Source organism: Rhinoderma darwinii, unplaced genomic scaffold (assembly GCF_050947455.1).
Source record: "Rhinoderma darwinii isolate aRhiDar2 unplaced genomic scaffold, aRhiDar2.hap1 Scaffold_4508, whole genome shotgun sequence".
Taxonomy (NCBI): Eukaryota; Metazoa; Chordata; class Amphibia; order Anura; family Rhinodermatidae; genus Rhinoderma; species Rhinoderma darwinii.
This window is the reverse complement of record NW_027463941.1, coordinates 13,483-85,571: the sequence shown is the minus strand read 5'-3', so window position 1 is coordinate 85,571 and position 72,089 is coordinate 13,483. Positions and strand designations below refer to the sequence as shown.

Sequence of the window (72,089 nt, the reverse complement as noted above, 5' to 3'; positions counted from 1 at the left end):
TGCCTCCATAGCTGCTACACAGTATAATGCCTCCATAGCTGTGACACAGTATAATGCCTCCATAGCTGCTACACAGTATAATGCCCCCATAGCTGCTACACAGTATAATGCCTCCATAGCTGCTACACAGTATAATGCCCCCATAGCTGTGACACAGTATAATGCCCCCATAGCTGTGACACAGTATAATGCCTCCATAGCTGCTACACAGTATAATGCCCCCATAGCTGCTACACAGTATAATGCCTCCATAGCTGCTACACAGTATAATGCCTCCATAGCTGTGACACAGTATAATGCCCCCATAGCTGTGACACAGTATAATGCCCCCATAGCTGCTACACAGTATAATGCCCCCATAGCTGTGACACAGTATAATGCCTCCATAGCTGCTACACAGTATAATGCCTCCATAGCTGCTACACAGTATAATGCCTCCATAGCTGCTACACAGTATAATGCCTCCATAGCTGCTACACAGTATAATACCCCATAGCTGCTACACAGTATAATGTCTCCATAGCTGCTACACAGTATAATGCCCCATAGCGGCTACACAGTATAATGCCTCCATAGCTGCTACACAGTATAATGCCCCATAGTTGCTACACAGTATAATGCCTCCATAGCTGCGACACAGTATAATGCCTCCATAGCTGTGACACAGTATAATGCCTCCATAGCTGTGACACAGTATAATGCCCCCATAGCGGCTACACAGTATAATGCCTCCATAGCTGCTACACAGTATAATGCCCCATAGTTGCTACACAGTATAATGCCTCCATAGCTGCTACACAGTATAATGCCTCCATAGCTGCTACACAGTATAATGCCCCATAGCTGTGACACAGTATAATGCCTCCATAGCTGCTACACAGTATAATGTCTCCATAGCTGCTACACAGTATAATGCCTCCATAGCTGTGACACAGTATAATGCCCCCATAGCTGCTACACAGTATAATGCCCCCATAGCTGCTACACAGTATAATGCCCCATAGCTGCTACACAGTATAATGCCTCCATAGCTGTGACACAGTATAATGCCTCCATAGCTGTGACACAGTATAATGCCTCCATAGCTGTGACACAGTATAATGCCCCCATAGCTGTGACACAGTATAATGCCCCCATAGCTGCTACACAGTATAATGCATCCATAGCGGTGACACAGTATAATGCCCCCATAGCTGCTACACAGTATAATGCCCCCATAGCTGCTACACAGTATATTGCCTCCATAGCTGCGACACAGTATAATGCCTTCATAGCTGCTACACAGTATAATGTCTCCATAGCTGTGACACAGTATAATGCCCCATAGCTGTGACACAGTATAATGCCCCCATAGTTGTGACACAGTATAATGCCTCCATAGCTGTGACACAGTATAATGCCTCCATAGCTGTGACACAGTATAATGCCCCCATAGCTGTGACACAGTATAATGCCCCCATAGCTGTGACACAGTATAATGCCCCCATAGCTGCTACACAGTATAATGCATCCATAGCTGTGACACAGTATAATGCCTCCATAGCTGCTACACAGTATAATGCCCCCATAGCTGCTACACAGTATAATGCCTCCATAGCTGCTACACAGTATAATGCCTCCATAGCTGCTACACAGTATAATGCCTCCATAGCTGTGACACAGTATAATGCCCCCATAGCTGCTACACAGTATAATGCCTCCATAGCTGCTACACAGTATAATGCACCCATAGCTGTGACACAGTATAATGCCTCCATAGCTGCTACACAGTATAATGCCCCATAGCTGCTACACAGTATAATGCACCCATAGCTGTGACACAGTATAATGCCTCCATAGCTGCTACACAGTATAATGCCCCCATAGCTGCTACACAGTATAATGCCTCCATAGCTGCTACACAGTATAATATCCCCATAGCTGCTACACAGTATAATACCCCCATAGCTGCTACACAGTATAATGCCCCCATAGCTGCTACACAGTATAATGCCCCCATAGCTGCTACACAGTATAATGCCTCCATAGCTGCTACACAGTATAATGCCTCCATAGCTGCTACACAGTATAATGTCTCCATAGCTGCTACACAGTATAATGCCCCCATAGCTGCTACACAGTATAATGCCTCCATAGCTGCTACACAGTATAATGCACCCATAGCTGCTACACAGTATAATGCCTCCATAGCTGTGACACAGTATAATGCCCCCATAGCTGTGACACAGTATAATGCCTCCATAGCTGCTACACAGTATAATGCCTCCATAGCTGCTACACAGTATAATGCCCCCATAGCTGCTACACAGTATAATGCCTCCATAGCTATGACACAGTATAATGCCCCATAGCTATGACACAGTATAATGCCCCCATAGCTATGACACAGTATAATGCCTCCATAGCTGTGACACAGTATAATGTCCCCATAGCTGCTACACAGTATAATGCCTCCATAGCTGCTACACAGTATAATGCCCCCATAGCTGCTACACAGTATAATGCCCCCATAGCTGCTACACAGTATAATGCCTCCATAGCTGTGACACAGTATAATGCCTCCATAGCTGTGACACAGTATAATGCCTCCATAGCTGCTACACAGTATAATGCCTCCATAGCTGTGACACAGTATAATGCCCCCATAGCTGTGACACAGTATAATGCCTCCATAGCTGCTACACAGTACAATGCCCCATAGCTGCTACACAGTATAATGCCTCCATAGCTGTGACACAGTATAATGCCTCCATAGCTGCTACACAGTATAATGCCTCCATAGCTGCTACACAGTATAATGCCCCCATAGCTGTGACACAGTATAATGCCCCCATAGCTGCTACACAGTATAATGCCCCATAGCTGCTACACAGTATAATGCCTCCATAGCTGCTACACAGTATAATGCCCCCATAGCTGTGACACAGTATAATGCCCCCATAGCTGCTACACAGTATAATGCCCCCATAGCTGCGACACAGTATAATGCCCCATAGCTGCTACACAGTATAATGCCTCCATAGCTGCTACACAGTATAATGCCCCCATAGCTATGACACAGTATAATGCCTCCATAGCTGTGACACAGTATAATGCCCCCATAGCTGCTACACAGTATAATGCCTCAATAGCTGTGACACAGTATAATGCCCCCATAGCTGTGACACAGTATAATGCCTCCATAGCTGCTACACAGTATAATGCCTCCATAGCTGCTACACAGTATAATGCCTCCATAGCTGTGACACAGTATAATGCCACATAGCTGCTACACAGTATAATGCCCCCATAGCTGTGACACAGTATATTGCCTCCATAGCTGCTACACAGTATAATGCCTCCATAGCTGTGACACAGTATAATGCCTCCATAGCTGCTACACAGTATAATGCCTCCATAGCTGCTACACAGTATAATGCCCCCATAGCTGCTACACAGTATAATGCCTCCATAGCTGCTACACAGTATAATGCCCCCATAGCTGTGACACAGTATAATGCCCCATAGCTGCTACACAGTATAATGCCTCCATAGCTGTGACACAGTATAATGCCCCCATAGCTGCTACACAGTATAATGCCTCCATAGCTGCTACACAGTATAATGCCCCCATAGCTGCTACACAGTATAATGCCTCCATAGCTGCTACACAGTATAATGCCTCCATAGCTGCTACACAGTATAATGCCTCCATAGCTGCTACACAGTATAATGCCCCCATAGCTGCTACACAGTATAATGCCTCCATAGCTGTGACACAGTATAATGCCTCCATAGCTGCTACACAGTATAATGCCCCCATAGCTGTGACACAGTATAATGCCTCCATAGCTGCTACACAGTATAATGTCTCCATAGCTGCTACACAGTATAATGTCTCCATAGCTGCTACACAGTATAATGCCTCCATAGCTGCTACACAGTATAATGCCTCCATAGCTGTGACACAGTATAATGCCTCCATAGCTGCTACACAGTATAATGCCCCCATAGCTATGACACAGTATAATGCCCCCATAGCTGCTACACAGTATAATGCCTCCATAGCTGTGACACAGTATAATGTCTCCATAGCTGCTACACAGTATAATGCCTCCATAGCTGCTACACAGTATAATGCCTCCATAGCTGTGACACAGTATAATGCCCCCATAGCTGCTACACAGTATAATGCCTCCATAGCTGCTACACAGTATAATGCCCCCATAGTTGTGACACAGTATAATGCCTCCATAGCTGCTACACAGTATAATGCCTCCATAGCTGCTACACAGTATAATGCCCCCATAGCTGCTACACAGTATAATGCCTCCATAGCTGCTACACAGTATAATGCCTCCATAGCTGCTACACAGTATAATGCCCCCATAGCTGCTACACAGTATAATGCCCCCATAGCTGCTACACAGTATAATGCCTCCATAGCTGCTACACAGTATAATGCCTCCATAGCTGCTACACAGTATAATGCCCCCATAGCTGTGACACAGTATAATGCCCCCATAGCTGCTACACAGTATAATGCCTCCATAGCTGTGACACAGTATAATGCCTCCATAGCTGCTACACAGTATAATGCCTCCATAGCTGCTACACAGTATAATGCCCCCATAGCTGCTACACAGTATAATGTCTCCATAGCTGTGACACAGTATAATGCCCCCATAGCTGCTACACAGTATAATGCCCCCATAGCTGCTACACAGTATAATGCCTCCATAGCTGCTACACAGTATAATGCCTCCATAGCTGCTACACAGTATAATGCCTCCATAGCTGTGACACAGTATAATGCCTCTATAGCTGCTACACAGTATAATGCCTCCATAGCTGCTACACAGTATAATGCCTCCATAGCTGCTACACAGTATAATGCTCCATAGCTGTGACACAGTATAATGCCTCCATAGCTGCTACACAGTATAATGCCTCCATAGCTGTGACACAGTATAATGCCTCCATAGCTGCTACACAGTATAATGCCTCCATAGCTGCTACACAGTATAATGTCTCCATAGCTGTGACACAGTATAATGCCTCCATAGCTGTGACACAGTATAATGCCTCCATAGCTGTGACACAGTATAATGCCTCCATAGCTGCTATACAGTATAATGCCCCATAGCTGTGACACAGTATAATGCCCCCATAGCTGTGACACAGTATAATGCCCCCATAGCTGTGACACAGTATAATGCCCCCATAGCTGCTACACAGTATAATGCCTCCATAGCTGTGACACAGTATAATGCCTCCATAACTGCTACACAGTATAATGCCTCCATAGCTGTGACACAGTATAATGCCCCCATAGCTGCTACACAGTAGAATGCCCCCATAGCTGCTACACAATATAATGCCTCCATAGCTGCTACACAGTATAATGTCTCCATAGCTGCTACACAGTATAATGCCCCCATAGCTGCTACACAGTATAATGTCCCCATAGCTGCTACACAGTATAATGCCCCCATAGCTGTGACACAGTATAATGCCCCATAGCTGTGACACAGTATAATTCCCCATAGCTGCTACACAGTATAATGCCTCCATAGCTGTGACACAGTATAATGCCCCCATAGCTGCTACACAGTATAATGCCTCCATAGCTGCTACACAGTATAATGCCTCCATAGCTGTGACACAGTATAATGTCTCCATAGCTGTGACACAGTATAATGCCTCCATAGCTGCTACACAGTATAATGCCTCCATAGCTGCTACACAGTATAATACCCCTATAGCTGCTACACAGTATAATGTCTCCATAGCTGCTACACAGTATAATGCCCCCATAGCTGTGACACAGTATAATGCCCCATAGCTGCTACACAGTATAATGTCTCCATAGCTGTGACACCGTATAATGCCTCCATAGCTGTGACACCGTATAATGCCTCCATAGCTGTGACACCGTATAATGTCTCCATAGCTGTGACACCGTATAATGCCTCCATAGCTGCTACACAGTATAATGCCCCCATAGCTGCTACACAGTATAATGCCCCCATAGCTGCTACACAGTATAATGCCCCATAGCTGTGACACAGTATAATGCCTCCATAGCTGCTACACAGTATAATGCCTCCATAGCTGTGACACAGTATAATGCCCCCATAGCTGCTACACAGTATAATGCCCCCATAGCTGCTACACAGTATAATGCCTCCATAGCTGTGACACAGTATAATGCCTCCATAGCTGTGACACAGTATAATGCCTCCATAGCTGCTACACAGTATAATGCCCCCATAGCTGCTACACAGTATAATGCCCCCATAGCTGCTACACAGTATAATGCCCCCATAGCTGTGACACAGTATAATGCCTCCATAGCTGCTACACAGTATAATGCCCCCATAGCTGTGACACAGTATAATGCCCCATAGCTGCTACACAGTATAATGCCTCCATAGCTGCTACACAGTATAATGCCCCCATAGCTGTGACACAGTATAATGCCCCATAGCTGCTACACAGTATAATGCCTCCATAGCTGCTACACAGTATAATGTCTCCATAGCTGTGACACAGTATAATGCCCCCATAGTTGTGACACAGTATAATGCCCCCATAGCTGTGACACAGTATAATGCCCCCATAGCTGCTACACAGTATGCCTCCATAGCTGTGACACAGTATAATGCCTCCATAGCTGTGACACAGTATAATGCCTCCATAGCTGCTACACAGCATAATGCCCCCATAGCTGCTACACAGTATAATGCCTCCATAGCTGCTACACAGTATAATGCCTCCATAGCTGCTACACAGTATAATGCCCCCATAGCTGCTACACAGTATAATGCCTCCATAGCTGCTACACAGTATAATGCCCCCATAGCTGCTACACAGTATAATGCCTCCATAGCTGCTACACAGTATAATGTCTCCATAGCTGCTACACAGTATAATGCCCCCATAGCTGCTACACAGTATAATGCCTCCATAGCTGCTACACAGTATAATGTCTCCATAGCTGCTACACAGTATAATGCCTCCATAGCTGTGACACAGTATAATGCCTCCATAGCTGCTACACAGTATAATGCCTCCATAGCTGCTACACAGTATAATGCCTCCATAGCTGTGACACAGTATAATGCCCCCATAGCTGCTACACAGTATAATGCCTCCATAGCTGCTACACAGTATAATGCCTCCATAGCTGCTACACAGTATAATGCCTCCATAGCTGCTACACAGTATAATGCCCCCATAGCTGTGACACAGTATAATGCCCCCATAGCTGCTACACAGTATAATGCCTCCATAGCTGTGACACAGTATAATGCCTCCATAGCTGCTACACAGTATAATGCCTCCATAGCTGTGACACAGTATAATGCCTCCATAGCTGTGACACAGTATAATGCCCCCATAGCTGCTACACAGTATAATGCCTCCATAGCTGTGACACAGTATAATGCCTCCATAGCTGTGACACAGTATAATGCCTCCATAGCTGCTACACAGTATAATGCCTCCATAGCTGCTACACAGTATAATGCCCCCATAGCTGCTACACAGTATAATGCCTCCATAGCTGTGACACAGTATAATGCCTCCATAGCTGCTACACAGTATAATGCCTCCATAGCTGCTACACAGTATAATGCCCCCATAGCTGCTACACAGTATAATGCCTCCATAGCTGTGACACAGTATAATGCCCCCATAGCTGTGACACAGTATAATGCCCCCATAGCTGTGACACAGTATAATGCCTCCATAGCTGTGACACAGTATAATGCCTCCATAGCTGCTATACAGTATAATGCCCCATAGCTGTGACACAGTATAATGCCTCCATAGCTGTGACACAGTATAATGCCTCCATAGCTGCTACACAGTATAATGCCTCCATAGCTGCTACACAGTATAATGCCTCCATAGCTGTGACACAGTATAATGCCTCCATAGCTGCTACACAGTATAATGCCTCCATAGCTGCTACACAGTATAATGCCTCCATAGCTGTGACACAGTATAATGCCTCCATAGCTGCTACACAGTATAATGTCTCCATAGCTGTGACACAGTATAATGCCCCCATAGCTGCTACACAGTATAATGCCCCCATAGCTGCTACACAGTATAATGCCTCCATAGCTGCTACACAGTATAATGCCTCCATAGCTGCTACACAGTATAATGCCTCCATAGCTGTGACACAGTATAATGCCTCTATAGCTGCTACACAGTATAATGTCTCCATAGCTGTGACACAGTATAATGCCCCCATAGCTGTGACACAGTATAATGCCTCCATAGCTGTGACACAGTATAATGCCTCCATAGCTGCTACACAGTATAATGCCCCCATAGCTGCTACACAGTATAATGCCTCCATAGCTGCTATACAGTATAATGCCCCATAGCTGTGACACAGTATAATGACTCCATAGCTGCTACACAGTATAATGCCTCCATAGCTGCTACACAGTATAATGCCTCCATAGCTGCTACACAGTATAATGCCTCCATAGCTGCTACACAGTATAATGCCTCCATAGCTGTGACACAGTATAATGCCCCCATAGCTGCTACACAATATAATGCCTCCATAGCTGCTACACAGTATAATGTCTCCATAGCTGCTACACAGTATAATGTCCCCATAGCTGCTACACAGTATAATGCCCCCATAGCTGTGACACAGTATAATGCCCCCATAGCTGCTACACAGTATAATGCCTCCATAGCTGCTACACAGTATAATGCCTCCATAGCTGCTACACAGTATAATGCCCCCATAGCTGTGACACAGTATAATGCCTCCATAGCTGCTACACAGTATAATGCCTCCATAGCTGTGACACAGTATAATGCCTCCATAGCTGCTACACAGTATAATGCCTCCATAGCTGCTACACAGTATAATGCCCCCATAGCTGCTACACAGTATAATGCCTCCATAGCTGCTACACAGTATAATGCCTCCATAGCTGCTACACAGTATAATGCCTCCATAGCTGCTACACAGTATAATGCCCCCATAGCTGCTACACAGTATAATGCCTCCATAGCTGCTACACAGTATAATGCCCCCATAGCTGTGACACAGTATAATGCCTCCATAGCTGCTACACAGTATAATGCCTCCATAGCTGCTACACAGTATAATGCCCCCATAGCTGCTACACAGTATAATGCCTCCATAGCTGCTACACAGTATAATGCCTCCATAGCTGCTACACAGTATAATGCCTCCATAGCTGCTACACAGTATAATGCCCCCATAGCTGCTACACAGTATAATGTCTCCATAGCTGTGACACAGTATAATGCCTCCATAGCTGCTACACAGTATAATGCCCCATAGCTGCTACACAGTATAATGCCCCCATAGCTGCTACACAGTATAATGCCTCCATAGCTGCTACACAGTATAATGCCTCCATAGCTGCTATACAGTTTAATGCCCCCATAGCTGTGACACAGTATAATGCCTCCATAGCTGCTACACAGTATAATGCCTCCATAGCTGTGACACAGTATAATGTCTCCATAGCTGCTACACAGTATAATGCCCCCATAGCTGCTACACAGTATAATGCCTCCATAGCTGTGACACAGTATAATGCCTCCATAGCTGCTACACAGTATAATGCCCCATAGCTGCGACACAGTATAATGCCCCCATAGTTGTGACACAGTAGAATGCCTCCATAGCTGCTACACAGTATAATGCCCCCATAGCTGTGACACAGTATAATGCATCCATAGCTGCTACACAGTATAATGCCCCCATAGCTGTGACACAGTATAATGACTCCATAGCTGCTACACAGTATAATGCCCCATAGCTGCTACACAGTATAATACCCCCATAGCTGCGACACAGTATAATGCCCCCATAGCTGTGACACAGTATAATGCCCCCATAGTTGTGACACAGTATAATGCCTCCATAGCTGCTACACAGTATAATGCCTCCATAGCTGTGACACAGTATAATGCCCCCATAGTTGTGACACAGTATAATGCCTCCATAGCTGCTACACAGTATAATACCCCCATAGCTGCTACACAGTATAATGCCTCCATAGCTGCTACACAGTAGAATACCCCCATAGCTGCTACACAGTATAATGCCCCCATAGCTGCTACACAGTATAATGTCCCCATAGCTGTGACACAGTATAATGTCTCCATAGCTGCTACACAGTATAATGCCTCCATAGCTGCTACACAGTATAATGCCTCCATAGCTGCGACACAGTATAATGCCTCCATAGCTGAAACACAGTATAATGCCTCCATAGCTGCTACACAGTATAATGCCCCCATAGCTGTGACACAGTATAATGTCTCCATAGCTGCTACACAGTATAATGCCCCCATAGCTGCTACACAGTATAATGCCTCCATAGCTGCTACACAGTATAATGCCTCCATAGCTGCGACACAGTATAATGCCTCCATAGCTGAAACACAGTATAATGCCTCCATAGCTGCTACACAGTATAATGTCTCCATAGCTGCTACACAGTATAATGTCTCCATAGCTGCTACACAGTATAATGCCTCCATAGCTGCTACACAGTATAATGTCTCCATAGCTGTGACACAGTATAATGCCCCCATAGCTGTGACACAGTATAATGCCTCCATAGCTGCTACACAGTATAATGCCCCCATAGCTGTGACACAGTATAATGCCTCCATAGCTGCTACACAGTATAATGTCTCCATAGCTGTGACACAGTATAATGACTCCATAGCTGCGACACAGTATAATGCCCCCATAGCTGCTACACAGTATAATGTCTCCATAGCTGTGACACAGTATAATGCCCCCATAGCTGCTACACAGTATAATGTCTCCATAGCTGCTACACAGTATAATGTATCCATAGCTGCTACACAGTATAATGCCTCCATAGCTGCTACACAGTATAATGCCTCCATAGCTGCTACACAGTATAATGCCCCCATAGCTGTGACACAGTATAATGCCCCCATAGCTGCTACACAGTATAATGCCCCCATAGCTGCTACACAGTATAATGCCCCCATAGCTGCTACACAGTATAATGCCCCCATAGCTGTGACACAGTATAATGCCCCCATAGCTGCTACACAGAATAATGCCCCCATAGCTGCTACACAGTATAATGCCCCCATAGCTGCTACACAGAATAATGCCCCCATAGGTGCTACACAGTATAATGCCCCCATAGCTGCTACACAGTATAATGCCCCCATAGCTGCTACACAGTATAATGCCCCCATAGCTGTGACACAGTATAATGCCTCCATAGCTGCTACACAGTATAATGCCTCCATAGCTGCTACACAGTATAATGTCTCCATAGCTGCTACACAGTATAATGCCTCCATAGCTGCGACACAGTATAATGTCTCCATAGCTGCTACACAGTATAATGCCTCCATAGCTGCTACACAGTATAATGTCTCCATAGCTGCTACACAGTATAATGCCTCCATAGCTGCGACACAGTATAATGCCTCCATAGCTGCTACACAGTATAATGCCTCCATAGCTGCTACACAGTATAATGTCTCCATAGCTGCTACACAGTATAATGCCTCCATAGCTGTGACACAGTATAATGCCCCCATAGCTGTGACACAGTATAATGCCTCCATAGCTGCTACACAGTATAATGCCCCCATAGCTGTGACACAGTATAATGCCTCCATAGCTGCTACACAGTATAATGTCTCCATAGCTGTGACACAGTATAATGACTCCATAGCTGCGACACAGTATAATGCCCCCATAGCTGCTACACAGTATAATGTCTCCATAGCTGTGACACAGTATAATGCCCCCATAGCTGCTACACAGTATAATGTCTCCATAGCTGCTACACAGTATAATGTATCCATAGCTGCTACACAGTATAATGCCTCCATAGCTGCTACACAGTATAATGCCTCCATAGCTGCTACACAGTATAATGCCCCCATAGCTGTGACACAGTATAATGCCCCCATAGGTGCTACACAGTATAATGCCTCCATAGCTGTGACACAGTATAATGCCTCCATAGCTGCTACACAGTATAATGCCTCCATAGCTGCTACACAGTATAATGCCCCCATAGCTGCTACACAGTATAATGCCCCCATAGCTGTGACACAGTATAATGCCCCCATAGGTGCTACACAGTATAATGCCTCCATAGCTGTGACACAGTATAATGCCTCCATAGCTGCTACACAGTATAATGCCCCCATAGCTGCTACACAGTATAATGCCCCCATAGCTGCTACACAGTATAATGCCTCCATAGCTGCTACACAGTATAATGCCCCCATAGCTGCTACACAGTATAATGCCCCCATAGCTGCTACACAGTATAATGCCTCCATAGCTGCTACACAGTATAATGCCTCCATAGCTGTGACACAGTATAATGCCTCCATAGCTGCGACACAGTATAATGCCTCCATAGATGTGACACAGTATAATGCCCCCATAGCTGCTACACAGTATAATGCCCCCATAGCTGCTACACAGTATAATGCCCCCATAGCTGTGACACAGTATAATGCCCCCATAGCTGTGACACAGTATAATGCCCCCATAGGTGCTACACAGTATAATGCCTCCATAGCTGTGACACAGTATAATGCCTCCATAGCTGCTACACAGTATAATGCCTCCATAGCTGTGACACAGTATAATGCCTCCATAGCTGCGACACAGTATAATGCCTCCATAGATGTGACACAGTATAATACCTCCATAGCTGCTACACAGTATAATGCCTCCATAGCTGCTACACAGTATAATTCCCCCATAGCTGCTACACAGTATAATGCCCCCATAGCTGCTACACAGTATAATGCCCCCATAGCTGCTACACAGTATAATGCCCCCATAGCTGTGACACAGTATAATGCCCCCATAGGTGCTACACAGTATAATGCCTCCATAGCTGTGACACAGTATAATGCCTCCATAGCTGCTACACAGTATAATGCCTCCATAGCTGTGACACAGTTTAATGCCTCCATAGCTGTGACACAGTATAATGCCTCCATAGCTGCTATACAGTATAATGTCTCCATAGCTGCTACACAGTATAATGCCCTCATAGCTGCGACACAGTATAATGCCTCCATAGCTGTGACACAGTATAATGCCTCCATAGCTGTGACACAGTATAATGCCTCCATAGCTGTGACACAGTATAATGCCTCCATAGCTGCTACACAGTATAATGCCTCCATAGCTGCTACACAGTATAATGCCTCCATAGCTGTGACACAGTATAATACCTCCATAGCTGCTACACAGTATAATGCCTCCATAGCTGCTACACAGTATAATGCCTCCATAGCTGCTATACAGTATAATGCCCCCATAGCTGTGACACAGTATAATGCCTCCATAGCTGCTACACAGTATAATGCCTCCATAGCTGCTACACAGTATAATGCCTCCATAGCTGCTACACAGTATAATGCCCCCATAGCTGCTACACAGTATAATGCCTCCATAGCTGCTACACAGTATAATGCCTCCATAGCTGCTACACAGTATAATGTCTCCATAGCTGTGACACAGTATAATGCCTCCATAGCTGCTACACAGTATAATGCCTCCATAGCTGCTACACAGTATAATGCCTCCATAGCTGTGACACAGTATAATGCCTCCATAGCTGCTACACAGTATAATGTCTCCATAGCTGCTACACAGTATAATGCCTCCATAGCTGCTACACAGTATAATGTCTCCATAGCTGTGACACAGTATAATGCCTCCATAGCTGCTACACAGTATAATGCCTCCATAGCTGCTACACAGTATAAAGCCTCCATAGCTGCTACACAGTATAATGCCTCCATAGCTGTGACACAGTATAATGCCCCCATAGCTGTGACACAGTATAATGCCTCCATAGCTGCTACACAGTATAATGCCTCCATAGCTGCTACACAGTATAATGCCTCCATAGCTGCTACACAGTATAAAGCCTCCATAGCTGCTACACAGTATAATGCCTCCATAGCTGTGACACAGTATAATGCCCCCATAGCTGTGACACAGTATAATGCCTCCATAGCTGCTACACAGTATAATGCCTCCATAGCTGCTACACAGTATAATGCCTCCATAGCTGCTACACAGTATAATGCCTCCATAGCTGCTACACAGTATAATGCCCCATAGCTGCTACACAGTATAATGCCTCCATAGCTGCTACACAGTATAATGCCTCCATAGCTGCTACACAGTATAATGCCCCCATAGCTGCTACACAGTATAATGCCTCCATAGCTGCTACACAGTATAATGCCTCCATAGCTGCTACACAGTATAATGTCTCCATAGCTGTGACACAGTATAATGCCTCCATAGCTGCTACACAGTATAATGCCTCCATAGCTGCTACACAGTATAATGCCTCCATAGCTGTGACACAGTATAATGCCTCCATAGCTGCTACACAGTATAATGTCTCCATAGCTGCTACACAGTATAATGCCTCCATAGCTGCTACACAGTATAATGTCTCCATAGCTGTGACACAGTATAATGCCTCCATAGCTGCTACACAGTATAATGCCTCCATAGCTGCTACACAGTATAAAGCCTCCATAGCTGCTACACAGTATAATGCCTCCATAGCTGTGACACAGTATAATGCCCCCATAGCTGTGACACAGTATAATGCCTCCATAGCTGCTACACAGTATAATGCCTCCATAGCTGCTACACAGTATAATGCCTCCATAGCTGCTACACAGTATAATGCCTCCATAGCTGCTACACAGTATAATGCCCCATAGCTGCTACACAGTATAATGCCCCCATAGCTGTGACACAGTATAATGCCTCCATAGCTGCTACACAGTATAATGCCCCCATAGCTGCTACACAGTATAATGCCCCATAGCTGCTACACAGTATAATGCCTCCATAGCTGCTATACAGTATAATGCCCCCATAGCTGCTACACAGTATAATGCCCCATAGCTGCTACACAGTATAATGCCCCCATAGCTGTGACACAGTATAATGCCTCCATAGCTGTGACACAGTATAATGCCTCCATAGCTGCTACACAGTATAATGCCCCCATAGCTGCTACACAGTATAATGCCCCCATAGCTGTGACACAGTATAATGTCTCCATAGCTGCTACACAGTATAATGCCTCCATAGCTGCTACACAGTATAATGCCCCCATAGCTGTGACACAGTATAATGCCTCCATAGCTGCTACACAGTATAATGCCTCCATAGCTGCTACACAGTATAATGCCTCCATAGCTGCTACACAGTATAATGTCTCCATAGCTGCTACACAGTATAATGTCCCCATAGCTGCTACACAGTATAATGCCTCCATAGCTGCTACACAGTATAATGCCTCCATAGCTGTGACACAGTATAATGCCCCCATAGCTGCTACACAGTATAATGCCCCCATAGCTGTGACACAGTATAATGCCCCATAGCTGTGACACAGTATAATGCCCCCATAGCTGTGACACAGTATAATGCCTCCATAGCTGTGACACAGTATAATGCCTCCATAGCTGTGACACAGTATAATGCCCCCATAGCTGTGACACAGTATAATGCCTCCATAGCTGTGACACAGTATAATGCCTCCATAGCTGCTACACAGTATAATGCCCCCATAGCTGCTACACAGTATAATGCCTCCATAGCTGCTATACAGTATAATGCCTCCATAGCTGCTACACAGTATAATGCCTCCATAGCTGCTATACAGTATAATGCCTCCATAGCTGTGACACAGTATAATGCCTCCATAGCTGCTACACAGTATAATGCCTCCATAGCTGCTATACAGTATAATGCCTCCATAGCTGCTACACAGTATAATGCCTCCATAGCTGCTATACAGTATAATGCCTCCATAGCTGCTACACAGTATAATGCCTCCATAGCTGCTACACAGTATAATGTCTCCATAGCTGTGACACAGTATAATGCCCCCATAGCTGCTACACAGTATAATGCCTCCATAGCTGCTACACAGTATAATGCCCCCATAGCTGCTACACAATATAATGCCTCCATAGCTGCTACACAGTATAATGCCTCCATAGCTGCTACACAGTATAATGCCCCCATAGCTGCTACACAGTATAATGCCTCCATAGCTGCTACACAGTATAATGCCCCCATAGCTGTGACACAGTATAATGTCTCCATAGCTGCTACACAGTATAATGCCCCCATAGCTGTGACACAGTATAATGTCTCCATAGCTGCTACACAGTATAATGTCCCCATAGCTGCTACACAGTATAATGCCCCCATAGCTGTGACACAGTATAATGCCCCATAGCTGTGACACAGTATAATGCCCCATAGCTGTGACACAGTATAAAGCCCCCATAGCTGCTACACAGTATAATGCCTCCATAGCTGCTACACAGTATAATGTCTCCATAGCTGTGACACAGTATAATGTCTCCATAGCTGTGACACAGTATAATGCCTCCATAGCTGCTACACAGTATAATGCCTCCATAGCTGTGACACAGTATAATGCCCCCATAGCTGTGACACAGTATAATGCCCCCATAGCTGTGACACAGTATAATGCCTCCATAGCTGCTACACAGTATAATGTCTCCATAGCTGCTACACAGTATAATGCCCCCATAGCTGTGACACAGTATAATGTCCCCATAGCTGCTACACAGTATAATGCCTCCATAGCTGCTACACAGTATAATGCCTCCATAGCTGCTACAAAGTATAATGTCTCCATAGCTGCTACACAGTATAATGTCCCCATAGCTGTGACACAGTATAATGCCTCCATAGCTGCTACACAGTATAATGCCTCCATAGCTGCTACACAGTATAATGCACCCATAGCTGTGACAAAGTATAATGCCCCCATAGCTGTGACACAGTATAATGCCCCCATAGCTGTGACACAGTATAATGCCCCCATAGCTGCTATACAGTATAATGCCCCCATAGCTGTGACACAGTATAATCCCTCCATAGCTGCTACACAGTATAATGCCTCCATAGCTGTGACACAGTATAATGCCTCCATAGCTGCTATACAGTATAATGCCTCCATAGCTGTGACACAGTATAATGCCTCCATAGCTGCTACACAGTATAATGCCCCCATAGCTGCTACACAGTATAATGTCTCCATAGCTGCTACACAGTATAATGCCCCCATAGCTGTGACACAGTATAATGCCTCCATAGCTGCTATACAGTATAATGCCCCCATAGTTGTGACACAGTATAATGCCCCCATAGCTGTGACAAAGTATAATGCCCCCATAGCTGTGACACAGTATAATGCCCCCATAGCTGTGACACAGTATAATGCCCCCATAGCTGCTATACAGTATAATGCCCCCATAGCTGTGACACAGTATAATCCCTCCATAGCTGCTACACAGTATAATGCCTCCATAGCTGTGACACAGTATAATGCCTCCATAGCTGCTATACAGTATAATGCCCCCATAGTTGTGACACAGTATAATGCCTCCATAGCTGCTACACAGTATAATGCCTCCATAGCTGTGACACAGTATAATGCCTCCATAGCTGCTACACAGTATAATGCCTCCATAGCTGTGACACAGTATAATGCCCCCATAGTTGTGACACAGTATAATGCCTCCATAGCTGCTACACAGTATAATGCCCCATAGCTGTGACACAGTATAATGCCTCCATAGCTGCTACACAGTATAATGCCTCCATAGCTGCTACACAGTATAATACCTCCATAGCTGCTATACAGTATAATGCCCCCATAGCTGCTACACAGTATAATGCCCCCATAGCTGTGACACAGTATAATGCCTCCATAGCTGCTACACAGTATAATGCCTCCATAGCTGCTACACAGTATAATGTCTCCATAGCTGTGACACAGTATAATGACTCCATAGCTGCGACACAGTATAATGCCCCCATAGCTGCTACACAGTATAATGCCTCCATAGCTGCTATACAGTATAATGCCCCCATAGCTGCTATACAGTATAATGCCCCCATAGCTGCTACACAGTATAATGCCTCCATAGCTGTGACACAGTATAATGCCTCCATAGCTGCTACACAGTATAATGTCTCCATAGCTGTGACACAGTATAATGCCCCCATAGCTGCTACACAGTATAATGCCTCCATGGCTGCTACACAGTATAATGCCCCCATAGCGGCTACACAGTATAATGCCTCCATAGCTGTGACACAGTATAATGCCTCCATAGCTGTGACACAGTATAATGCCCCCATAGCTGCTACACAGTATAATGCCTCCATAGCTGCTACACAGTATAATGCCCCATAGCTGTGACACAGTATAATGCCCCCATAGCTGCTACACAGTATAATGCCCCCATAGCTGCTACACAGTATAATGCCTCCATAGCTGCTACACAGTATAATGCCTCCATAGCTGTGACACAGTATAATGCCTCCATAGCTGCTACACAGTATAATGTCCCCATAGCTGTGACACAGTATAATGCCTCCATAGCTGCTACACAGTATAATGCCTCCATAGCTGCTACACAGTATAATGCCTCCATAGCTGCTACACAGTATAATGTCCCCATAGCTGCTACACAGTATAATGCCTCCATAGCTGCTACACAGTATAATGCCCCCATAGCTGCTACACAGTATAATGTCCCCATAGCTGTGACACAGTATAATGTCCCCATAGCTGCTACACAGTATAATGCCCCCATAGCTGCTACACAGTATAATGTCCCCATAGCTGCTACACAGTATAATGCCTCCATAGCTGCTACACAGTATAATGCCTCCATAGCTGTGACACAGTATAATGCCCCATAGCTGCTACACAGTATAATGCCTCCATAGCTGCTACACAGTATAATGCCTCCATAGCTGTGACACAGTATAATGCCTCCATAGCTGCTACACAGTATAATGCCTCCATAGCTGCTACACAGTATAATGCCTCCATAGCTGCTACACAGTATAATGCCTCCATAGCTGCTACACAGTATAATGCCCCCATAGCTGCTACACAGTATAATGCCTCCATAGCTGTGACACAGTATAATGCCTCCATAGCTGCTACACAGTATAATGCCTCCATAGCTGCTACACAGTATAATGCCTCCATAGCTGCTACACAGTATAATGCCTCCATAGCTGCTACACAGTATAATGCCTCCATAGCTGCTACACAGTATAATGCCTCCATAGCTGCTACACAGTATAATGCCCCATAGCTGTGACACAGTATAATGCCTCCATAGCTGCTACACAGTATAATGCCTCCATAGCTGCTACACAGTATAATGCCCCCATAGCTGTGACACAGTATAATGTCTCCATAGCTGCTACACAGTATAATGCCTCCATAGCTGTGACACATTATAATGCCTCCATAGCTGCTACACAGTATAATGCCTCCATAGCTGCTACACAGTATAATGCCCCCATAGCTGCTACACAGTATAATGCCTCCATAGCTGTGACACAGTATAATGTCTCCATAGCTGCTATACAGTATAATGCCTCCATAGCTGTGACACAGTATAATGCCTCCATAGCTGCTACACAGTATAATGCCTCCATAGCTGCTACACAGTATAATGCCTCCATAGCTGCTACACAGTATAATGCCCCATAGCTGCTACACAGTATAATGCCCCCATAGCTGTGACACAGTATAATGGCCCCATAGCTGCTACACAGTATAATGTCTCCATAGCTGTGACACAGTATAATGCCCCCATAGTTGTGACACAGTATAATGCCTCCATAGCTGCTACACTGTATAATGCCTCCATAGCTGCTACACAGTATAATGCCTCCATAGCTGCTACACAGTATAATACCCCCATAGCTGCTACACAGTATAATGCCTCCATAGATGCTACACCGTATAATGCCTCCATAGCTGCTACACAGTATAATGCCTCCATAGCTGCTACACAGTATAATGCCTCCATAGCTGCTACACAGTATAATGCCTCCATAGCTGCTACACAGTATAATGTCTCCATAGCTGCTACACAGTATAATGCCTCCATAGCTGTGACACATTATAATGCCTCCATAGCTGTGACACAGTATAATGCCTCCATAGCTGCTACACAGTATAATGCCCCCATAGCTGCTACACAGTATAATGCCCCCATAGCTGCTACACAGTATAATGCCTCCATAGCTGCTATACAGTATAATGCCTCCATAGCTGCTACACAGTATAATGCCTCCATAGCTGCTACACAGTATAATGCCTCCATAGCTGTGACACAGTATAATGTCCCCATAGCTGCTACACAGTATAATGCCCCCATAGCTGCTACACAGTATAATGCCTCCATAGCTGCTACACAGTATAATGCCCCCATAGCTGCTACACAGTATAATGCCTCCATAGCTGCTACACAGTATAATGCCCCCATAGCTGCTACACAGTATAATGTCCCCACCCCATAGCTGTGACACAGTATAATGTCCCCATAGCTGCTACACAGTATAATGCCCCCATAGCTGCTACACAGTATAATGTCCCCATAGCTGCTACACAGTATAATGCCTCCATAGCTGCTACACAGTATAATGCCCCCATAGCTGTGACACAGTATAATGCCTCCATAGCTGCTACACAGTATAATGCCTCCATAGCTGCTACACAGTATAATGCCTCCATAGCTGCTACACAGTATAATGCCCCCATAGCTGCTACACAGTATAATGTCTCCATAGCTGCTACACAGTATAATGCCTCCATAGCTGCTACACAGTATAATGCCTCCATAGCTGCTACACAGTATAATGCCCCATAGCTGCTACACAGTATAATGCCCCCATAGCTGTGACACAGTATAATGCCCCCATAGCTGCTACACAGTATAATGTCTCCATAGCTGTGACACAGTATAATGCCCCCATAGTTTTGACACTGTATAATGCCTCCATAGCTGCTACACAGTAGAATGCCTCCATAGATGCTACACAGTATAATGCCTCCATAGCTGCTACACAGTATAATGCCCCCATAGCTGCTACACAGTATAATGCCTTCATAGCTGCTACACAGTATAATGCCTCCATAGCTGTGACACAGTATAATGCCTCCATAGCTGTGACACAGTATAATGCCCCCATAGCTGCTACACAGTATAATGCCTCCATAGCTGTGACACAGTATAATGCCTCCATAGATGCTACACAGTATAATGCCTCCATAGCTGCTACACAGTATAATGCCCCCATAGCTGTGACACAGTATAATGTCTCCATAGCTGCTACACAGTATAATGCCTCCATAGCTGCTACACAGTATAATGTCTCCATAGCTGCTACACAGTATAATGCCCCCATAGCTGCTACACAGTATAACACCTCCATAGCTGCTACACAGTATAATGCCTCCATAGCTGTGACACAGTATAATGCCTCCATAGCTGCTACACAGTATAATACCCCTATAGCTGCTACACAGTATAATGCCCCCATAGCTGCTACACAGTATAATGCCTCCATAGCTGCTATACAGTATAATGCCTCCATAGCTGCTACACAGTATAATGCCTCCATAGCTGCTACACATTATAATGCCTCCATAGCTGCTACACAGTATAATGCCCCCATAGCTGCTACACAGTATAATGCCTCCATAGCTGCTACACAGTATAATGCCCCCATAGCTGTGACACAGTATAATGCCCCATAGCTGCTGCACAGTATAATGCCTCCATAGCTGCTACACAGTATAATGCCTCCATAGCTGTGACACAGTATAATACCCCCATAGCTGCTACACAGTATAATGCCTCCATAGCTGCTACACAGTATAATGCCTCCATAGCTGCTACACAGTATAATGCCTCCATAGCTGTGACACAGTATAATGCCTCCATAGCTGTGACACAGTATTATGTCTCCATAGCTGCTACACAGTATAATGCCTCCATAGCTGTGACACAGTATAATGCCCCCATAGCTGCTACACAGTATAATGCCTCCATAGCTGCTACACAGTATAATGCCTCCATAGCTGCTACACAGTATAATGCCCCCATAGCTGCTACACAGTATAATGCCTCCATAGCTGCTACACAGTATAATGCCACCATAGCTGTGACACAGTATAATGCCCCCATAGCTGCTACACAGTATAATGCCTCCATAGCTGTGACACAGTATAATGCCTCCATAGCTGTGACACAGTATAATGCCTCCATAGCTGCTACACAGTATAATGCCTCCATAGCTGTGACACAGTATAATGCCTCCATAGCTGCTACACAGTATAATGCACCCATAGCTGTGACACAGTATAATGCCCCCATAGCTGCTACACAGTATAATGCCTCCATAGCTGCTACACAGTATAATGCCTCCATAGCTGCTACACAGTATAATGTCTCCATAGCTGCTACACAGTATAATGCCTCCATAGCTGTGACACAGTATAATGCCTCCATAGCTGCTATACAGTATATTGCCTCCATAGCTGTGACACAGTATAATGCCCCCATAGCTGTGACACAGTATAATGCCTCCATAGCTGCTATACAGTATAATGCCCCATAGCTGTGACACAGTATAATGCCCCCATAGCTGCTACACAGTATAATGCCTCCATAGCTGCTACACAGTATAATGCCTCCATAGCTGCTACACAGTATAATGCCTCCATAGCTGCTACACAGTATAATGCCTCCATAGCTGCTACACAGTATAATGCCTCCATAGCTGTGACACAGTATAATGCCCCCATAGCTGCTACACAGTATAATGCCTCCATAGCTGCTATACAGTATAATGCCTCCATAGCTGTGACACCGTATAATGCCCCCATAGCTGCTACACAGTATAATGCCTCCATAGCTGCTACACAGTATAATGCCCCCATAGCTGCTACACAGTATAATGTCCCCATAGCTGTGACACAGTATAATGCCTCCATAGCTGTGACACATTATAATGCCTCCATAGCTGCTACACAGTATAATGCCTCCATAGCTGCTACACAGTATAATGCCCCCATAGCTGCTACACAGTATAATGCCTCCATAGCTGCTACACAGTATAATGCCCCCATAGCTGCTACACAGTATAATGCCTCCATAGCTGCTACACAGTATAATGCCCCCATAGCTGCTACACAGTATAATGCCCCCATAGCTGCGACACAGTATAATGCACCCATAGCTGCTATACAGTATAATGCCTCCATAGCTGTGACACAGTATAATGCCCCCATAGCTGTGACACAGTATAATGCCTCCATAGCTGCTACACAGTATAATGCCCCCATAGCTGCGACACAGTATAATGCCTCCATAGCTGCTACACAGTATAATGCCCCCATAGCTGCTACACAGTATAATGCCTCCATAGCTGCTATACAGTATAATGCCCCATAGCTGTGACACAGTATAATGCCCCCATAGCTGCTACACAGTATAATGCCCCATAGCTGTGACACATTATAATGCCTCCATTTGTACGTACCTAATAAATAAAAATAACATAATTACTTACCTATCCCGGTTCCCATGGCGGTGGGGGATGCTTCTCCTCCTCTGCACTGTCACGTGAGTGACACCGTGCAGACAGGCGCGATTATGTCACTACATCACGCCTGCCTGCACCGAGCCGCTCACGGCAGAGTGAATGCTGGAGCGACGCTCCAGCATTCAACCCAACTGAATCTGCGTCCTGCGGACACAGATTCAGTTGGAAGCGGGACAGCACGGAAGCTAGCAGCGCTGCATAGTTTTTTAAGATTGTGTGATGTTCGGGCGGCAATGGGCCCCCTGGGAGCCTCGGGTCCCGGGCGGCCGCCCGAACCGCCCATATTATAATCCGCCATTGAGCAGAACGTCTACAAGCATCTGCCCATTACGGCGTTCTGTTCCGACAGGGTGTTTTTTACATGGTTGTTTTCCAAAACCGGCACGTAAAAAGACGCCCGTCAAAATGAAGTGCACATAACTTCTTGGGACGTTTTTGGAGCCATTTTTCATTGACTTTATAGAAAAACAGCTCCAAAAACGGCCGTAAAAAACACGAGTTTGATTAAAAAATGGCTGAAAATCAGGATCTGGTTTCCCTTTGTTTAGTAAGCGTGTGAACATACCCTTAGCCTTTTGGTGTGTCCTATAGCTTCTGCCAGCTGCAGAATCACACCCAAAATGGCTGCCGGTCACTGCTTAGCAATTTGAAGACACCTTTTCCTGGCTTGTAGGATGAGATTCCCTCCCACATTTACAGCAGCTGTGAGTCAGGTTGCTTTGCCTTATTCACCTTGCTGTAATTCTGGGAAGTGCTCCCCCTGGTGGCCAACATAGGAAAACATGTCAAATTATTATTTAATTTGTAATACTTTCCACCATATGGAAGAGAAAAAAAGTAACGACACTTAAAAAAAAGCCGTATGGCAGTCGTGATGGGGTTATGGAGGCAGCCATTTTGTCTGAGCGGTTAACTGCATTAAGAGATATGGTTTACAGCAGCCACATGGGTCCTAGGAATCAATAGTCTGGAGCTGAGCCATTGACTTCTACGGGACAGTTTTCTAGGTGTGCTCTGTGACCTGTGCAGAGGTCATTGTGCAGGGAGGGGGAGGAGGGGAGCGGTGTCCATCACCTATTGTCAATGGTGTATCCTGTGTTATCTATATATAGGTGATACCAGTCAGTGTAAAGGCCCTTTTACATGGGCCAATTATCAGGCAAACAGTCATTCATAGAACGCTCGTTGCCGATAATTGCCCTGTGTAAACAGGGGAGCGATCAGCAGATGATCGTATCGTTTTTGAAAACCAAAATATTATCGTTGTCGGTAGCACATCTCCCTGAGCCGTGCTACCGACATGATATTAATGTATGGGGACGAGTGATCGGAGTAACGAGTTGTCGGTCCCATATATAGCTCCTTGTGACAGGAGCAAATGAGCGCCAATCAACAAGCTGTCTCATTGATCGGCAGTCGTCTACACGGTCCTTGTCAGGGCCGTGTAATAAGACCTTAATCCTGCCTGTGATGATAATGAGATGATTGGCTGTATGTTTCAGGGCAATGTCGTGCTGGAAGACCCAGCCACGAGTCATTTTTAATGTCCTGGTGGAGGGAAGGAGGTTGTCACTCAGGATTTGACGGTACATGGCTCCATCCATTCTCCCATTGATGTGGTGAAGTAGTCCTGTGCCCTTAGCAGAGAAACACCCCCAAAACATAATGTTTCCATCTTCATGCTTGACAGTGGGGACGGTGTACTTTGGGTCATAGGCAGCATTTCTCTTCCTCCAAACACGGCGAGTTGAGTTAATGCCAAAGAGCTAAATTTTAGTCTCATCTGACCACAGCACCTTCTCCCAATCACTCTCAGAATCATCCAGATGTTCATTTGCAAACTTCAGACGGGCCTGTACATGTGCCTTCTTGAGCAGGGGGACCTTGCGGGCACTGCAGGATTTTAATCCATTACGGGGTAATGTGTTACCAATGGTTTTCTTGGTGACTGTGGTCCCAGCTGCCTTGAGAACATTAACAAGTTCCCCCGTGTAGTTTTCGGCTGAGCTCTCACCTTCCTCAGGATCAAGGATACCCCACGAGGTGAGATTTTGCATGGAGCCCCAGATCGATGTCGATTGACAGTCATTTTGTATGTCTTCCATTTTCTTACTATTGCACCAACAGTTGTCTCCTTCTCACCCAGCGTCTTACTTATGGTTTTGTAGCCCATTCCAGCCTTGTGCAGGTCTATGATCTTGTCCCTGACATCCTTAGAAAGCTCTTTGGTCTTGCCCATATTGTAGAGGTTAGAGTCAGACTGATTCATTGAGTCTGTGGACAGGAGTCTTTTATACAGGTGACCATGTAAGAGCTGTCTATAATGCAGGCACCAAGTTGATTTGGAGCGTGTAACTTGTCTGGAGGAGGCTGAACTCTTAATGGTTGGTCGGGGATCAAATACTTATTTCTCTGTTTACAATGCAAATAAATATATATCATTTTGACAATGTGATTTTCAGTTTTTTTTATATAATCTATATCTCACTGGTAAAATTAACCTAGCCTAAAAATTCTAGACTGTTCATGACTTTGACAGTGGGCAAACTTACAAAATCAGCAAGGGATCAAATACATATTTCCTTCACTATATATATATATATATATATATATATATATATATATATATATATATATTACCTGTCAGTGTAATCCTACCTGTGATGATAATGAGATGTATGCTGAGAAGTGATCTCTACAGAACAGGAAGGGTCAGTCTATTATGGATGGTGGATCCTGTGTTATCTAAATATATATGTTACCTGTCAGTGTAATCTTGCCTGTGGTGATAATGAGATGTATGCTGAGTAGTGATCTCTACAGAACAGGGAGGATCAGTCTATTATGGATGGTGGATCCTGTGATATCTATATATAGATGTAACCTGTCAGTGTAAGGGTATGTTCACAAGATTAACAAAATAAGCCTGAAAATACGGAGCTGTTTATGAGAAAACAACTCCAAAAACGTCCCAAGAAGTGTCCTGTACTTCTTTTGACGAGCCGTCATTTTACGCGCCGTATTTTGACAGCGACGCGTAAAATGACAGCTCGTCTGCACAGAACATCGTAAGACCCATTGCAGGCAATGGGCAGATGTTTACCGAAGTATTGGAGCCGTCTTTTCAGGCGTAATTCGAGGCATAAAATGCCTCAATTACGTCTGAAAAGAGGTCATGTGCACATACCCTCATCCTGCCTGTGACGATAATGAGATGAGTGCTGAGAAATGTTCTCTACAGAACAGGGAGGATCAGTCTATTATGAATGGTGGATTCTGTATTAGCTATATATAGATGTTACCTGTCAGTGTAATCCTGCCTGTGATGATAATGAGATGAGTGCTGAGAAATGATCTCTACAGAACAGGAAGGGTCAGTCTATTATGAATGATGGATTCTTTGTTATCTACATATATAGATGTTACCTATCAGTGTAATCCTGCCTGTGATGATAATGAGATGAGTGCTGAGAAATGTTCTCTACAGAACAGGGAGGATCAGTCTATTATGAATGGTGGATTCTGTATTAGCTATATATAGATGTTACCTGTCAGTGTAATCCTGCCTGTGATGATAATGAGAGGTGTGATGAGAAGTGATCTATACAGAACAGGAAGGGTCAGTCCATTATGAATGGTGGATTCTGTATTATCTATATATAGATGTTACCTGTCAGTGTAATCCTGCCTGTGATGATAATGAGATGAGTGCTGAGAAATGATCTCTACAGAACAGGAAGGGTCAGTCTATTATGAATGGTGGATTCTTTGTTATCTACATATATAGATGTTACCTGTCAGTGTAATCCTGCCTGTGATGATAATGAGATGACTGCTGAGAAATGATCTCTACAGAACAGGAAGGGTCAGTCTATTATGAATGGTGGATTCTTTGTTATCTACATATATAGATGTTACCTGTTAGTGTAATCCTGCCTGTGATGATAATGAGATGAGTGCTGAGAACTGTAAGGAGCAGTCTACTATGAGACTCATTGGCCAGAGGGCAAACTGCAAGATTAGATAAAGACAAAAAAATAATATTAAAAAAACCCACCAAAAAATCATAAAAAATATGTTTAACAGAAACTTGATTTAAACAATAGATCATTTTCTGATGACACATTCTCTGTAAGTGGTTGAACTGAGCTTTCCTAGATCTCGGCCTAGAGTGCAGCTGTTAATCGCAGCCGCTGCCCCCCAAAATCTGATGCTAAACCTAGTGCATGACCGGATTCATAGAACACCTTGTAGAGAACTTCTATGTGCAGTCACAGCTCCCTCAGGTCCTGCACTATGTATAACACATTGTCTGACGTGTTACTGTAATGTAGAACTAAGGAGGAACCCCACCTTAAAGAGAACAGAAAGGAGAAGACCTTTTCTCTCCTCAGTAGATGTTGACTCGCTCATTGCTGTGACGCTATCTAATCATAGTGGACAGCCTCACAGCGATGCAAAGACCTGCAGGAAATTTCACAAAATCAGCAGGTTTTCTGCATCGCTGTGAAGCGGTCCGCTCTGATTGGACAGCGTCACAGAAAAAAGTGAGGCAACGCCTACTGAGGAGAGATGGTGTCTCCTCTTTGTACCGTTAATTACAACACGCATATGTTAGGTGCAAAACGGAGTAAGGGCTGTAGTGGAACAACATGGAGGGGGGCAAAAAAGAAAATGACAGCGTTGGAATCTGGAGGACGCCAAGTATAAGGGGAGGAATGTGGTTAAAAAAACAACAACAAAAAACACAGCATGTCCTGCTTAACCCCTTAATGACCGGGCCATTTTGCACGTTAATCACCAAGGATTATTTTTTGTTTTTTCACGGTCGCATTCCAAGAGTCGTAACTTTTTTTTTATTCCGTGGACATCGCCGTATAAGGGCTTGTTTTTTGCGGGACGAGTTGTATTTTGTAATTGTACCATTTTTAGATGCTTATAATATATTGATTAACTTTTATTAACTTTATTTTAGGAGAATATTGAAAATAAGCCGCTATTCCAGCATTAATTTTCACGTTATAAATTTACGCCGTTTACTATGCAGCGTAAATAACATGTTCACTTTATTCTATGGGTCGGCACGATTACGGGGATACCAAATATGTAAAGGTTTTATATGTTTTCCTACGTTTGCACAATAAAAACCCTTTTAGAAAAAAATTACTTGTTTTTGCATCGCCGCATTCCAAGAGCCGTAACGTTTTTATTTTTCCGTCGATGTGGCCGTATGTGGGCTTGATTTTTGCGGGCCAATGCGTAGTTTTCATTAGTACTATTTTGGGTACATAGGACTTATAGATTAATTTTATTTTTTATGGGGGGAATGGGAGAAAAGAGAGAATTTTGCCGTTGTTTTTTGCAGTTTTTTTGGACGCCGTTCATCCGGCGGTTTAATTAATGTGTTCATTTTATTGGTCAAGTTGTTACGATCGCGGGGATACCATATATGTGTATGTGTGATTTGTTTTGACACTTTTACTGAGTAAAACCACTTTTTGGGAAAAAAAGTAGTTTTATTTGATTTTGACTGTAATTATTTTTTTTTTTTTTAACAAACTTTATTTAACTGATTGACATATTTTTTTTAAGTCCCACCAGGGGACGTCACTATGCGATGTGCCGATCGCATATATAATGCTTTGGTATACTTAGTATACCGAAGCATTATTGCCTGTCAGTGTAAAACTGACAGGCAGCCTGTTAGGTCATGCCTCCGGCGTCTTTGTTAGACCCCCGGCTGTCATGGAAACCCGACGGCGACCCGCGATTTGTTTGCGGGGGCGCCGATCGGGTGACAGAGGGAGCTCCCTCCCTCTGTCAAACACATTAGATGCCGCTGTCACTATTGACAGCGGCATTTAATGGGTTAAACTGCCGGAATCGGAGCGCGCTTCGATTCCGGCAGTTGCAGCAGGAGCCAGGCTGTGTATAACAGCCGTGCTCCTGCCGCTGATCGCGTGGGTACACTGGCAGTACCCGCGCCATCACAGGACGGATATATCCGTCCTCCTGCGCGAACTAGCAGCTGCTGAGGACGGATATATCCGTCCTTCGGCGTTAAGGAGTTAATAAACCACGGAGTTCACTTTCTAAATTCATTATTACTGACCTCTGGTAACACCTCCTGGAATTTCCTCCTCCACTTCACTCTTACACGGTTGAGCGCCCCTCACCCGCTCTTCTTCTTCATCCTCCACTTTAATATCAGTCAGATCTTCCCTCTGATTTCACATATGTAACAATACAGCAGAGAGTGCGAAGAATCTAACAGATCAACATAAGAAACCACCAAACTCTATGACCCCATCTATGACCGGAGGACCAAAAAGCTCCGCACCCCCTATATAGATCTGGTATACGGCTCAGCTTCATCTACCTGATGATTCTCTGGGACATTGGGATTTTCCTCTGGACAGTCCTGGGAATACAGAGGACTGGGACATCTCTCTGGCGGATTTCTCCTACTGGATCCATCTGTAGGAAACACACAGTGACTGAATACATGACTACTGTATATCTGTCTATATATCACACACTTCTCTCTACACTTCTATGTTTACTGATCAGAGCCGGAATTACAATGTTGAGGTCCTCACTACCGGTGTCGAGGTCCCTGCACCTTGTAAGCCACAGGCCTAAAGGAGACTGTGCCCTACCAGAGCGAATGGCGGGGCGTAACTGGCTCCCTGCTCCGCCATAATATTTACCTGTATCTGCCCTCTGTGGACGCGGATACACATGAAAGTGGCGGGACACAGGACTCCTCTATTTAGTTACCTGCAACCAAAAATGGTCTGGGTGTCACTTGCTTATTAGCCTCTTAAAGGCTGTGTACACCTCTGTAGGCAATATTTTCTATACATATTAATTAACCCCTTCACGACATGGCTATATACTTTCCAACTCCTGATGCCCTGGGCAGGTGTCACATAAATAAATATTGGCAGAATGGAACAGGGTTGTACTTTTCTGTCCGCCGGCTCTCTCCACAAGTGCCGGCACATCTCCCCCTTAGTTTAATCAAACGTATGCCAAACCCCTGCAGATAGCACCTCATCCCCTGTAGATAGCGCCACTGAAGCTCCCTCTAGGAGTGGAATCATTTGCCAGAGCGTTGCCGTCAACTTGGCTGGAAATTGTGCTTCTAGAGGGAGCCCCTGACGTCTCTGTCCATATATGGACAGTGATGTCAGGGACTCCTCTGGGAGTGGAATCCATGGCCTATTTTTGACCTGTTTAAGAGAACCATTTCTCAAATCTGACGTGTTACTTTAAGGGTATGTGCACACGGGGCTGATAAGATGCAGATTTTCTGCAAAGTATTTAATTGCGAGGAAATCTGCAGCGTATTACAGTAGTAGCAATGAGGGTGAGATTTTAACAAATCTCATCTACACGTCGCGCCAAAAATGAGTTTTGGACGTTCCGCCGTGTTTACGCCATGTGGAGACGTATCATAAGTGGGAATAAGATTTTACTTATCCAAGACATTGTGAGATTGTTTTATCAGAACACGTTGTACTTTATATTAGAGGTAAATTTAGCTCCATACATTCTGTGTTACATAGTTACTAAGGATGAAAAAAGACACAAGTCCATCAAGACCAACCTATAATCCGACCGTGTTGATCCAGAGGAAGATAAAACCCCCATGAGATGGATGACAATTGTCTCATTAGGGGAAAACTCCTCCCCGACTCCAAATCTGGAAATCAGAATAAATCCCTGGATCACCGTCCCATCTCCAGAATCTAGTACCCATAACTTGTAATATTAAAGAGAACCTCCGATTATACTGACATTATATAGGAAACTATTATACTGCCGGAGTGTGCCGATAATCGTCTTTCTACATGACTTGTATTACCAGGTTTACTTCTGACTACAGCACGACTGCCCATAGTCCACCCTGCCGGCTGCCCATAACTCTGCATTAGGAGACAGCGCGTCCTGCTCGTCTTCATGGCTCCTGTATCCAGAACGGCCGCCAGCGCTGTACAATGTAATGTGACCTCTAATGCAGAATTATGAGCAGCCGGCAGCACGAAATGTAGGGATCTAATGTGATGTAAAAGGAGCCGAAATTGTGGAGCTCCTACATTACATGTCATTGTACACACGTGTATATGTACTGCACATGACGGTATTAAGGCCTCAACAAGCAGAGGAAGAGAACACGGCAGGTATAAATGGACAGGGGGCGGAGCTAACTCCGACTGACCAGGCCGCGATAGGCTCTCCCACTCCTGAGCCTGCCACCCTGGTTGGTGGGAGCCGGTGTCAGTCTAAGAGGTCTGGCCTCAGGTGTCGACTGATTAATCCCGGGAGTATACACAGACGTAGTACCTGGCAGATCCTTTACAGATAGTCATCACCGAGACACCTCCAGTGCGGTTACTGTCGAATTTCCCAGCATTCCCAGCAGTGTCACCTCTCCAGTCAGCAGCTCCGTCATCTTGTAGATCAGTTCTAAGATCTTCTTCTCATGTATCCGGGAGTGAGGGGGAGGCTCTGTGATGGGACTACTGCTCCATCCTCCTGACTCATGGATGATGGGAGTCGTACAGTCACACAATGTCTTCTTCACTATTGTGTACTCCTGTGTATGGAGAGAGACACTTAGAGAACTGAACACAGTATTCCCACCTCAGTAGAAAGAGGGAGATTGTGACCCCGCTGTATAGACCTCTAGTGACCCCACATCTGTAATACTGGAGACCTCACCTACAAAAAGACATTGAGAAAATAGAACGAGGCCAAAACTAAAAAGGAAATAATATTGGGGGGACTAGATGGACCATGTGCTCTCCTCCTGCCGTCATCTTCTAGGTTTCTATATAGAGGTCATCCTGATCCTCCTGATTCTCATTGCTCTACATTACTATTGCTGCATTGGTGACATGACACATAACTGACCATATTGGTGGCTGATCTTCAGCTTCTTGACGTCACTTGGAAGGTCTGGACGCTGTTATACAGGACACGGGATTCTTCCTATTATGTATTCTCCCTTCCCTATGTGTGACTTGTTCTATAATGTAGAAAAGTTTACCTCTCCGCTCAGCAGGTAGATGATCTCCAAGGTGAAGTCTAATATTCTTCTGCTCATCTCATTCCTGTCCTTGTCCATCCTTGGTGGGTCATTCAGGAGAAGGAACGTTGTGGAGGAGAAGATGAGAAAACTGGAGGAACTGGAGGATCTAGTACTGCAGATGTCTTTATGAAGAAAGGAGAAGATGGAAATCATACAGGGGGCATCATCATGTGTGACATACAGAACCTCACTTATTCATCATTGAGAGAAACATCTTCTCAGAGCCGTCACCACATGGAATAAAGGGGTATTCCCAACACGGACATTTCTCCCCAGGATATGGCAGAAATGTCTGATAGATGCGGCTCCACCTCTGGGTGGCCTTGTTAGGCGGTTCCTGTAACTCCTATAGAAAAGAATGGAGAGACACAATCTGCTAAGGTCCTCCTGCTATATAATCTGCTGCCAACAGATCAGACTGGTGGTCAGTGTGACAGATGCCCTTTATGAATGAATACACCCCTAATATAAGTTTTTACAGATATTAGAAGTTACCTCAGAGATCCTGGATCTTCAGAGACATCTAAAATTCTTAATTATTAAAGTATTTCCCTATTCCTTGTAGATTATTTTACCGGATAGCAACTTTATTCACATCTGAAAGACAGATACTAACTATGGTTAATGGGAACCGGCGGTCACGTGTGAATGTGCAGAAGGTCCCGCCAGTCCTGCGAGCATGTGCGGAAGGTCCCGCCAGTCCTGCGAGCATGTGCGGAAGGTCCCGCCAGACCAGTGTGGAGGAGCGGAAGTTCCCGCCAGACCAGTGGGCAGGCGCGGAAGGTCCCGCCAGACCAGCGGGCAGGCGCGGAAGGTCCCGCCAGACCAGCGGGCAGGCGCGGAAGGTCCCGCCAGACCAGTGCGCAGGCGTGGAAGGTCCCGCCAGACCAGTGCGCAGGCGCGGAAGGTCCCGCCAGACCAGTGCGCAGGCACGGAAGGTCCCACCAGACCAGTGTGCAGGCGCGGAAGGTCCCGCCAGACCAGTGTGCAGGCGCGGAAGGTCCCGCCAGACCAGTGTGCAGGCGCGGAAGGTCCCGCCAGACCAGTGTGCAGGCGCGGAAGTTCCCGCCAGTCCAGTGTGCAGGCGCAGAAGATCCCGCCAGACCAGTGTGCATGCGCAGAACGTCCCACCAATACAGTGTGTATGTCCTGGTAGTTTAGTGTGAGGAAGCAGCATGTATTGTGCTGGGTGTGCAGGATCTCTGCATTATCTTATCACTTAGCAGTCACATCTTACACACAGACTTCTGTAAAGCGTGACCTGTCCTCCATCGTCTACATTACTTGGTGCTTTTCCTTTTAAACCTGTTCCCCCACTTCTTCATTATTCTGTGCTCCTTCTAGACCTGTCCTCTGCTTCTACATTACTCTGTGCTCCTCCTTCTAGACCTGTCCTCTGCTTCTACATTACTCTGTGCTCCTCCTTCTAGACCTGTCCTCTGCTTCTACATTACTCTGTGCTCCTCCTTCTAGACCTGTCCTCTGCTTCTACATTACTCTGTGCTCCTGCTTCTAGACCTGTCCTCTGCTTCTACATTACTCTGTGCTCCTCCTTCTTCTAGACCTGTCCTCTGCTTCTACATTACTCTGTGCTCCTCCTTCTTCTAGACCTGTCCTCTGCTTCTACATTACTCTGTGCTCCTCCTTCTTCTAGACCTGTCCTCTGCTTCTACATTACTCTGTGCTCCTCCTTCTACACCTGTCCTCTGCTTCTACATTACTCTGTGCTCCTCCTTCTAGACCTGTCCTCTGCTACTACATTACTCTGTGCTTCTCCTTCTAGACCGGTCCTCTGCTTCTACATTACTCTGTGCCTTTCCTTCTAGACCTGTCCTCTGCTTCTACATTACTCTGTGCTCCTACTTCTAGACCTGTCCTCTGCTTCTACATTACTCTGTGCTCCTTCTAGACCTGTCCTCTGCTTCTACATTACTCTGTGCTCCTCCTTCTTCTAGACCTGTCCTCTGCTTCTACATTAATCTGTGCTCCTCCTTCTAGACCTGTCCACCACCTTCGGCACAGTCGAACACACCCTCCTGATACAAATTCTCTAGTCCCTTGACATCACAGACTTGGCCCTCTCCTGGATCTCCTCATACCTTACCAACTAAAGATTTACTATCGCTCCCTTATGGGTCTCAGTGTTCTGGATCCCTTACTCTTCTCCATCTAAATCTTTGGTCAAATTTACCTCTGGTCTTGATGTTACCTCCCTGCTATCTAGAGTGTCTAACAGTTATCTCCTCTTTCACCTCCCACTTCCTTAAGATTAACATGGAGAAAACGGAATCATCTTTACCCCATTTCACTCAACCCCCTTACCAGAACTATCAAATCACAGTTAATGGCTCCACACGTTTCCCGGTCTCACAGGTCCGCTGCATTGGGATAACCCTTAATTTCAAATAGCACAGCCAAGCGCTTACCACTTCTTGCTGTCTCCACCTCAAAAACTCTCTTGAAGTCAGTCTTTCCTCGAACAGACATAAATGCTAGTATATATGCCCTCATCTACTGTCTAGACTACTCCAACACCCTTCTCTGTGGCTTCCCATCTAACATTATTGCACCCCTCCTACCCATTCTCAACTCAGCTGCAAGGGTAAATCTACCTCTCCCCTCATTCCACCTCTGCGGTCACTGGCCACCCATTGCCTACTAAATTAAGTTATACATATTAAAAATGACATGCAAGGCTGTCAACAAACCATCCCCTCCAAACATCTCTGCCCTAATCTCCTGATACCTCCCCACACATAATCTCCGGTCCTCACAAGACCTTCTTTGTTCTCATTTTATCTGTTCCTCACATCATCGTCTAGATTTCTCCCGTGCTTCCCCTAGTAGTCTACGAGGGCAGGGTCTCTCTCCCTCTGGACCAGTCAGTCATTCAATAATGTTTGTCTCTTCTTATGTACCGTATATATCGGCGTACAAGACGACTTTTTACACCCTTAAAAAAATGTCAAAAGTGTGGGGTCGTCTTATATGCCGGATATTGTCTACATTAGGGATGCACGTTGCAGCCGCACAGCTCAGTATAATACACATGAATGTATGGGAGCGCGGCTGCGGCTGTGTAATTCAGCCACAGCCCCGCTCCTGAGTCATGTTAAGTTCGCGGGGTCAGGATGATGCAATGCGGCCAGCGCTGCACTAATGAGCGGCGGCACTGGAGACAGAACATGGCGGGCGCGCTACAAAACACCCCCATGTTCTGTCTTCAGTGCCTGAACTGCCGCTCATTAGTGCAGCGCCGGCCGCATCACCTCATGCTGACCGCGCGCGCACTTCCTGTCAGGAGCGGGGCAATGGCTGTATTACACAGCCGCAGCCCCGCTCTATAAACGGCGGAGATCAGAGAAACCGCTCATCTCCGCCGTTATTCCCCTGAATGCTGCGATCACAGCTGACTGCAGCATTCAGGGGAAAGTGAGAAGGGGGGATGCCCCTGGATCGCGTCACAGGGAATTCCTGTGACGCGATCGAGGGCCATACCATATATGGGCAGACAGCCCAGGGTCTATTGACGGACCCCAGGGCTGTCTTACCATATTTCATGTTGTTAGGACATACCCAAGTATGTCCTAACAACTGCCTGTGTATTATCCGTCCACAGGTTAATGTACTGGCACATATCTGATATATGTCAGTACATTAAAGTTTAAAAATAAAGTAAAAACAAAGTATTGTTAAATTGTAAAAAAAATAAATACACCTTCACCTTTTTTACAATAAACATTAAAATAAGTCTCAATACATAAAATACACACATTCAGTAATGGCGCGGACAACAATGTTTTTGCATCATTTATGATGTGTACGCTGTAAAAAAATGAAATAAACACGGCTTTCATTCACTTATTAATGTGAGGCGCGAGGTGCGATGAATTTACCCTCCATGTTCCTCACATTAATAGTAATTAACCCCATCATGTACCTCGCACATTAACCCAATATGACTGAGAAACATGATGGGATTAATTACTATTAATGTGAGGTGCGTTCAAAATTCATCACACGTCGCGCCTCACATCAGAAAACGGAAGAATATTTTTTTTATTACTGTTGGCAAAAGTATCGGAATTGGTATCGAAATCGCAATACTAAACGAAGTATCGGTATCGAAGTCCAAATTCTGGTATCGTGACATCCCTAGTCTACATATTGTCTACACACAGGTTGTGTGTTACCTTGTGAGCCTGCAGTCCGGTACACAGGCTCCCGGGATGCACGGAATCCGCCACGGATCTGAGGGAAGCCGGTATTAGCCGCCAGGGAACATCTCTGTAAGATCCTCTGGCCCGCCCTTTCCTCTCATTCCCTGCCTCTCAGATCTCGAGCGATGAAGCAGCCTATCTGCACATGCGCGAGTTCAAAGAGACAGAGAGTCCTGGGTCCTGCCGCCGATGGCCATAGTGAAGCGCTCCTGCACGAAATGGTGAGTATATCTTAAATTCTATATTTTAAGGGTAAAAGTTGGGGGTCGTCTTATACGCCCAGTCGTCTTATACGCCGACATATACGGTACTTAACCCCTTGGACACGCAGCCAATTCAAATTTTTCCTCCCTCCTTCCAAAAGCCAGAACTTTTTGGTTTTTCCGTTGACATAGCCGTATGAGAACATGTCTTGTGCTGGACGTGAAGTAATTTTAAAAGGGGATTTCCACGATCAGACAACGGATGACCTCCACTGGATAGGTCATCAGTATATGATGGTGGGGGTCCGACACCCGGACCCCGCACAGATCAGCTGCTCCTGCTGCCGGATGTTCTGATCGGTATGCAGTAGTTGGAGCCGGAAGCAAATGGCTCCGACCACTGAACAGCGGCCGTTCTGCAGAACTAAATGCTCTGCTCCTATTCACTTTAACACAGCAGCACGACCGCTCTATTCCGTGACCGGAGCATCTGCTTTCAGCATGGACGTCTGGTGCCCGGAGGCAGCCGGAGCAGTTGAGCGGTGTGGGGTCCGGGTGTCAGACCCCCACAGATCATATACCGATGACCTATCTGGTGGAGGTCGTCAGTTGTCCGATCGTGGAAAACCCCTTTAATGTCCCCTATAATGTACTGGGTAAGAGGAAACAATTGTGGGCTGGAATAGCGGAAAACGCAGTGAATCCTATTGATTTTTAGGTTTCGTTTTTGCAGCGTTCACCATGCGGTGAAAATAACTTGTTACCTTTATTCTCCGGGTCAATACGATTACGACGACACCAAATTTATAGATTTATCTTCGACAAGGAAAGAAAAATTTGTCCAAAATAGAAAACAGTTTTGCGACGCCATTTTGAGAAACAGAACGTTTTATATTTCCGGTGATTGCTCGGTGTGAGGGGTTTATATTTCCGGTGATTGCGCGGTGAGAGGAGTTTTATATTTCCGGTGATTGCGCGGTGTGAGGTGTTTTATATTTCCGGTGATTGCGCGGTGTGAGGGGTTTTATATTTCCGGTGATTGCACGGTGTGGGGGGTTTATATTTCCGGTGATTGCGCGGTGTGGGGGGTTTATATTTCCGGTGATTGCGTGGTGTGAGGTGTTTTATATTTCCGGTGATTGCACGGTGTGGGGGGGTTTATATTTCCGGTGTTTGCGCAGTGTGAGGGGGTTTATATTTCCGGTGATTGCGCGGTGTGGGGGGTTTATATTTCCGGTGATTGCGCGGTGTGAGGGGTTTATATTTCCGGTGATTGCGCGGTGTGAGGGGTTTATATTTCCGGTGATTGCACGGTGTGAGGTGTTTTATATTTCCGGTGATTGCACGGTGTGGGGGGTTTATATTTCCGGTGATTGCGCGGTGTGAGGGGTTTATATTTCCGGTGATTGCGCGGTGTGAGGGGTTTATATTTCTGGTGATTGCGCGGTGTGAGAGGTTTTATATTTCCGTGATTGCGCGGTGTGAAGAATTTATATTGCCACACACAGCCCCCCTGTAGATATTACCACACACACTGCTCCCTGTAGATATTACCACACACACTGCTCCCTGTAGATATTACCACACACACTGCTCCCTGTAGATATTACCACACACTGCTCCCTGTAGATATTACCACACACTGCTCCCTGTAGATATTACCACACACACTGCTCCCTGTAGATATTACCACACACTGCTCCCTGTAGATATTACCACACACTGCTCCCTGTAGATATTACCACACACACACTGCTCCCTGTAGATATTACCACACACACTGCTCCCTGTAGATATTACCACACACACTGCTCCCTGTAGATATTACCACACACTGCTCCCTGTAGATATTACCACACACACAGCCCCCCTGTAGATATTACCACACACTGCTCCCTGTACATATTACCACACACTGCTCCCTGTAGATATTACCACACACTGCTCCCTGTAGATATTACCACACACACTGCTCCCTGTAGATATTACCACACACACTGCTCCCTGTAGATATTACCACACACTGCTCCCTGTAGATATTACCACACACACTGCTCCCTGTAGATATTACCACACACTGCTCCCTGTAGATATTACCACACACACTGCTCCCTGTAGATATTACCACACACTGCTCCCTGTACATATTACCACACACACTGCTCCCTGTAGATATTACCACACACACACTGCTCCCTGTAGATATTACCACACACACTGCTCCCTGTAGATATTACCACACACACTGCTCCCTGTAGATATTACCACACACACTGCTCCCTGTAGATATTACCACACACACTCCTCCCTGTAGATATTACCACACACTGCTCCCTGTAGGGAATGCCACACACTGCTCACTGTAGGGAATGCCACACATTGCTCCCTGTAGGGAATGCCACACACTGCTCCCTGTAGATATTACCACACACACTGCCCCTTGTAGATATTACCACACACTGCTCCCTGTAGATATTACCACACACACTGCTCCCTGTAGATATTACCACACACTGCTCCCTGTAGATATTACCACACACACTGCTCCCTGTAGATATTACCACACACTGCTCCCTGTAGATATTACCACACACACTGCTCCCTGTAGATATTACCACACACACTGCTCCCTGTACATATTACCACACACACTGCTCCCTGTAGATATTACCACACACACTGCTCCCTGTATATATTACCCCACACACTGCTCCCTGTAGATATTACCCCACACACTGCTCCCTGTAGATATTACCACACACACTGCTCCCTGTACATATTACCACACACACTGCTCCCTGTAGATATTACCACACACACTGCTCCCTGTAGATATTACCACACACTGCTCCCTGTAGATATTACCACGCACACAGCCCCCCTGTATATATTACCACACACACTGCTCCCTGTAGATATTACCACACACACTGCTCCCTGTAGATATTACCACACACACTGCTCCCTGTAGATATTACCACACACACTGCTCCCTGTAGATATTACCACACACACTGCTCCCTGTAGATATTACCACACACACTGCTCCCTGTACATATTACCACACACACTGCTCCCTGTAGATATTACCACACACACTGCTCCCTGTATATATTACCCCACACACTGCTCCCTGTAGATATTACCCCACACACTGCTCCCTGTAGATATTACCACACACACTGCTCCCTGTACATATTACCACACACACTGCTCCCTGTAGATATTACCACACACACTGCTCCCTGTAGATATTACCACACACTGCTCCCTGTAGATATTACCACGCACACAGCCCCCCTGTATATATTACCACACACACTGCTCCCTGTAGATATTACCACACACACTGCTCCCTGTAGATATTACCACACACACTGCTCCCTGTAGATATTACCACACACACTGCTCCCTGTAGATATTACCACACACACTGCTCCCTGTAGATATTACCACACACTGCTCCCTGTAGATATTACCACACACTGCTCCCTGTAGATATTACCACACACACTGCTCCCTGTATATATTACCACACACACTGCTCCCTGTAGATATTACCCCACACACACTGCTCCCTGTAGATATTACCACACACACTGCTCCCTGTAGATATTACCACACACACTGCTCCCTGTAGATATTACCACACACTGCTCCCTGTAGATATTACCACACACACTGCTCCCTGTATATATTACCACACACTGCTCCCTGTAGATATTACCACACACTGCTCCCTGTAGATATTACCACACACTGCTCCCTGTAGATATTACCACACACTGCTCCCTGTAGATATTACCACACACACTGCTCCCTGTAGATATTACCACACACACTGCTCCCTGTAGATATTACCACACACTGCTCCCTGTAGATATTACCCCACACACACTGCTCCCTGTAGATATTACCACACACACTGCTCCCTGTAGATATTACCCCACACACTGCTCCCTGTATATATTACCACACACACTGCTCCCTGTAGATATTACCACACACTGCTCCCTGTAGATATTACCACACACTGCTCCCTGTAGATATTACCACACACACTGCTCCCTGTAGATATTACCACACACACTGCTCCCTGTACATATTACCACAGACACTGCTCCCTGTAGATATTACCACACACTGCTCCCTGTAGATATTACCACACACACTGCTCCCTGTAGATATTACCACACACTGCTCCCTGTAGATATTACCACACACACTGCTCCCTGTAGATATTACCACACACTGCTCCCTGTAGATATTACCACACACACTGTCCCCTGTAGATATTACCACACACACTGCTCCCTGTAGATATTACCACACACACTGCTCCCTGTAGATATTACCACACACACTGCTCCCTGTAGATATTACCACACACACTGCTCCCTGTAGATATTACCACACACACTGCTCCCTGTAGATATTACCACACACTGCTCCCTGTACATATTACCACACACTGCCCCCTGTAGATATTACCACACACTGCTCCCTGTAGATATTACCACACACTGCTCCCTGTATATATTACTACACACTGCTCCCTGTAGATATTACCACACACACTGCTCCCTGTAGATATTACCACACACACTGCTCCCTGTAGATATTACCACACACTGCTCCCTGTAGATATTACCACACACTGCTCCCTGTAGATATTACCACACACACTGTTCTCTGTAGATATTACCACACACTGCTCCCTGTAGATATAACCACACACTGCTCCCTGTAGATATAACCACACACTGCTCCCTGTAGATATTACCACACACACTGCTCCCTGTAGATATTACCACACACACAGCCCCCCTGTAGATATTACCACACACACTGCTCCCTGTAGATATTACCACACACACTGCTCCCTGTAGATATTACCACACACTGCTCCCTGTAGATATTACCACACACTGCTCCCTGTAGATATTACCACACACTGCTCCCTGTAGATATTACCACACACTGCTCCCTGTAGATATTACCACACACTGCTCCCTGTAGGGAATGCCACACATTGCTCCCTGTAGGGAATGCCACACATTGCTCCCTTGTAGATAGGGCCACACACAGCCCCCCTGTAGATAGGGCCACACACAGCCCCCCTGTAGATAGCGCCACACACAGCCCCCCTGTAGATAGCGCCACACACAGCCCCCCTGTAGATAGCGCCACACACAGCCCCCCTGTAGATAGCGCCACACACAGCCCCCCTGTAGATAGCGCCACACACAGCCCCCCTGTAGATAGCGCCACACACAGCCCCCCTGTAGATAGCGCCACACACAGCCCCCCTGTAGATAGCGCCACACACAGCCCCCCTGTAGATAGCGCCACACACAGCCCCCCTGTAGATAGCGCCACACACAGCCCCCCTGTAGATAGCGCCACACACAGCCCCCCTGTAGATAGCGCCACACACAGCCCCCCTGTAGATAGCGTCACACACAGCCCCCCTGTAGATAGGGCCACACACAGCCCCCCTGTACATAGCGCCACACACAGCCCCCTGTAGATAGCGCCACACACAGCCCCCTGTAGATAGCGAGACCAAAAGAGAAAATAAATGCTGAGAAACAAAGAAGTAATGAAAATACAAAAATATTTTATTAACATATAATAAGACATGTAAAAAGAATCCATAAACCCACAGTAAAAACACGGATCCTTGACTGGAGCATTAACCAAACCATGTATCTATATATGAACGGTTAGCGAGACACATGTGTATCCCTTGATGGAAAATAATATGACATGAGTGTGTGAGCGTCTTTGAGAGTATAGTCTATTAAAGTAAATAGGTCAGCTATGTGCATATGTGAATGCAAAGTACTGTAGACTAAATAGAATCACACCCTATAGTCAAAAAATAAGTTAGCAGTACTATGGTACAATAAACGTAACAACACACATGTCATTTATAAATGCAATGGGATCAAACATGCAGAGATTCCGTAATAAGGTAAGTAAAGTACACAAAATAGATGAGGTCTCACATACCCATAATGAATGAACAGAATGAATGCAGCCAAGGTCCACCCCAACGCGCGTTTCGGCGCTAATGCCACACACTGCTCCCTGTAGGGAATGCCACACACTGCTCCCTGTAGGGAATGCCACACATTGCTCCCTGTAGGGAATGCCACACACTGCCCCTTGTAGATAGTGCCACACAGTGCTCCCTGTAGATAGGGCCACACACAGCCCACTTGTAGATAGGGCCACACACAGCCCACCTGTACATAGCGCCACACACAGCCCCCCTGTAAATAGCGCCACACACAGCCCCCTGTAGATAGCGCCACACTCAGTGCCCCTTGTAGATGGAGCTCGTAGATAGCGCCACACACAGCCCCCTGTAGATAGGGCCCCATACAGCCCCCCTGTAGATAAGGCCACATACAGCCCCTCTGTAGATAGGGCCACATACAGCCCCCCTGTAGATAGGGCCACACACATCGCACCTGTAGATAGGGACACACACAGCCTACTTGTAGATAGCGCCACACACAGCCCACCTGTAGATAGCGCCACACACAGCCCCCCTGTAGATAGCGCCACACACAGCCCCCCTGTAGATAGTGCCACACACAGCCCCCTGTAGATAGCGCCACACTCAGTGCCCCTTGTAGATGGCGCTCCACACTGCCCCCTGCAGATGGCGCCACACACAGCCCCCTGTAGATGGCGCCACACACAGCCCCCTGTAGATGGCGCCACAAACAGTCCTACTGTGGATAGCGCCACAAACAGCCCCCCTGTAGATAGCACCACACCCCCCCCTTGTAGAAAGCACCACACCCCCTTGTATATTGCTCCACACACAGCCCTCCTGTAGATTGCGCCACACAAAGCCCCCTTGTAGGGAGAGCCACACACATCACCTTGTGGATAATGCCACACACATCCCCTTGTAGATAACGCCACATACCCCCCTTGTATATAGCGCCACAAACATCCCCTTGTAGAAAGCGCCACACCCCCCTTGTACATAGTGCCACAAAGGGCCGGCCAGAACGGTGTGCCATTGCACTGGGTGCATCACTCTAGCAGGTGGAAGGGGGCGCTGCACTGGCTACCTTTCCCCTGCTTGTTTCAGAAGCGCCCGGGCCCGGTGACTCAGCATCCGCCTTTCCGCCCATAGCAGCCATAGCGGCGACACCGGGAATGAGGACGCCCATGCTGCCAGTCGGGATCGGCCCCCCATGGCCGGCGGCACCGCTAGCAGCTGCTACAGCTGTAGCAACGCCACATTCAATAGTGTCTGCGTGATCAGTACACAGGTACTATTAAATACTATAGCAAAGCAGGAAGGTATCTCCCAGCTCTGCTATCTGCTAGCGCCACTGTGTGGCTGGGGATTCCGCTCCTGGATGAAGCGCTTGATGTCTCTGTCCATATATGGACAGTGACATCAGGGGCAACTCCTGAAGCGTAATCCCGGTCCACAGCGTTGCCGATGCAGTGACCGGGGATTCCACTTCAGTAGAGGCCCTTGACGTCACTGTCCATAAATAGACAGAGTCATCAAGCGCTCCGTCCAGGAGCGGAATCTCCAGCCACAGGGGGATTCCGCTCTTTCAGGGAGCTACAGTAGCGCTATGTACAGGAAGGGGGGGGGGGGATTCTATCATCTACAATGGGGCTGTGTGGCACTATCTACAGGGGAATCTGTGAGTGGCGGGCTGATGGTCTTCAAGTGGTTTTCACCTCTGACCTCCAATTAAAGTTAATAGGAGGCAGAAAATACCTGTGGCGTTCGTTTGGAGCTTTCTTTGCCTACGTCTTTTCCGTTAGCTTCAACGGCTTAAAAAAAAAAAGTCAAACAACGCTGTCAATTTAAAATCTGCCTTAAAATTCCTGAAGGAATTTTGGGGGGAGTATGGCACTGTCTACATTGGGAGGTGGGGGGCTGTATGGCACTGTCTACAAGGGGGAGGTGAGGGGCTGTATGGCACAATCTACAGGGGGCACTATCTACAAGGGGGGCTGTGTGTGTGCCAGCGAGGGGAGGGGGGCATTATAAAATTCCTGAAGGAATTTTGAGGAAGATATTTTCTGCCTTACAAAAAACGCTGTGTGAACATATTCTCAGTGTAGTGCTTGTTTTTAGCTGTTTTCTGTCTTTCTCGAAACAATTTTTGGTAGGGGTGGCCTGAGGAAATTTTATTTCTCCAGTGGTGCCTCGAGTCCGAAAAGGTTGGGAAACTCTGCACTAGGCTACAGGATCACGCCGGCCTACGCAAGGATCCCGTCGCGGAGCAGCGCAGTTCGTCTTGGGAACGGGGCCTAGAGGTGTACAATTTTTTTGTGTTTGGGGCACTGTCTACATCGGGAGGTGGGGGGCTGTATGGCACTGTCTACAAGGGGGAGGTGAGGGCTGTATGGCACTGTCTACATGGGGGAGGTGGGGGGCTATATGGCATGATCTACAAGGGGGAGTTGCGGCTCTGTATAGCACGGTCTACATGGGGGAGGTGGGGGGGTTGTATGTCACGATCTACAAGGGGGAGGTGGGGGAATGAACAGCACTGTCTACAAGGGGGAGGTGGTGGGCTGTATGACACTCAACAAGGAGGGGTGGCGGATTATGGCACAGTCTACAGGGAGGCTGTATGGCACAATCTACAGGGGGCACTATCTACAAGGGGGGCTGTGTGTGTGCCAGCGAGGGGAGGGGGGCATTATACTGTGTGAAGGCCACTAAGCATACATTATTCTGTGTAAGGGCACTACAGGGGGAAATCTACTGTGTATGGCACTTAGGGGGCAAAACACTGTGTGGGCAAAATTAGAGGACAAAATACTGTGTCCTTAAAGGGGTAATAATATATGATATTATTAAATATTATTATTATTTTTGGGGCGTGGCCAGCAAGCAGCATGGATAGTCGTATCTGAGCTGAGCTCCCGGGGACCGTAACCTCTCCTGCTGATTATCCTGTCATCCTGGCTGGTAAATCTTTTTACTGGGACCAGACAAACTCTGGGCATACCTCTACCCCTCGCAGGCTACCCGGGGACATTCTTCGGTGACTTCGTCGGCCCTGCGGACGGAAACAGTGCACGACGGCCTGGTGTTCTGCTGCAGCCTGCACTCGACGTACTTCCACTTGATATTAACCCAGCCCAGGAGACAACGAAGGACTTGCATCCACTTGCATCGGAGGTACACTGTTTATGCCCGACATCTCTTGCTTCTCCCAGGTGTCTTTTGGTCCTCTCTGTCAGACTCCGAGGTCCTGGTTGCATGGGCTTCTGTTCCTCGTGGCGGCTGGTGGTTAATGGCGGCCTGTCTGTGTCTGCAAGGCACGCATGGTGAAACATTCTTTCTCTGTCTCCCCTGACAGCCGGTGAAGGTACAGACCTCAGGCTCAGTTGGGGACGACAGTTTTGATTTCTCTCAGGGGAGACCCTGAGATTCCATTGTTACCAGTATCTGGGTGGTGAGTTGCGGCCTAACGGAGCCATTTTGCATATATGCCTGTTATACATCTATGTCACTGATTTGGCTCACCTGCTCACTATACATTCTGGGACTGCCTGCCTACCCGGTTCTTTGTCTATAGAGCTTACTTACCATATATAACTTCCTACCAGTGTGCCATACTCTGTTAAAAGGAGACTGTATCTGCTGCCTTACTTTTCCTGCTACTGTATTGGTGGGGTGAGACCTACCTATTTCAGCTATACTGTGCACCATGCGTAAATCTAAACCTCAGTCTGCAGTGGATAAGCTAAAAGATTTTGCTCGTACTGATCAGGACGAAGATAATTCCTCTCCACGTAAAACGTGATCTACTCACCTCAAAAATAAAGAGGGTGATGACAATTGTTCCTTGATGACGGGCCTCGGGGTTCCCTCATATTAGGCGATCCCGTCCCCCCCTAATCTGTTTACAGGAGACTCACCTCATTAGTGAAAGATCTAGTTACCTTAAGAAACCTTAGATACAATGGGCGTGCCACTCCTTTCACACTTTTTATTCTAGAGGGTTTTCCCTGCTGATACATCGCACTGTACGATGGAATCCAATACAGACGCGAAGAGACCCAGCTGGAGGTTTCGTTTTTGTTTATGCTGAAATAGACACGAAGCCATATGTTATTCTGTGTATATATAATCCACCACAGGCTAACACCTCCGTCCTTCAGGCAGCTATTGCTTTTGTACATCAAATTAGGTAATGTCTCCGGCTATAGACCGTTTCTCACAAGATCCCGCCCATAATTTAACACCCACTACTCCTTTGTGTCAGCTGATAGAAGGTTTGGCCTGGATTGATCTATGAAGACATTGTCACCCACAGGTTCTGGAATACACTTGTCATTCTCCTGGGAGACAGACTCTCTCCAGGATTGATCTATGAAGACATTGTCACCCACAGGTTCTGGAATACACTTGTCATTCTCCTGGGAGACAGACTCTCTCCAGGATTGATCTATGAAGACATTGTCACCCACAGGTTCTGGAATACACTTGTCATTCTCCTGGGAGACAGGCTCTCTCCAGGATTGATCTATGAAGACATTGTCACCCACAGGTTCTGGAATACACTTGTCATTCTCCTGGGAGACAGGCTCTCTCCAGGATTGATCTATGAAGACATTGTCACCCACAGGTTCTGGAATACACTTGTCATTCTCCTGGGAGACAGGCTCTCTCCAGGATTGATCTATGAAGACATTGTCACCCACAGGTTCTGGAATACACTTGTCATTCTCCTGGGAGACAGGCTCTCTCCAGGATTGATCTATGAAGACATTGTCACCCACAGGTTCTGGAATACACTTGTCATTCTCCTGGGAGACAGGCTCTCTCCAGGATTGATCTATGAAGAAATTGTCACCCACAGGTTCTGGAATACACTTGTCATTCTCCCGGGAGACAGGCTCTCTCCAGGATTGATCTATGAAGACATTGTCACCCACAGGTTCTGGAATACACTTGTCATTCTCCTGGGAGACAGGCTCTCTCCAGGATTGATCTATGAAGACATTGTCACCCACAGGTTCTGGAATACACTTGTCATTCTCCTGGGAGACAGGCCCTCTCCAGGATTGATCTATGAAGACATTGTCACCCACAGGTTCTGGAATACACTTGTCATTCTCCTGGGAGACAGGTTCTCTCCAGGATTGATCTATGAAGACATTGTCACCCACAGGTTCTGGAATACACTTGTCATTCTCCTGGGAGACAGGTTCTCTCCAGGATTGATCTATGAAGACATTGTCACCCACAGGTTCTGGAATACACTTGTTATTCTCCCGGGAGACAGGCTCTCTCCAGGATTGATCTATGAAGACATTGTCACCCACAGGTTCTGGAATACACTTGTCATTCTCCTGGGAGACAGACTCTCTCCAGGATTGATCTATGAAGACATTGTCACCCACAGGTTCTGGAATACACTTGTCATTCTCCTGGGAGACAGGCTCTCTCCAGGATTGATCTATGAAGACATTGTCACCCACAGGTTCTGGAATACACTTGTCATTCTCCTGGGAGACAGGCTCTCTCCAGGATTGATCTATGAAGACATTGTCACCCACAGGTTCTGGAATACACTTGTCATTCTCCTGGGAGACAGACTCTCTCCAGGATTGATCTATGAAGACATTGTCACCCACAGGTTCTGGAATACACTTGTCATTCTCCTGGGAGACAGGCTCTCTCCAGGATTGATCTATGAAGACATTGTCACCCACAGGTTCTGGAATACACTTGTCATTCTCCTGGGAGACAGGCTCTCTCCAGGATTGATCTATGAAGACATTGTCACCCACAGGTTCTGGAATACACTTGTCATTCTCCTGGGAGACAGACTCTCTCCAGGATTGATCTATGAAGACATTGTCACCCACAGGTTCTGGAATACACTTGTCATTCTCCTGGGAGACAGGCTCTCTCCAGGATTGATCTATGAAGACATTGTCACCCACAGGTTCTGGAATACACTTGTCATTCTCCTGGGAGACAGGCTCTCTCCAGGATTGATCTATGAAGACATTGTCACCCACAGGTTCTGGCATACACTTGTCATTCTCCTGGGAGACAGGCTCTCTCCAGGATTGATCTATGAAGACATTGTCACCCACAGGTTCTGGAATACACTTGTCATTCTCCTGGGAGACAGGCTCTCTCCAGGATTGATCTATGAAGACATTGTCACCCACAGGTTCTGGAATACACTTGTCATTCTCCTGGGAGACAGGCTCTCTCCAGGATTGATCTATGAAGACATTGTCACCCACAGGTTCTGGAATACACTTGTCATTCTCCTGGGAGACAGGCTCTCTCCAGGATTGATCTATGAAGACATTGTCACCCACAGGTTCTGGAATACACTTGTCATTCTCCTGGGAGACAGGCTCTCTCCAGGATTGATCTATGAAGACATTGTCACCCACAGGTTCTGGAATACACTTGTCATTCTCCTGGGAGACAGGCTCTCTCCAGGATTGATCTATGAAGACATTGTCACCCACAGGTTCTGGAATACACTTGTCATTCTCCTGGGAGACAGGCTCTCTCCAGGATTGATTATGTTTTTGGTTCTCCTGCTTTATGTGTCCTCCATATCACTCTCTTCCAGGGGGATTTCGGACCACAGTGCGATACTGGTCAGGTTGGTTACATTTCACTCGTTTATATAAACATGTGCTTCACCTTAAGACTAAGCGCAAATTGTTTTATTACACGTCAATATTATTTTGAGATGGAGAATCAATCCAGTCAGTTATTGGCCCACTTAATTAGACACAATAACTCCTCCAATTCAGGATAATGAGGGTGGTCTATTAACAGAGGGGGATGCCATTGCTACCAGATTTAGAAAGGACTATACCATTTTATATAGTTCCACCTCTAATCATACCATCGCAGACGTTGTAGTTTATCTGAGTGATCTGACTTTTCCTACTCTCTCTTCATCGCAGGTTACATTGCTTGACTCCCCTATGATGATGGCGGAACTTCAAGAGGCTATTCAGGAAATGTCTCTCCATAAATCCCCAGGTCCTGATGGGCTCCCTATTGAAGGTTATAGGAGGTATCGGGAACATATGGGCCCCATGTTGTTAGATACTCTTAACCAGGCTTTACTCACCCACTCACTTCCCTCTACATTTGATGATGCTTCTATCATTGTGCTACTGAAGCCGGATAAAGACCCTGTTGATTGTGGTTCTTATAGACCAATTTCCCTAGTTAACGTGGACTATAAAATCCTACCTAAGATCCTGGCAAAGCGACTGAATCAAGTTGTTCTCACAATTATTCACCCTGACCAAACTGAATTCATGCGCGGTAAATCTACATCTATAAACATTACACGTGTACAGACACTTATGCAGATGGGTAGAATGCGTCATTTGCCTTGGGCTGTCGCTTCATTAGATACTATGAAGGCGTTCGACTCTGTTGAGTGCTCCTTCCTTCTGGCCGGCCTTCACAGCTTTGCTCCTACATTTATCTCATGGATCCAACTTCTCTATAAATCCCCTATGGCTATTGTGGTGGTCAATGGCATCCCCTCTGATTCTTCTCCTCTGGCACGGGGTACGCGGCAGGGATGTCCCCTCTCACCGGTTTTATTTGCTATTGCCATTGAAGCTATAGCTATTAGATTGAGATCCACCCCTATGGTAACTGGTGTGCAGTGGGAGGGAGGGTCTGCTGTGGTGGGCCTGTACGCTGACGAGAAGGTCCTTTTCCTGCGCAGCCCTCATGAGTCTTTTGGTCACGCTGTCCGCTTGCTAGATGCCTTTTTGCCATTTTCTGGGCTTAGGGTTAATTGGCAGAAGTGCCCCATTTCCTACATGATGTGATCGGCGCTGTAATGTCGGTGACAGTAATGCTTTATATTTAGAAAAACGATCTATATTTACCACGTTAGGAGCGATTTTACATTTATGCTAATGAGTTTCTTAATGCCCAAGTGGGCGTGTTTTTACTTTAGAGCAAGTGGGCGTTGTACAGAGGAATGTATCACGCTGACCAATCACTGACCAATCAGCGTCATGCACTCCTCCCCATTCATTTAGTCAGTGCATAGTGACACTGCGTTGTTCACGATCTGCTGTCTTATACTGACACATTAACGTTACTGAAGTGTTTAGACAGTGAATAGACATTCCTTCCAGCCAGGACGCGATGTCTATTCACAATCCCGACACTTCATTAACGTTTACAGCAGAGCAAAGCGTAATCTCCCTGTAACCGGTCATTTACAGCGAGATCTCGCGAGATTACACTTTGCTCTGCTGTAAGTACCACAGAAACGTTACCGAAGTGTCGGGATTGTGAATAGACATGGTGTCCTGGCTGGAAGGAATGTCTATTCACTGTCTAAACACTTCAGTAACGTTAATGTGTCAGTGACTGAGCCCAGGCTAAGTGTAGAATCCCCAGTCAGAGGGTTGCCGACGCTCTGGCCGGGTATTCCGCTCCCGGAGGAGTGAATGGCAGAGCAGGGAGCGGAGAGTTTCCTGCTCCGCCACAGTATTCAGTAGTACCTGCGTCCTGAGGATGCAAATACAATTGAAAATGGCCGGGACAGTTATTTGCCGGGACTGTCTCTGTAAATTTGGGACAGTCCCGGCAAATTCAGGACTGTTGGCAACTATGAGAATATGGCGACACTAAATAACATTGTTTTCTAACAAAAAGTTATTTCTATGTAAATATCGCACATCATGAAAAAAACCATAGAAATTTGGTATCGTCCGGCAGAATGTAATCCTCGCACCGCGGGACCGGCAGAAAAAGAAACAAGAAATAGATCTGAGGGAACAACTAAACCCGTCCTGGTGATTAAGGGGTTAACCTGCGGTGCGGATTATAGACACGCAGGATATCGCATTTATACCGCGGATTCGCGGCGCATTTGTTGCAGAATTTCCCCATTAAGTGAAATGGAAAGTCAAGTTCCGCAACAACCGCCATTGTTCCCAGAATCCTCTGCGGCTCCACCGCGTGTTCACAGCAACGCTGCAGGTTACACATATATAAAAAAGAAGGCGTCATGTGACCCCTGCAGCCAATCACAGGCCGGAGAGGTCACATGTCATTATAGGGGTCACCTGGACACGGCCGGAAGAGCAGGGACGTGTTGCTATGGTAACGCTGGGAGAGGTGAGGATCGGCCTTGTTGTATTTCTGGAGTAGATATTCGGGGGGATTATACGGCCACCATTTGGGGTGAATATTCGGGTGATTTCCTTGCGTGTTGTGGGTCGTATTCGCTACGTGTGAACATTCCCTTAAACCGCACGGTGAACGACATTAACAAGAAATGTATAAAAGTCAGTGAATAAGTTGTATGTCCCGAATATTATGTCATTACAAAACACGACTCGTCCCACAAAACATCCGACCACTACAAAGACCAGAAATAACCACTTACCCCAAAGAGGCCGGCACTGGAGGGGTTAAATCCGGGCTAGGAGTCCAGTGGGCGGGGTCACTCAATGATTGACAACAGAGAGAACACCCGACCAGCGCTGCTCTTTACCTCATCACGTAACAGCGGAAGGACCTGTGATGACGTCACCACCAAGTGACAGGAAAAGGCGGAGCTTATTAGTGGAGAGAGGCAGAGGTGGAAGGACCTTGGATATCAAGGTCACGTGACCGCGGCATCAGGGGCGGGGAGCTTAGACGTTTGAGCGATGTATGAAGGACCTGTGTGATGATCAAGTGACATGAGGGGTCCTGAGCATCATATATCGGTCATAACAGTGCAAAATATAATGTGTTATGGTAAAAGGACCTGTGATGACATCACCACCACGTGACTGGGACGGGTGGAGCTTATCATTTGAGAAAAGAGGTGGAGACCTATGAAGCTGATCACGTGACATGTGGGGGCGGAGCTCTGTGAGTGGTCCGGTCTCCTGTGCTATGTTGAGAAGCGTTCATGATTACGTCACATGAGGGGTGGGGCTATGCCTCCTCTCCAGTTATAAGCTCCGCCTCTCTTCTCCCGGTCACATGGTGGTGACGTCATTACTGGTCCTTCAGCTGTTGCCGTGTATGATGTAGAGAGCAGCGCTGGTCGGGTGTACGTGACTTCCGGTCACCGCTGTTGTTTAGTGTTCTCTCTGTTATCAGTCAGGAGATTTCCCATGATGCAGTAGTAAGGTTACATGAGGTCATTTCTGTCCGGTTTTGGTGCGTTTTTGTCTGGCACAGTGTTGGTGATTATTATTATTTATTTTAAGTGGTGTAAATATAAAATACAGGAGGGATTAACCCCTTGGTGACATCAGATCTATAGTATTATGCTGTACGTGCGCCGTCACACTAGAAGGAGCGGAGCCTGCACCGTACACGGCTACTGACAGCCGCCTGCAACCGCCAAGATCAGAGACAGCGCAATCCCGGCCGCTTAACCCCTCGTGATTAATAGTGATGGCGGCGTCTGATCAGTTAGAGATCGCGGCTTCCTCTGTCCTCCGAAGAAACTGCGCGATGCCGACCGGTTATATAAACCCCCCTCACACCGCGCAATCACCGGAAATATAAACCCCTCACACCGCGCAATCACCGGAAATATAAACCCTTCACACCACGCAATCACCGGAAATATAAAACCCCTCACACCGCGCAATCACCGGAAATATAAACCCCCTCACACCGCGCAATCACCGGAAATATTAACCCCCCCACACCGCGCAATCACCGGAAATATAAACCCCCTCACACCGCACAATCACTGGAAATATAAACCCCTCACACCGCGCAATCACCGGAAATATAAAACCCCTCACACCGCGCAATCACCGGAAATATAAAACCCCCACACCGCGCAATCACCGGAAATATAAACCCCTCACACCACGCAATCACCGGAAATATAAACCCCTCACACCGCGCAATCACCGGAAATATAAACTCCCTCACACCGCGCAATCACCGGAAATATAAACCCCCCACACCACGCAATCACCGGAAATATAAAACCCCTCACACCGCGCAATCACCGGAAATATAAAACCTGTCACACCACACAATCACCGGAAATATAAAACCCCCCCACACCGCGCAATCACCGGAAATATAAAACCCCCCCACACCGCGCAATCACCGGAAATATAAACGCCTCACACCGCGCAATCACCGGAAATATAAACCCCCTCACACCGCGCAATCACCGGAAATATAAACCCCTCACACCAAGCAATCTCCGGAAATATAAACCCCCTCACACCGCGCAATCATCAGAAATATAAAACCCCTCACACCGCGCAATCACCGGAAATATAAAACCCCTCACACCGCGCAATCACCGGAAATATAAAACCCCCCTCACACCGCGCAATCACCGGAAATATAAAACCCCTCCCACCACGCAATCACCGGAAATATAAAACCCCTCACACCGCGCAATCACCGGAAATATAAAACCACACACACCGCGCAATCACCGGAAATATAAACCCCCTCACACCGCGCAATCACCGGAAATATAAACCCCCCCACACCGCGCAATCACCGGAAATATAAAACCCCTCACACCGCGCAATCACCGGAAATATAAACCCCTCACACCGCGCAATCACCGGAAATATAAAACCTGTCACACCGCGCAATCACCGGAAATATAAAACCCCTCACACCGCGCAATCACCGGAAATATAAAACCCCTCACACCGCGCAATCACCGGAAATATAAACCCCTCACACCGCGCAATCACCGGAAATATAAAACCCCTCACACCGCGCAATCACCGGAAATATAAAACCCCCCACACCGCGCAATCACCGGAAATATAAACCCCTCACACCGCGCAATCACCGGAAATATAAACCCCTCACACCGCGCAATCACCGGAAATATAAACCCCTCACACCGCGCAATCACCGGAAATATAAAACCCCTCACACCGCGCAATCACCGGAAATATAAAACCCCCCCCACACCGCGCAATCACCGGAAATATAAACCCCCCACACCGCGCAATCACCGGAAATATAAACCCCTCACACCGCGCAATCACCGGAAATATAAAACCCCTCACACCGCGCAATCACCGGAAATATAAAACCCCTCACACCGCGCAATCACCGGAAATATAAAACACCTCACACCGCGCAATCACCGCAAATATAAACCCCTCACACCGCGCAATCATCAGAAATATAAACCCCCTCACACCGCGCAATCACCGGAAATATAAAACCCCTCACACCGCGCAATCACCGGAAATATAAACCCCTCACACCGCGCAATCACCGGAAATATAAAACCCCTCACACCGCGCAATCACCGGAAATATAAACCCCTCACACCGCGCAATCACCGGAAATATAAACCCCTCACACCGCACAATCACCGGAAATATAAAACCCCTCACACCGCGCAATCACCGGAAATATAAACCCCCCACACCGCGCAATCACCGGAAATATAAACCCCCCACACCGCGCAATCATCAGAAATATAAACCCCCTCACACCGCGCAATCACTGGAAATATAAACCCCCCACACCGCGCAATCACCGGAAATATAAAACCCCTCACACCGCGCAATCACCGGAAATATAAACCCCTCACACCGCGCAATCACCGGGAATATAACCCCCTCACACCGCGCAATCACCGGAAATATAAAACCCCTCACACCCCGCAATCACCGGAAATATAAACCCCTCACACAGCGCAATCACCGGAAATATAAACCCCTCACACCGCGCAATCACCGGAAATATAAACCCCTCACACCGCGCAATCACCTGAAATATAAAACCCTCACACCGCGCAATCACCGGAAATATAAACCCCCCTCACACCGCGCAATCACCGGAAATATAAAACCCCTCACACCGCGCAATCACCGGAAATATAAAACCCCTCACACCGCGCAATCACCGGAAATATAAACCCCTCACACCGCGCAATCACCGGAAATATAAAACCCCTCACACCGCGCAATCACCGGAAATATAAAACCCCCCACACCGCGCAATCACCGGAAATATAAACCCCTCACACCGCGCAATCACCGGAAATATAAACCCCTCACACCGCGCAATCACCGGAAATATAAACCCCTCACACCGCGCAATCACCGGAAATATAAAACCCCTCACACCGCGCAATCACCGGAAATATAAAACCCCCCCCACACCGCGCAATCACCGGAAATATAAAACCCCTCACACCGCGCAATCACCGGAAATATAAAACACCTCACACCGCGCAATCACCGCAAATATAAACCCCTCACACCGCGCAATCATCAGAAATATAAACCCCCTCACACCGCGCAATCACCGGAAATATAAACCCCTCACACCGCGCAATCACCGGAAATATAAACCCCCCTCACACCGCGCAATCACCGGAAATATAAACCCCCTCACACCGCGCAATCACCGGAAATATAAACCCCCTCACACCGCGCAATCACCGGAAATATAAACCCCTCACACCGCGCAAACACCGGAAATATAAAACCCCCTCACACCGCGCAATCACCGGAAATATAAACCCCCTCACACCGCACAATCACTGGAAATATAAACCCCTCACACCACGCAATCACCAGAAATATAAACCCCTCACACCGCGCAATCACCGGAAATATAAACCCCTCACACCGCGCAATCACCGGAAATATAAAACCCCTCACACCGCGCAATCACCGAAAATATAAAACCTGTCACATCACGCAATCACCGGAAATATAAACCCCTCACACCGCGCAATCACCGGAAATATAAAGCCCCTCACACCGCGCAATCACTGGAAATATAAACCCCCTCACACCGCGCAATCACCGGAAATATAAACCCCCCCCACACCGCGCAATCACCGGAAATATAAACCCCCTCACACCGCGCAATCACCGGAAATATAAACCCCTCACACCGCGCAATCACCGGAAATATAAACCCCTCACACCGCGCAATCACCGGAAATATAAAACTCCTCTCACCGCGCAATCACCGGAAATATAAACCCCTCACACCGCGCAATCACCGGAAATATAAAACCCCTCACACCGCGCAATCACCGGAAATATAAAACCCCTCACACCGCGCAATCACCGGAAATATAAAACCCCTCACACCGCGCAATCACCGGAAATATAAACCCCTCACACCGCGCAATCACCGGAAATATAAACCCCTCACACCGCGCAATCACCGGAAATATAAACCCCTCACACCGCGCAATCACCGGAAATATAAACCCCCCACACCGCGCAATCACCGGAAATATAAACCCCTCACACCGCGCAATCACCGGAAATATAAACCCCCCACACCGCGCAATCACCGGAAACATAAAACCCCTCACACCGCGCAATCACCGGAAATATAAACCCCTCACACCGCACAATCACCGGAAATATAAACCCCCTCACACCGCGCAATCACCGGAAATATAAACAACCTCACACCGCACAATCACCGGAAATATAAACCCCCTCACACCGCACAATCACCGGAAATATAAACCCCTCACACCGCGCAATCACCGGTAATATAAACCCCTCACACCGCGCAATCACCGGAAATATAAACCCCTCACACCGCGCAATCACCGGAAATATAAAACCCCTCCGCGGTGTGGGGGGTTTTATATTTCCAGTGATTGCGCGGTGTGAGGGGTTTTATATTTCCGGTGATTGCGCGGTGTGAAGGGTTTTATATTTCCGGTGATTGCGCGGTGTGAGGGGTTTATATTTCCGGTGATTGCGCGGTGTGAGGGGGTTATATTTCCGGTGATTGCGCGGTGTGAGGGGTTTATATTTCCGGTGATTGCGCGGTGTGGGTGGTTTATATTTCCGGTGATTGTGCGGTGTAAGGGGGTTTATATTTCCGGTGATTGCGCGGTGTGAGGGGTTTTATATTTCCGGTGATTGCGCGGTGTGGGGGGTTTATATTTCCGGTGATTGCGCGGTGTGGGGGGTTTATATTTCCGGTGATTGCGCGGTGTGAGGGGTTTATATTTCCGGTGATTGCGCGGTGTGGGGGGTTTATATTTCCGGTGATTGCGCGGTGTGAGGGGTTTTATATTTCCGGTGATTGCGCGGTGTGAGGGGGTTTATATTTCCGGTGATTGCGCGGTGTGAGGGGTTTTATATTTCCGGTGATTGCGCGGTGTGAAGGGTTTTATATTTCCGGTGATAGCGCGGTGTGAGGGGTTTTATATTTCCGGTGATTGCGCGGTGTGAGGGGTTTTATATTTCCGGTGATTGCGCGGTGTGAGGGGTTTTATATTTCCGGTAATTGCACGGTGTGTTGTGTTTTATATTTCCGGTGATTGCGCGGTGTGAGGGGTTTATATTTCCGGTGATTGTGCGGTGTGGGGGGGTTTATATTTCCTGTGATTGTGCGGTGTGGGGGGGTTTATATTTCCGGTGATTGCGCGGTGTGAGGGGTTTTATATTTCCGGTGATTGCGCGGTGTGAGGGGTTTTAGATTTCCGGTGATTACGCGGTGTGAGGGGGTTATATTTCCGGTGATTGCGCGGTGTGAGGGGTGTTATATTTCCGGTGATTGCGCGGTGTGGGGGGGTTTTATATTTCTGGTGATTGCGCGGTGTGTGGGGGGTTTTATATTTCCGGTGATTGCGCGGTGTGGGGGGTTTATATTTCCGGTGATTGCGCGGTGTGAGGGGGTTTATGTTTCCGGTGATTGCGCGGTGTGAAGGTTTTATATTTCCGGTGATTGCGCGTTGTGAGGGGTTATATTTCCTGTCATTGCGCGGTGTGAGGGGTTTTATATTTCCGGTGATTGCGCGGTGTGGGGGTTTTATATTTCCGGTGATTGCGCGGTGTGGAGGGTTTTATATTTCCGGTGATTGCGCGGTGTGAGGGGTTTATATTTCTGGTGATTGCGCGGTGTGAGGGGTTTTATATTTCCTGTGATTGCGCGGTGTGTGTGGTTTTATATTTCCGGTGATTGCGCGGTGTGAGGGGTTTATATTTCCGGTGATTGCGCGGTGTGAGGGGTTTTATATTTCTGGTGATTGCGCGGTGTGAGGGGTTTTATATTTCCTGTGATTGCGCGGTGTGTGTGGTTTTATATTTCCGGTGATTGCGCGGTGTGAGGGGTTTATATTTCCGGTGATTGCGCGGTGTGGGGGGGTTTATATTTCCGGTGATTGCGCGGTCTGAGCGGTTTATATTTCCGGTGATTGCGCAGTGTGGGGGGGTTTATATTTCCGGTGATTGCGCGGTGTGTTGTGTTTTATATTTCCGGTGATTGCGCGGTGTGAGGGGTTTTATATTTCCGGTGATTGCGCTGTGTGAGGGGGATTTATATTTCCGGTGATTGCGCGGTGTGAGGGAGTTTATATTTCCGGTGATTGCGCGGTGTGAGGGAGTTTATATTTCCGGTGATTGCGCGGTGTGAGGGGTTTATATTTCCGGTGATTGCGCGGTGTGAGGGGTTTATATTTCCGGTGATTGCGCGGTGTGAGGGAGTTTATATTTCCGGTGATTGCGCGGTGTGAGGGGTTTATATTTCCGGTGATTGCGCGGTGTGAGGGGTTTATATTTACGGTGATTGCGCGGTGTGAGTGGATTATATTTCCGGTGATTGCGCGGTGTGAGAGGTTTTATATTTCTGGTGATTGCGCGGTGTGAGGGGTTTTATATTTCCGGTGATTGCGCGGTGTGAGGGGTTTATATTTCCGGTGATTGCGCGGTGTGGGGGGGTTTATATTTCCGGTGATTGCGCGGTGTGAGGGGTTTATATTTTCGGTGATTGCGCGGTGTGAGGGGTTTATATTTCCGGTGATTGCGCGGTGTGAGGGGGTTATATTTCCGGTGATTGCGCGGTGTGAGGGGTTTATATTTCCGGTGATTGCGCGGTGTGGGTGGTTTATATTTCCGGTGATTGTGCGGTGTAAGGGGGTTTATATTTCCGGTGATTGCGCGGTGTGAGGGGTTTTATATTTCCGGTGATTGCGCGGTGTGGGGGGTTTATATTTCCGGTGATTGCGCGGTGTGAGGGGTTTTATATTTCCGGTGATTGCGCGGTGTGAGGGGGTTTATATTTCCGGTGATTGCGCGGTGTGAGGGGTTTTATATTTCCGGTGATTGCGCGGTGTGAAGGGTTTTATATTTCCGGTGATTGCGCGGTGTGAGGGGTTTTATATTTCCGGTGATTGCGCGGTGTGAGGGGTTTTATATTTCCGGTGATTGCGCGGTGTGAGGGGTTTTATATTTCCGGTAATTGCACGGTGTGTTGTGTTTTATATTTCCGGTGATTGCGCGGTGTGAGGGGTTTTATATTTCCGGTGATTGCGCTGTGTGAGGGGGTTTTATATTTCCGGTGATTGCGCGGTGTGAGGGGTTTTATATTTCCGGTGATTGCGCTGTGTGAGGGGGTTTTATATTTCCGGTGATTGCGCGGTGTGAGGGGTTTATATTTCCGGTGATTGCGCGGTGTGAAGGGTTTTATATTTCCGGTGATTGCGCGGTGTGAGGGGTTTTATATTTCCGGTGATTGCGCGGTGTGAGGGGTTTTATATTTCCGGTGATTGCGCGGTGTGGGGGGTTTATATTTCCGGTGATTGCGCGGTGTGAGGGGTTTTATATTTCCGGTGATTGCGCGGTGTGAGGGGTTTTATATTTCCGGTAATTGCACAGTGTGTTGTGTTTTATATTTCCGGTGATTGCGCGGTGTGAGGGGTTTTATATTTCCGGTGATTGCGCGGTGTGAGGGAGTTTATATTTCCGGTGATTGCGCGGTGTGAGGGAGTTTATATTTCCGGTGATTGCGCGGTGTGAGGGGTTTATATTTCCGGTGATTGCGCGGTGTGAGGGGTTTATATTTCCGGTGATTGCGCGGTGTGAGGGAGTTTATATTTCCGGTGATTGCGCGGTGTGAGGGGTTTATATTTCCGGTGATTGCGCGGTGTGAGGGGTTTATATTTACGGTGATTGCGCGGTGTGAGTGGATTATATTTCCGGTGATTGCGCGGTGTGAGAGGTTTTATATTTCTGGTGATTGCGCGGTGTGAGGGGTTTTATATTTCCGGTGATTGCGCGGTGTGAGGGGTTTATATTTCCGGTGATTGCGCGGTGTGGGGGGGTTTATATTTCCGGTGATTGCACGGTGTGAGGGGTTTATATTTTCGGTGATTGCGCGGTGTGAGGGGTTTATATTTCCGGTGATTGCGCGGTGTGAGGGGTTTATATTTCCGGTGATTGCGCGGTGTGAGGGGTTTTATATTTCCGGTGATTGCGCGGTGTGAGGGGTTTTATATTTCTGGTGATTGCGCGGTGTGAGGGGTTTTATATTTCCGGTGATTGCGCGGTGTGAGGGGTTTATATTTCCGGTGATTGCGCAGTGTGAGGGGTTTATATTTCCGGTGATTGCGCGGTGTGGGGGGTTTATATTTCCGGTGATTGCGCGGTGTGAGGGGTTTATATTTCCGGTGATTCGTGGTGTGAGGGGGTTCATATTTCCGGTGATTGCGCGGTGTGAGGGGTTTTATATTTCCGGTGATTGCGCGGTGTGAGGGGTTTATATTTCCGGTGATTCGCGGTGTGAGGGGGTTTATATTTCCGGTGATTACGCGGTGTGGGGGGGGGGTTATTTCCGGTGATTGCGCGGTGTGGGGGGTTTTATATTTCCGGTGATTGCGAGGTGTGAGGGGGTTTATATTTCCGGTGATTGCGCGGTGTGAGGGGTTTTATATTTCTGATGATTGCGCGGTGTGAGGGGTTTATATTTCCGGTGATTGCGCGGTGTGGGGGGTTTTATATTTCCGGTGATTGCGCGGTGTGAGGGGTTTATATTTCCGGTGATTGCGCGGTGTGAGGGGTTTATATTTCCGGTGATTGCGCGGTGTGAGGGGTTTATATTTCCGTGATTGCGCGGTGTGAGGGGGTTTATATTTCCGGTGATTGCGCGGTGTGAGGTTTATATTTCCGGTGATTGTGCGGTGTGAGGGGTTTATATTTCCGGTGATTGCGCGGTGTGGGGGGTTTTATATTTCCGGTGATTGCGCGGTGTGAGGTGTTTTATATTTCAGGTGATTGCGCGGTGTGAGGGGTTTATATTTCCGGTGATTGCGCGGTGTGGGGGTTTTATATTTCCGGTGATTGCGCGGTGTGGGGGTTTTATATTTCCGGTGATTGCGCGGTGTGAGGGGGTTTATATTTCCGGTGATTGCGCGGTGTGGGGGGGGGGGTTATATTTCCGGTGATTGCGCGGTGTGAGGGGTTTATATTTCCGGTGATTGCGCGGTGTGAGGGAGTTTATATTTCCGGTGATTGCGCGGTGTGAGGGAGTTTATATTTCCGGTGATTGCGCGGTGTGAGGGGTTTATATTTCCGGTGATTGCGCGGTGTGAGGGGTTTATATTTCCGGTGATTGCGCGGTGTGAGGGAGTTTATATTTCCGGTGATTGCGCGGTGTGAGGGGTTTATATTTCCGGTGATTGCGCGGTGTGAGGGGTTTATATTTACGGTGATTGCGCGGTGTGAGTGGATTATATTTCCGGTGATTGCGCGGTGTGAGAGGTTTTATATTTCTGGTGATTGCGCGGTGTGAGGGGTTTTATATTTCCGGTGATTGCGCGGTGTGAGGGGTTTATATTTCCGGTGATTGCGCGGTGTGGGGGGGTTTATATTTCCGGTGATTGCGCGGTGTGAGGGGTTTATATTTTCGGTGATTGCGCGGTGTGAGGGGTTTATATTTCCGGTGATTGCGCGGTGTGAGGGGTTTATATTTCCGGTGATTGCGCGGTGTGAGGGGTTTTATATTTCCGGTGATTGCGCGGTGTGAGGGGTTTTATATTTCTGGTGATTGCGCGGTGTGAGGGGTTTTATATTTCCGGTGATTGCGCGGTGTGAGGGGTTTATATTTCCGGTGATTGCGCAGTGTGAGGGGTTTATATTTCCGGTGATTGCGCGGTGTGGGGGGTTTATATTTCCGGTGATTGCGCGGTGTGAGGGGTTTATATTTCCGGTGATTCGTGGTGTGAGGGGGTTCATATTTCCGGTGATTGCGCGGTGTGAGGGGTTTTATATTTCCGGTGATTGCGCGGTGTGAGGGGTTTATATTTCCGGTGATTCGCGGTGTGAGGGGGTTTATATTTCCGGTGATTACGCGGTGTGGGGGGGGGGTTATTTCCGGTGATTGCGCGGTGTGGGGGGTTTTATATTTCCGGTGATTGCGAGGTGTGAGGGGGTTTATATTTCCGGTGATTGCGCGGTGTGAGGGGTTTTATATTTCTGATGATTGCGCGGTGTGAGGGGTTTATATTTCCGGTGATTGCGCGGTGTGGGGGGTTTTATATTTCCGGTGATTGCGCGGTGTGAGGGGTTTATATTTCCGGTGATTGCAAGGTGTGAGGGGTTTATATTTCCGGTGATTGCGCGGTGTGAGGGGTTTATATTTCCGTGATTGCGCGGTGTGAGGGGGTTTATATTTCCGGTGATTGCGCGGTGTGAGGTTTATATTTCCGGTGATTGTGCGGTGTGAGGGGTTTATATTTCCGGTGATTGCGCGGTGTGGGGGGTTTTATATTTCCGGTGATTGCGCGGTGTGAGGTGTTTTATATTTCAGGTGATTGCGCGGTGTGAGGGGTTTATATTTCCGGTGATTGCGCGGTGTGGGGGTTTTATATTTCCGGTGATTGCGCGGTGTGAGGGGGTTTATATTTCCGGTGATTGCACGGTGTGGGGGGGGGGGTTTATATTTCCGGTGATTGCGCGGTGTGAGGGGTTTATATTTCCGGTGATTGCGCGGTGTAAGGGGTTTATATTTCCGGTGATTGCGCGGTGTGGGGGGGGGTTTATATTTCCGGTGATTGCGCGGTGTGAGGGGTTTATATTTCCGGTGATTGCGCGGTGTGGGGGGGGGGGTTATATTTCCGGTGATTGCGCGGTGTGAGGGGTTTATATTTCCGGTGATTGCACGGTGTGGGGGGGTTTTATATTTCCGGTAATTGCACGGTGTGAGGGGTTTTATATTTCCGGTGATTGCGCGGTGTGAGGGGTTTATATTTCCGGTGATTGCGCGGTGTGAGGGGTTTATATTTCCGGTGATTGCGCGGTGTGAGGGGTTTTATATTTCTGGTGATAGCGCGTTGTGAGGAGTTTTATATTTCCGGTGATTGCGCGTTGTGAGGAGTTTTATATTTCCGGTGATTGCGCGGTGTGAGGGTTTATATTTCCGGTGATTGCGCGGTGTGAGGGGTTTTATATTTCCGGTGATTGCGCGGTGTGGGGGGTTTATATTTCCGGTGATTGCGCGGTGTGAGGGGTTTTATATTTCCGGTGATTGCGCGGTGTGAGGGGTTTTATATTTCCGGTGATTGCGCGGTGTGAGGGGTTTTAGATTTCCGGTGATTACGCGGTGTGAGGGGGTTATATTTCCGGTGATTGCGCGGTTTGAGGGGTGTTATATTTCCGGTGATTGCGCGGTGTGGGGGGGTTTTATATTTCTGGTGATTGCGCGGTGTGTGGGGGGTTTTATATTTCCGGTGATTGCGCGGTGTGGGGGGTTTATATTTTCCGGTGATTGCGCGGTGTGAGGGGGTTTATGTTTCCGGTGATTGCGCGGTGTGAAGGTTTTATATTTCCGGTGATTGCGCGTTGTGAGGGGTTATATTTCCTGTCATTGCGCGGTGTGAGGGGTTTTATATTTCCGGTGATTGCGCGGTGTGGGGGTTTTATATTTCTGGTGATTGCGCGGTGTGAGGGGTTTTATATTTCCTGTGATTGCGCGGTGTGTGTGGTTTTATATTTCCGGTGATTGCGCGGTGTGAGGGGTTTATATTTCCGGTGATTGCGCGGTGTGGGGGGGTTTATATTTCCGGTGATTGCGCGGTCTGAGCGGTTTATATTTCCGGTGATTGCGCAGTGTGGGGGGGTTTATATTTCCGGTGATTGCGCGGTGTGGGGGGTTTTATATTTCCGGTGATTGCGCGGTGTGGGGGGTTTTATATTTCCGGTGATTGCGCGGTGTGAGGGGTTTTATATTTCCGGTGATTGCGCGGTGTGAAGGGTTTTATATTTCCGGTGATTGCGCGGTGTGAGGGGTTTATATTTCCGGTGATTGCGCGGTGTGAGGGGGTTATATTTCCGGTGATTGCGCAGTGTGAGGGGTTTATATTTCCGGTGATTGCGCGGTGTGGGTGGTTTATATTTCCGGTGATTGTGCGGTGTGAGGGGGTTTATATTTCCGGTGATTGCGCGGTGTGAGGGGTTTTATATTTCCGGTGATTGCGCGGTGTGGGGGGTTTATATTTCCGGTGATTGCGCGGTGTGAGGGGTTTTATATTTCCGGTGATTGCGCGGTGTGAGGGGGTTTATATTTCCGGTGATTGCGCGGTGTGAGGGGTTTTATATTTCCGGTGATTGCGCGGTGTGAAGGGTTTTATATTTCCGGTGATTGCGCGGTGTGAGGGGTTTTATATTTCCGGTGATTGCGCGGTGTGAGGGGTTTTATATTTCCGGTAATTGCACGGTGTGTTGTGTTTTATATTTCCGGTGATTGCGCGGTGTGAGGGGTTTTATATTTCCGGTGATTGCGCTGTGTGAGGGGGTTTTATATTTCCGGTGATTGCGCGGTGTGAGGGGTTTTATATTTCCGGTGATTGCGCGGTGTGAGGGGTTTTATATTTCCGGTGATTGCGCGGTGTGGGGGGTTTATATTTCCGGTGATTGCGCGGTGTGAGGGGTTTTATATTTCCGGTGATTGCGCGGTGTGAGGGGTTTTATATTTCCGGTAATTGCACGGTGTGTTGTGTTTTATATTTCCGGTGATTGCGCGGTGTGGGGGGGTTTATATTTCCGGTGATTGCGCTGTGTGAGGGGGTTTTATATTTCCGGTGATTGCGCGGTGTGAGGGAGTTTATATTTCCGGTGATTGCGCGGTGTGAGGGAGTTTATATTTCCGGTGATTGCGCGGTGTGAGGGGTTTATATTTCCGGTGATTGCGCGGTGTGAGGGGTTTATATTTCCGGTGATTGCGCGGTGTGAGGGAGTTTATATTTCCGGTGATTGCGCGGTGTGAGGGGTTTATATTTCCGGTGATTGCGCGGTGTGAGGGGTTTATATTTACGGTGATTGCGCGGTGTGAGTGGATTATATTTCCGGTGATTGCGCGGTGTGAGAGGTTTTATATTTCTGGTGATTGCGCGGTGTGAGGGGTTTTATATTTCCGGTGATTGCGCGGTGTGAGGGGTTTATATTTCCGGTGATTGCGCGGTGTGGGGGGGTTTATATTTCCGGTGATTGCGCGGTGTGAGGGGTTTATATTTTCGGTGATTGCGCGGTGTGAGGGGTTTATATTTCCGGTGATTGCGCGGTGTGAGGGGTTTATATTTCCGGTGATTGCGCGGTGTGAGGGGTTTTATATTTCCGGTGTTTGCGCGGTGTGAGGGGTTTTATATTTCTGGTGATTGCGCGGTGTGAGGGGTTTTATATTTCCGGTGATTGCGCGGTGTGAGGGGTTTATATTTCCGGTGATTGCGCAGTGTGAGGGGTTTATATTTCCGGTGATTGCGCGGTGTGGGGGGTTTATATTTCCGGTGATTGCGCGGTGTGAGGGGTTTATATTTCCGGTGATTCGTGGTGTGAGGGGGTTCATATTTCCGGTGATTGCGCGGTGTGAGGGGTTTTATATTTCCGGTGATTGCGCGGTGTGAGGGGTTTATATTTCCGGTGATTCGCGGTGTGAGGGGGTTTATATTTCCGGTGATTACGCGGTGTGGGGGGGGGGTTATTTCCGGTGATTGCGCGGTGTGGGGGGTTTTATATTTCCGGTGATTGCGAGGTGTGAGGGGGTTTATATTTCCGGTGATTGCGCGGTGTGAGGGGTTTTATATTTCTAATGATTGCGCGGTGTGAGGGGTTTATATTTCCGGTGATTGCGCGGTGTGGGGGGTTTTATATTTCCGGTGATTGCGCGGTGTGAGGGGTTTATATTTCCGGTGATTGCGCGGTGTGAGGGGTTTATATTTCCGGTGATTGCGCGGTGTGAGGGGTTTATATTTCCGTGATTGCGCGGTGTGAGGGGGTTTATATTTCCGGTGATTGCGCGGTGTGAGGTTTATATTTCCGGTGATTGTGCGGTGTGAGGGGTTTATATTTCCGGTGATTGCGCGGTGTGGGGGGTTTTATATTTCCGGTGATTGCGCGGTGTGAGGTGTTTTATATTTCAGGTGATTGCGCGGTGTGAGGGGTTTATATTTCCGGTGATTGCGCGGTGTGGGGGTTTTATATTTCCGGTGATTGCGCGGTGTGAGGGGGTTTATATTTCCGGTGATTGCGCGGTGTGGGGGGGGGGGTTATATTTCCGGTGATTGCGCGGTGTGAGGGGTTTATATTTCCGGTGATTGCGCGGTGTAAGGGGTTTATATTTCCGGTGATTGCGCGGTGTGGGGGGGGGTTTATATTTCCGGTGATTGCGCGGTGTGAGGGGTTTATATTTCCGGTGATTGCGCGGTGTGGGGGGGGGTTTATATTTCCGGTGATTGCGCGGTGTGAGGGGTTTATATTTCCGGTGATTGCACGGTGTGGGGGGGGGGGTTTATATTTCCGGTGATTGCGCGGTGTGAGGGGTTTATATTTCCGGTGATTGCGCGGTGTGAGGGGTTTTATATTTCCGGTGATTGCGCGGTGTGAGGGGTTTATATTTCCGGTAATTGCGCGGTGTGAGGGAGTTTATATTTCCGGTGATTGCGCGGTGTGAGGGGTCATATTTCCGGTGATTGCGTGGTGTGAGGGGGTTTATATTTCCGGTGATTGCGGGGTGTGAGGGGTTTATATTTCCGGTGATTGCGCGGTGTGAGGGGTCATATTTCCGGTGATTGCGTGGTGTGAGGGGGTTTATATTTCCGGTGATTGCGCGGTGTGAGGGGGTTTATGTTTCCGGTGATTGCGCGGTGTGAGGGGTTTTATATTTCCGGTGATTGCGCGGTGTGAGGGGTTTTATATTTCCGGTGATTGCGCGGTGTGAGGGGTTTTATATTTCCGGTGATTGCGCGGTGTGAGGGGTTTATATTTCCGGTGATTGCGCGGTGTGAGGGGTTTTATATTTCTGGTGATTGCGCGGTGTGAGGGTTTTATATTTCCGGTGATTGCGCGGTGTGAGGGGGTTTATATTTCCGGTGATTGCGCGGTGTGAGGGGTTTTATATTTCCGGTGATTGCGCGGTGTGAAGGGTTTTATATTTCCGGTGATTGCGCGGTGTGAGGGGTTTTATATTTCCGGTGATTGCGCGGTGTGAGGGGTTTTATATTTCCGGTGATTGCGCGGTGTGAGGGGTTTTATATTTCCGGTAATTGCACGGTGTGTTGTGTTTTATATTTCCGGTGATTGCGCGGTGTGAGGGGTTTTATATTTCCGGTGATTGCGCTGTGTGAGGGGGTTTTATATTTCCGGTGATTGCGCGGTGTGAGGGGTTTTATATTTCCGGTGATTGCGCGGTGTGAGGGGTTTTATATTTCCGGTGATTGCGCGGTGTGGGGGGTTTATATTTCCGGTGATTGCGCGGTGTGAGGGGTTTTATATTTCCGGTGATTGCGCGGTGTGAGGGGTTTTATATTTCCGGTAATTGCACGGTGTGTTGTGTTTTATATTTCCGGTGATTGCGCGGTGTGAGGGGTTTTATATTTCCGGTGATTGCGCTGTGTGAGGGGGTTTTATATTTCCGGTGATTGCGCGGTGTGAGGGAGTTTATATTTCCGGTGATTGCGCGGTGTGAGGGAGTTTATATTTCCGGTGATTGCGCGGTGTGAGGGGTTTATATTTCCGGTGATTGCGCGGTGTGAGGGGTTTATATTTCCGGTGATTGCGCGGTGTGAGGGAGTTTATATTTCCGGTGATTGTGCGGTGTGAGGGGTTTATATTTCCGGTGATTGCGCGGTGTGAGAGGTTTTATATTTCTGGTGATTGCGCGTGTGAGGGGTTTTATAGTTCCGGTGATTGCGCGGTGTGAGGGGTTTATATTTCCGGTGATTGTGCGGTGTGGGGGGGTTTATATTTCCGGTGATTGCGCGGTGTGGGGGTTTTATATTTCCGGTGATTGCGCGGTGTGAGAGGTTTTATATTTCTGGTGATTGCGCGGTGTGAGGGGTTTTATATTTCCGGTGATTGCGCGGTGTGAGGGGTTTTATATTTCCGGTGATTGCGCGGTGTGAGGGGTTTTATATTTCCGGTGATTGCGCGGTGTGGAGGGTTTTATATTTCCGGTGATTGCGCGGTGTGAGGGTTTTATATTTCTGGTGATTGCGCGGTGTGAGGGGTTTTATATTTCCTGTGATTGCGCGGTGTGTGTGGTGTCATATTTCCGGTGATTGCGCGGTGTGAGGGGTCCATATTTCCGGTGATTGCGCTGTGTGAGGGGTTTTATATTTCCGGTGATTGCGCGGTGTGAGGGGTTTATATTTCCGGTGATTGCGCGGTGTGAGTGGTTTATAATTCCGGTGATTGCGCGGTGTGAGGGAGTTTTATATTTCCGGTGATTACGCGGTGTGGGGGAGGTTTATATTTCCGGTGATTGCGCGGTGTGAGGGGTTTTATATTTCCGGTGATTGAGCGGTGTGAGGGGTTTATATTTCCGGTGATTGCGCGGTGTGAGGGGTTTATATTTCCGGTGATTGCGCGGTGTGAGGGGTTTATATTTCCGGTGATTGCGCGGTGTGAGGTGTTTTATATTTCCGGTGATTGCGCGGTGTGGGTGGTTTATATTTCCGGTGATTGCGCGGTGTGAGTTTTATATTTCCGGTGATTGCGCGGTGTGGGGGCTTTTATATTTCCGGTGATTGCACGGTGTGGAGTTTTTTATATTTCCGGTGATTGCGCGGTGTGGGGGGTTTTATATTTCCGGTGATTGCGCGGTGTGAGGGGTTTATATTTCCGGTGATTGCACGGTGTGGGGGGGTTTTATATTTCCGGTAATTGCACGGTGTGAGGGGTTTTATATTTCCGGTGATTGCGCGGTGTGAGGGGTTTATATTTCCGGTGATTGCGCGGTGTGAGGGGTTTATATTTCCGGTGATTGCGCGGTGTGAGGGGTTTTATATTTCTGGTGATAGCGCGTTGTGAGGAGTTTTATATTTCCGGTGATTGCGCGTTGTGAGGAGTTTTATATTTCCGGTGATTGCGCGGTGTGAGGGGTTTATATTTCCGGTGATTGCGCGGTGTGAGGGGTTTTATATTTCCGGTGATTGCGCGGTGTGGGGGGTTTATATTTCCGGTGATTGCGCGGTGTGAGGGGTTTTATATTTCCGGTGATTGCGCGGTGTGAGGGGTTTTATATTTCCGGTGATTGCGCGGTGTGAGCGGTTTTATATTTCCGGTGATTGCGCGGTGTGAGCGGTTTATATTTCCGGTGATTGTGCGGTGTGGGGGGGTTTATATTTCCGGTGATTGTGCGGTGTGGGGGGGTTTATATTTCCGGTGATTGCGCGGTGTGAGGGGTTTTATATTTCCGGTGATTGCGCGGTGTGAGGGGTTTTAGATTTCCGGTGATTACGCGGTGTGAGGGGGTTATATTTCCGGTGATTGCGCGGTGTGAGGGGTGTTATATTTCCGGTGATTGCGCGGTGTGGGGGGGTTTTATATTTCTGGTGATTGCGCGGTGTGTGGGGGGTTTTATATTTCCGGTGATTGCGCGGTGTGGGGGGTTTATATTTCCGGTGATTGCGCGGTGTGAGGGGGTTTATGTTTCCGGTGATTGCGCGGTGTGAAGGTTTTATATTTCCGGTGATTGTGCGTTGTGAGGGGTTATATTTCCTGTCATTGCGCGGTGTGAGGGGTTTTATATTTCCGGTGATTGCGCGGTGTGGGGGTTTTATATTTCCGGTGATTGCGCGGTGTGGAGGGTTTTATATTTCCGGTGATTGCGCGGTGTGAGGGGTTTATATTTCTGGTGATTGCGCGGTGTGAGGGGTTTTATATTTCCTGTGATTGCGCGGTGTGTGTGGTTTTATATTTCCGGTGATTGCGCGGTGTGGGGGGTTTATATTTCCGGTGATTGCGCGGTGTGAGGGGGTTTGTTTCCGGTGATTGCGCGTTGTGAGGGGTTATATTTCCTGTCATTGCGCGGTGTGAGGGGTTTTATATTTCCGGTGATTGCGCGGTGTGGGGGTTTTATATTTCCGGTGATTGCGCGGTGTGGAGGGTTTTATATTTCCGGTGATTGCGCGGTGTGAGGGGTTTATATTTCTGGTGATTGCGCGGTGTGAGGGGTTTTATATTTCCTGTGATTGCGCGGTGTGTGTGGTTTTATATTTCCGGTGATTGCGCGGTGTGAGGGGTTTATATTTCCGGTGATTGCGCGGTGTGAGGGGTTTTATATTTCTGGTGATTGCGCGGTGTGAGGGGTTTTATATTTCCTGTGATTGCGCGGTGTGTGTGGTTTTATATTTCCGGTGATTGCGCGGTGTGAGGGGTTTATATTTCCGGTGATTGCGCGGTGTGGGGGGGTTTATATTTCCGGTGATTGCGCGGTCTGAGCGGTTTATATTTCCGGTGATTGCGCAGTGTGGGGGGGTTTATATTTCCGGTGATTGCGCGGTGTGGGGGGTTTTATATTTCCGGTGATTGCGCGGTGTGGGGGGTTTTATATTTCCGGTGATTGCGCGGTGTGAGGGGTTTTATATTTCCGGTGATTGCGCGGTGTGAGGGGTTTTATATTTCCGGTGATTGCGCGGTGTGAGGGGTTTATATTTCCGGTGATTGCGCGGTGTGAGGGGGTTATATTTCCGGTGATTGCGCGGTGTGAGGGGTTTATATTTCCGGTGATTGCGCGGTGTGGGTGGTTTATATTTCCGGTGATTGTGCGGTGTGAGGGGGTTTATATTTCCGGTGATTGCGCGGTGTGAGGGGTTTTATATTTCCGGTGATTGCGCGGTGTGGGGGGTTTATATTTCCGGTGATTGCGCGGTGTGAGGGGTTTTATATTTCCGGTGATTGCGCGGTGTGAGGGGGTTTATATTTCCGGTGATTGCGCGGTGTGAGGGGTTTTATATTTCCGGTGATTGCGCGGTGTGAAGGGTTTTATATTTCCGGTGATTGCGCGGTGTGAGGGG

The 72,089-nt window shown here is 47.4% G+C and overlaps 1 protein-coding gene across 3 annotated transcripts; it reads right to left on the bottom strand.

The window, feature by feature from the left end:
- Window positions 1-27,460: 27,460 nt before the first annotated feature.
- On the bottom strand, window positions 27,461-52,577 carry LOC142716468 (oocyte zinc finger protein XlCOF29-like). Of its 3 annotated transcripts, none has more exons than XM_075848700.1 (6): window positions 52,476-52,577; window positions 32,586-32,749; window positions 31,880-32,132; window positions 29,910-30,007; window positions 29,643-29,797; window positions 27,461-27,541 (listed from the first exon to the last, which is right to left on the bottom strand). In XM_075848700.1, the coding sequence occupies exons 2-3, from the start codon at window positions 32,661-32,663 to the stop codon at window positions 31,905-31,907; spliced, it is 306 nt and encodes a 101-aa protein (XP_075704815.1). In that variant the 5' UTR covers window positions 32,664-32,749; window positions 52,476-52,577; the 3' UTR covers window positions 27,461-27,541; window positions 29,643-29,797; window positions 29,910-30,007; window positions 31,880-31,904. The 3 variants fall into 3 exon arrangements, with proteins under 3 accessions (XP_075704815.1, XP_075704816.1, XP_075704814.1); XM_075848701.1 differs by having other exon boundaries at window positions 29,643-29,754; XM_075848699.1 differs by having other exon boundaries at window positions 29,643-30,007.
- Window positions 52,578-72,089: the final 19,512 nt, after the last annotated feature.

What these genes read in the sequence shown, in the direction of transcription:
- LOC142716468 (XM_075848699.1), bottom strand. Translation starts at nt 32,663, where the DNA reads ATGGACAAGGACAGGAATGAGATGAGCAGAAGAATATTAGACTTCACC. An exon ending in TCTACCTGCTGAGCGGAGAG is followed by an intron (nt 32,133 to 32,585) that starts GTAAACTTTTCT and finishes CTCCATACACAG; the next exon opens with GAGTACACAATAGTGAAGAA.